At 44.8% G+C, this 72,089-nt stretch overlaps 1 protein-coding gene and 1 pseudogene across 1 annotated transcript; one reads left to right on the top strand and one right to left on the bottom strand.

The window, feature by feature from the left end:
* Positions 1–3,787: 3,787 nt before the first annotated feature.
* Positions 3,788–4,689, top strand: Rpl10a-ps12 (ribosomal protein L10A, pseudogene 12; annotated as a pseudogene).
* A 32,866-nt stretch (positions 4,690–37,555) lies between these two features.
* Cyb5b (cytochrome b5 type B) lies at positions 37,556–71,422 on the bottom strand. Its single transcript, NM_030586.2, has 5 exons — positions 71,255–71,422; positions 51,826–51,954; positions 51,345–51,374; positions 42,793–42,821; positions 37,556–39,925 (listed from the first exon to the last, which is right to left on the bottom strand). The coding sequence occupies exons 1-5, from the start codon at positions 71,414–71,416 to the stop codon at positions 39,835–39,837; spliced, it is 441 nt and encodes a 146-aa protein (NP_085075.1). The 5' UTR covers positions 71,417–71,422; the 3' UTR covers positions 37,556–39,834.
* Positions 71,423–72,089: the final 667 nt, after the last annotated feature.

The following is a 72,089-nucleotide window of genomic DNA, read 5'->3' as shown; positions in this document are numbered from 1 at the left end:
TGTGTGTGTGTGTGTGTGTGTGTGTGTGTGTGTGTGTGTGTGTGTGATGTGTCCACCTGCATAAATTTATGTGTACCTTGGCAGGAGCCATGGTAGAGACCAGAGGAGGACATCAGAGCCCCTGGAACTGGACTTAAAGGAAGTTGTGAGCCTCCCTGTGGTTGCTAGGAACTGAAGCCCAAGTCCTTTGCTAAAGCAGCCAGTGTTCTTAACCCCCGAGCCATCTCTCTAGCCCCTTGTAAAAATCACACTCTACACTCATGTACAACAGTCTCAAGTTCAGCATTTCTTCTTTTGGCTTGAAGTTTGGTAGTTGATTCTTTGCTATTTAATATTCCTTGTTTCCCTTGCAGTGCTGGGAATCAAACCCAGGGACTCAGGTATGCTAAGCAAGCCCTTTATCTCTAAGCTACATTTTTTAAAAAAGGTTTTATTTATTTATTCTATATATGTGAGTGCACATATATAGACACACCAGAAGAGGGCATCAGATCCCATTAGAGAGGTTGTGAGCCACCATGTGGATGCTGGGAACTGAACTCAGGACCTTGGCAAGAGCAATCAGTGCTCTTAACCACTGAACCATCTCTCCAGCCCTAAGCTACATTTTTTATGTTAATAATTTCCTCGTGCCCAGTGCTAAGGAATGACTCCATTATTGTTGAATGACTTTTTGAAAGAAAAAAGTTGGCATGGAGCCAGGTATGGTAGCACCTGTAGACCCAGAACTCGGAAGTGGAGGCAGGAGGATGAGAAAAACAAGGGCACCTTTGGCTACACCTGGAGTTTGAAACCACCTTGGGTTACATGAGAACCTGTCTAAAACACTCAAGCAAGCAGGAAGCTGGCACCCGGAGGCCAAAGCTCGGCTTACTAAAGGGAAATGAGAACTAGAGTGGACCTTCCCAGACTCTAAAATTCCTAGCACGGGTCAGAGAGGTGGCTCAGTTGGTAAGGCGTTTGCCTTGCATGCATGAGGACTCAAGTTTGAAACCCTAGGAAGCAGGTTAAAAGCCAAGTATGCCTCAGCTCCAAAAAAAAAAAGCCAAGTATGATGGGGATGCCTGTAGCTCAAGGCAGGACGGGGCGGGGCGCGGCAGGGTGGGGCGGGGCGGGCGGGGCAGGGCGGGGCGGAAACAGGAGTATCCGTGATGCTCACTGGCTGGCTAGTTCAGTCAAATAGGTGAGCTCCAGGTTCAAACAAAACAAAACAGAACAAAACGCAATAGAGGTGGGGTTGAAAGATGACAACAGGTAAGAGTAATGGCTTCTCTTCTAGAGGACCTGGGTTTGGTTCCTACCACCCACATAGTGGCTTACAACTTCTATAACTCCAGTTCCAAGGCATATGGCATCCACTTCTGGCCCCTGTGACGGCATTAAACACACACACAAGGAACACAGACATATGCAGGCAAAACACTCATTCACATTTTTTAGAAACACTACAGAGGCCCCGAATGGCGGTACCCACCTTTAATCCCAGCACTTGGGAGGCAGAGGCAGGACATTCTCTGTGAGCTCAAAGCCAACACCACCTATAAAGCCAGCTCTGGGACAGCCAGGCTGTTTTACAGAGAAATCCTCTCTCAAAAGACCAGAGAGAGAGAGAGAGAGAGAGAGAGAGAGAGATCAATAGATCCAATATCAATCAATCCCTGGCCTCTACATGCACCCAAACACACACACAAATACATACTTACCTGTGCACTGTTTTTAAAGAAATCATAACAATGATTTAGGCACCTTATGAAAACATAAATCCTGAGTAAGTCAGTGGTGGGGACCCAGATTCCTTGCTTCAAATGAACTTTCTGGTAATCTGATACTACTGTCCCCTTGACCTCACTTTAAGCATGAGACCCTAGATGATCCATGACCCTTGCCAGCCCCGAGGGAGACCTCAGTCCTCTGCCCCCTGCTCCTCCTGACAGTGCTCCCCTAACCTTAGGCAGCTCCTCCTCCCATTTCCCTTCTCTCTCCCAGACCCAGCTTCAGAGGTAATTCACACAATCCCTGCATTTGCCACGGAGCAGAAACACTGGCTCTACATCAGAGGCATGGGAAAGAAACACCCATGGTCAAGGTACGACCCAGAACTCAGGAGTGCAGCTCTGACTGAGACACCCCCACTCCTGACCAGCTAGTCACACTTGGGTGATGGACGGCCCAGCATTTGCCCCACAGTTGGGCTTCCCCAGGCTTCCCGACTGCCATCCATAGCGTAGCCTCTTACACAGGACCAGGCTCCAAGTCACCTTAAATCTCCTTTCTCTCTCATCCTTTCCCTCCCACTCCTGCCCCAGTGACAGGGATTGAACCTCGGCTTTGTGTGTGCCTGGCAAGCCCTCTACCACTGAAGTATATCCGCAAGCCCCCTTTTATTTTATTTATTGTTTTAACTTGTTTATTTTGAGACAGGGTTTTTATGTAAGATGACCTTGAGCTTCTCGTCTCCCTTCTCCACCTCCTGTGAGTTGAGATTCTAGCTGTGCCCCCGCCATGCCCAGTTCATGTGGTGCTGGGAATTGAGTCCTGGTGCAGGCTGGCGAGCACACTCTCAATTGAGCTATCGTAATCCACCTTGGTCAGTATCATTCATCCTGTTAAAACCAGTCAGGATGCATTTTCCGCTGTCCTTTGGCCCTGGGAAGTTGAGCCTGAACGTCTCAGAAGAGCCCTTACACTCTGGCTTCTGGTAAATGCAGCCTCTGTGTGTTGGGGGTGAGGGGAGTGTTGGGGGACACAGTTGCTGCTTCAAGAGGGCAACATGAAGACACCTGCTTCAGTCTCTGTGAAGGCAGAGCTGTGAGGGCAGCTCTTTAGGGCTCAGCACTCTGGGCTCCCTTTGGCCCTTCAGCCCTAGGGAGCTAACAACTTCCTGTTATTGCAAGACCCAGGGTGCTTTGACTCCCCAGCCACACCTCTGATAGACCATTTTCAATGTACCTTCTGTTTCCAGCTAGAACTAAGAATGTTGTTTTTTAAAAAATCATGTACAAAGTCTCTATTTGGCCTAAGCCAAAAAATGAGGCCTTAATCATAGAATTTGGGGCAAAAGAGAGTCTGGAGAGAGAGACAAGTTATTTCGGAAAGGGGAGATGTGTGGGCGTCTCTCAATGCCTTGAAATCCAACATCAAGGGACGGGGAGTTAGCTTCTCCTTAATTTGATCCAGACACACAATGGGAGCCTGCTGTGTTCCAGAAACACTGCTCTGGAGTATAGGAACCCAGGACCATCAGAGCAGATCCCGAGTCTGAGAACCTCACACTCAGTGACACTCAGCCCATGGCAGGATGAAGGCCCTGCATTGCAATTGAACGTGACAGGCAGCCAAGCAAGGCACAGCCAGAAAGATAAGGGCCTAATCAGAGTGCAGACAGAGCAGTGGAAGGACAGGCTCAGGCTCTCCCATCACTGGGGACCTGGGAGGACCTTGTAGGGTGGGGAAGAAGGTCCTATATGCCTCGAACTATAGCAGACCCCCTCTACTTCTGGAACCCCCAGAAGTTATATTATATATTGTAATATATTATATATTATGTATAGTACCTGCTCTAGACTGGCATGCATAGTACTTCTCCATCCTACTCCCACTGGCTAGGAGTTGAACACATTCCTTTCCCAAATACACACACATAAACACAGACAGACAGACAGACAGACACACACACACACACACACATAGAGAGAATAATAATAATAAATAAAACTTAAAATTTTAAATTAATAACTTTATTCAGGCTGGTGACACAGGCCTGTAATGCCAGCTACTAGCATGAAAGAAAGAAAGAAAGAAAGAAAGAAAGAAAGAAAGAAAGAAAGAAAGAAAGAAAGGAAGGAAGGAAGGAAGGAAGAAAGGAAGAAAGGAAAAAAAGGAAGAAAGGAAAAAAAGGAAGAAGAAGAAAGGAAGAAAGGAAGAAGAAGAAAGGAAGAAAGGAAGAAAGAAAGAAAGACGGGCTTCTTTTCCGGTTTCCGCGGCAGGAGCAGTCATGAGCAGCAAAGTCTCACGTGACATCCTCTATAAGGTGCGGGAAGTCCTGCATGGGAACCAGTGTAAGTGCCTCAAGTGTCTGGAGATGGTGGAGCTGCAGATCAGCCTGAAGAACTACGACCGTCAGAAGGACAAACGCTTCTCGGGCACCGTCAGGCTTAATTCAACCATCGCCCCAAGTTCTCGGTGTGCGTCCTGGGGGACCAGCAGCACTGTGACGAAGCCAAGGCCGTGGATATCCCCCACATGGACATCAAAGCGCTCAAGAAGCTTAATAAGAACAAGAAGTTGGTCAAAAAACTGGCCAAGAAGTACGATGCCTTTTTGGCTTCTAAGTCTGTGATCAAGCAGATTCCAGGTATCCCGGGCCCCCGGCCTAAACAAGGCTGGCAAGTTCCCCTCCCTGCTGACACACAATGAAAACATGGTGGCCAGAGTGGGTGAGGTGAAATCCACAATCAAGCTCCAGATGAAGAAGGGGCTGTGTCTGGCTGTTGCTGTCGACCACGTAAAGATGACCGATGACGAGCTGGTTTACAACATCCACCTGGCTGTCAATTTCTTGGTGTCCTTGCTCAAGAAAAACTGGCAGAACATCCCGGCTTTGTACATCAAGAGCCCAATGTGTGAGCCCCAGCGTGTGTATTAGGATGCTCCAATAAACCTCAGTGCTGCCAAAAAAAAAAAAAAAAAAAGAAAGGGAAAGAACAAGAAAAGAAAAGAACAAGAACAAGAAGGGCTAAGAAGACAACCCAGAGGTACAGCATTTGTGTGAGGCTCTATGTTCAATTTATAGTACTGAAAATAATTAAACCAAAAAAGTAGCTTGGCCCGGTGTCATCAGTAATCTCCAGCACTTAAAGGCTAAGGCAGGAGGATTATGAGTTCAAGGCCAGTTTGAGCTTCACAGAGAGACTCTGTCTTAAAAGAGTAATACTAATTATAGCCATAATTATTATTATTAAAATCTTCTCCTCAAGGGATTTCAGAGCTGGGGGTATGTAAACATGAATTTGGAGTTTGTTTCCTGGGCTTGGACCTTGGCATCCCCGCCTGTGGTTCCTTGGTGTTGGCTGTTGGTTCTTGGTGAGCTGTTCTTTTTCCTCCATAAGTGGGGGGTGATACTGGGGCCTCCCCTGTGTGTGCACTATGAAATGTGTGAGGTGGGGAGACTCAAAACAGAGTGCTGAGTGTTCCCTCTGGCTGGTTGTAAATGCTGCTAATCTAATCAACTTAAAGTCAAGATATGTAAGTGCTTGGACTGGAGAGATGGCTCAGCGGTTAAGAGCACTGACTGCTCTTCCAGAGGTCATGAGTTCAAATCTCAGCAACCACATGGTGGCTCACAACCATCTGTAATGCGATCTGATGCCCTCTTCTGGTGTGTCTGAAGACAGTGACAGTGTACTCATCATATATAAAATGAATAAATAAAATCTTAAAAAAAAAAGATATGTAAGTGCTTGGTGGTCGATCTGTAAGAGTTCTCATGTGGTTTCTACAAGCATCTGTGTATTTATCCTCAGAGAAGCTTAGACTGAGCCTCAGCTTAGCAATAACAGAGGAGGATGGATCAGGGCATGGATAGGCCTCTCTCTCTCTCTCTCTCTCTCTCTCTCTCTCTCTCTCTATCTATCTCTGTGTGTGTGTGTATGCGCGTGCGTGCCTGCTCTCTGTGTGTGCAGGAATACACTTGAACATTCACACACACACACACACACACACACACACACACACACACACACGTTACAGGACAATTCTCAGGGGTCACTTCTCTCCTGCCACTCTGTGTTCTGGGGCTCAAACTCAGGTTGTCAAGCATGTATGGCAAGAGCGTTTACCACAGAGGCCTCTTGACAGCCTTAAGTTATTAGGCTATTTGAGAATCATTTATTTGGGCTGGAGAGAGGGCTCAGTGGTTAAGAGCACTGACTGCTGTTCCAGAGGTCCTGAGTTCAATTCCCAGCAACCACGTGGTGGCTCACAACCATCTGTAATGAGATCTGATGCCCTCTTCTGGTGTATCTGAAGACAGCTACAGTGTACTTATATATAATAAATAAAAAATCTGTTTTAAAAATTCATTTGTGGGGTTGGGGATTTAGCTCAGTGGTAGAGCGCTTGCCTAACAAGCACAAGGCCCTGGGTTCGGTCCCCAGCTCCGAAAAAAAGAAAAAAGAAAAAAAAATTCATTTGTTTATGTCTATGTGTATGTGTGTGTTTCTGTGTGTGGGTATGTGCATGTGAGTGCAGGGGACAATCAGACCAGAAGAGGGCATCATATCCCCTAGAACTGGAGTTACAGTCAATACAGTCAATTATGGACCATCTGATGTGGTGTTGGACCCAAACTCATGAGAGCAGCAAGCACTCTTAACCACTGAACCATCTCTCTGGTTCCATAAATTATGATTTTTAATAGGTTTCTTATGCAGAACATTTTAGATTTACAGAAGAATTACATACATACTAGATGTCCCAAGCCAAATGATGACATTCCCATCTTATACTGATACATTTGCTAAGAGTTGTGTACCAAAGTTGATGTAGTATTATCATTCATCCGGATTTCCCAACTTCCTCACCTCCCTTGTGTTCTAGAATCAATCCATCATCATACGGGTGCCTCATAGACATCGAATCGCTTTGCTCTCCTTGGATTCCTCTTAGCTGTGAAAATGGGTCAGAATGTCCTTATTTTTATTACCTGGACAATTATTGTAGTTTTAAATTAGGAAACTGTTAGTTGTTTGCTTCCTCAGGAGAGGATCTGGTCAGTGAAGGCATCTCTCCCAATATTGGGCCTGGCAAGGGGCTGTGGGACCTGATCTGATATACTGGAGATAGAGGGAAGCTATTCTTTCCTGTATTAGTGTGGATGAGCAAGGGGGAAAGTGGATTTTTATCTAATTTAATGAAAGAGTAGGCCAGGCATGGGAGCAAATTAATGGCATAAACACTGTCTGAAAACAAGTTAAAGGACTCCTAACTTCTTCTAGGCTAGGCAAATGTGTACATCTCTCTGTAGTGAGGGAAATGGTGGAGTAGATAGTCGGGGGTTCATTGTGGCAGTAGTAGATGACCACAAAAGCCCATCTCTTGCCCCCATGGGTATATATCAAGGGAGTTCTGGTGATAGGGTCTGTAGCAAAGAGCCAAGGAGGCAGGCATCGTAGTAGAGGCAAAACAGAGGTCCATTTTTCATTAGGGTAATGAATGTCAATCTGTCCCAGGACCCCCATCAGGCTGATGGAGAGAGGGAAGGGGGTTACAAGGATATCCTGTTCTTTGCCCAATGTATAGTGGGACCAACTCAGACAGACACCCCAGTGATATAAGTGTTAACACAAAGGCTTACTAATATTTTAAAGTTAGCCTTTTGCTAGGCATTCTCCAGACTCCTCTAAGTTGACTAATTCTGGGCCACATGGCCAGGCCTACCTCTCTGCTCCCCTCTGGTCTGCCCATTCACCTCTGTGTCTGCTGGCTGAATCCACCACTTCTAATTTCTAATCCCAGAATCCTTCTCTCTGCCCAGAAGATCTGCCCCTACTTCCTGCCCAGCTATTGGCCGTCAGATCTTTATTACAGCCAATCAGATGAGACAGTCTCTGATACATTCCGAATTGCCTTTAGCCAAGTGAGGGGGAATGAATATTTACAAAATAGAAAACCTGGTGACAGGTCATAGAAACAGCAATACCAAGATCCTGCCAGTATTTAGCTTTCTCCCATAAAGAATTAATAACTGAATATACAGAGACACGGCTTTACACAATGGGCCCCAACATCAAGGTCTGTATGGCTGTATCCCTGACATTTTTTGATCACGGTGGCAAGTGCATCAACCTCAGTCAGGATCCTGGGTGTACTCTCCACAGGGTATGGAACCATTCTAATACTCCTCAGGGCTGATGCAGGGCTCCCTCAAGGGTAGGATAGGGAGGGTAGGGAGGAGATGAAAACAAGAAGTTGCTTGGGCATTGCTGGGTTATATCTAGCAAGTGGCATGGCTTTTAGGGTTGTATTGTTGGTTTCTAAAGCTACCTCAGTGGAGACAGTTCATGAAGAGGACGGGTTTTGACTCCTTTTAGGTCAAAGAGGGACTGTAGGGTGGCTAGAATGGGTGAGAGCCAAGGTCAGGGCCAATTAAGGTTCACTAAGAAGCTCTGACGGGAGCCAAGAGTCAAGGCTAAATGGAAGGAAAGGGTAAGTTTAAGGGGGCATGTTGAGGTAAGAGAGATTTCTGTTCCTGGGAATGTAATTGGTAAAACATGGTGTGTTTGAGGGGAGGCTATCTTAAACACTAAGGAGGATAGAGAAGGTATCAATTGATCTTTAAGTTAGGAGGGGACTGGGGAGTAGTCTCCCCATACCAGGATGTCAGCCTTGTAATAGTAAATGTGGGGGCCTTTGTCTAAGTAGGGCCTTAATGCATGTAACACCCTCCTGGCAAACTGTTTGCCATCTCCTGCAGAGGGACTGTCCATCCATAATGTGAGGCCATCCCAGAGTTGTTCCTGAGGATGGAGAGGAACAGAACCTTTTCTATTGCTATATCTTTTCTATATCTATTGCTAGGAGAGGGACGTTGGTGGGAATGGCTGAAGCGAGGGGTAGCCCCCTCTGCGGGGTTCCCAAACCTGCATGGAGTTTATTAATTACCCTTAAGTCTTCAAGTAGCTTCCATTCCTGGAACTCTTCCTCGTGGAAAACATGGGAGTATTCCATGGACTGTGGGGGGCGGGGGGCAGATATGGTGGAATTGGAGTTGTTCTTTTAATAGTTCTGTGAATCTTCAGTTTCTCCCTTGACAAAGGCCATTGTTCAACCCAAATGGGATCATCACAAGGTCGGTCAAGGCAGGGGCTAACAAATTTAACACTGACCCTTGGAATTAGGGATAACCTGGAGGAGGTTATCTAGTTTTCTATGAGTTCTGTGATCTCTACAGGCCCTTCCAGCTATTTTAATGTGGTCTCCTTCTGTCTGTCTAGCAAGTACAACTTCCAGGCTTCCAAAATATCTCTCCCTGGAATGTCGGTGGAAATCTTGGCTATGAGAGGACATATCATGCAAGGACATATCAGCACAGTAGACACTTCAGGTTCTTCCTATTTGTAGGCTCGTCTGGTGGTAAAGGTATGAGAGCAACATCCTACAAACAATAGTTGGGGCCTGGGGATTAGCTCCCAGTCTTTTGAGACACCTTGATGCCTCAAGATACTCTTGTCTGCTCCTGTATCAATAAGGCATTTGCATGGTTTGCCACCTATGTTGATGATTTTTGGGTGAGATCTTTCTGAAATGTTAGAAACACATCAAGCTTTTATTGGGGTGCTCCTCCTTCTTACTGTCAGGACTGACAGCTGCTTGGTTTTTATGTTTAAAGGCTCCAGCAGTTTGCCATCTTTGTCATAGCAGGAGCAACAATCTTTTCTCCAGTGGAAGCCCTTACAGCATCAGGGGCAGAGTGTCCTGGGGTAGCAGTATCCACGATGAGGGGATGACTTTAGGGCATTCATTTTTCCGGTGTTCCTTTTTTGGCACACTTAAAGCAAGTCTCATCTCTTTATATTGTTGCCCCAAAGGCTTGGCCAGGGATGGGATGCAACCCCGATTTCTTGGGTGTGGGGAGCATAATCCACCTATCATAATGTTCATGTTTGAGACTTTGGCGGGCAAGCCTGTATTCAGAAGTCATACCCTCCCAAATGATATATTTTTTAAGAAGGATGTCCCTAGACAGCTGGATGGGGATTTTTCTTTCCAAGCTTGTTTTTGTCCTAAGAGTGAAATCAGAAAGGGTCTCTTCTGGTCTTTGGTGAAGGAAGATCAGGGAGGTGGTATTGTCCTAGAGGCCGGAGGTGGGGATGTGATCCTATCCCAGGCGCACCTGGTCAAAGTATCCTGTGGGAAATGCAGCCTGTTGACCCCAGTAGAGAAGGCTCCCTGGTCAAAATGTTCATCATAGACCTGATGTCTTTTGTTGGTCATGATTTCACCTGACCTGTTAAAGGCATTCATCTCTATATAGAGCTTCCTACTGTAGAAAGAGTGGGCCAAAGAGGAGCAGCAAAGAGGAGTATCCCGCCAATCCTTGGGAGTGTTTAAGATGGCAATTCAACTTAGGAGTAGAGATTTAGTCCATGGGTTATGAATTCCATCTCCTTGGCTGCCTGCCTGACCTCCTTCAGGTCTCCAGCCTGATGGGGTGCTGATATAGGGGCCTAGATCCAGTGGGGTACACATTGACTGGAAACTTCTGGAACTCTGGATTTCTTGCAGAGTTGTTGGGTGGTAGAAGAAGGGGTGGAGGGAGCCGTAAATTTATGTGGCATCTTCCTAGGGATCAAGGGAGGGTAAGGGGAGGTATACAGTGGTTTGAACAGGGTTAGAACATGTTGCAGAGACTGAGGGGACAATAGTCTTGTATATGTCCTCAGTCACATTTTTAAGGGCTGCAAGGGCTGCTAAAGGGTGGTCCACGGTGGGATCATCATCAGACTTGTCTGATGTGGAGCAAAGCACACTCTGTGGGCCCCCAGGGGCCCATGCATTGACAGATGGCAGCAAGATAGACAGAGGATAGAGGGAAGGGGCTTCTCTTCCAGGTTCCTTGGTGGTAGATGGGATAAGCAACCCAGGGCCATGTGTTGAGGTCATAAGGATCACCCAGGGGGCCTTTAGGGGACCTCTCTCTAAAAGAGGGGGCTTCCCTTTGGGTAAGCTACATGCCATGTGTCTTGAGCAAGGCCACGGCCCTCTAATTTGAGACTTTTGTTGATGTGACATATTGAGGTATTTCCCATGGTAGAGAAGGTACAGAAAAGGCAAAAGCAGAACATCCTGGGGCCTTTTGGCAAAATGGAACATTTTCCCAAAGTCCTAGATGCAAGCCTGCAAGCAGGCTGGCAAATTTCAGTTACATGCTCCCCACCCCTGTCCCCTGCCCCAGGAGAGAAAAAGATAGGTCGTTACCAAGACCTAAACAAACTGTTGGGGTCTGGGCAGAGGGCTGAGGACCTTCTACCAATGACAGGGAGTAGCTTTATCCAGAAGGCATCAGTTGCTCCTTGACTGTGCCCAGTCCCTCCAGACAGTGTAACCAAAAGTAAAGAAAGAAGAGTCTGCTAGCCCTCCGGATGGGAAAACAAGCTCAAGAAGGCTAATGTCCCTCTGGAGGAGTACTCACCCTCCCTCTAAGCATCACGGGGATCCCTTAGAGACCCACACTGGTTGCCAGATGCAGGCTTGAGTCCCACGTTGTCCTGGAAAAGTCAGACTCCTGCATACTAGACTGATCCCAGAGGGGAAAAGGCCCAGGCATGGCTGGGGCTGAAGGGGCTCCTGAGCCGCAGTGAGTATGATGGGAAAGAAAGCAGGAGACTGTCAGAAATCAGCTCATTTATTAGGAGGGGGCAGAGAATAAATATAACCTAGGGGAAATGGCTGGGTGGGCCCAGGTGGTGATGTTATTGGCTTGGGCAAGAACTTTGATGATGCCGTTTACATACTTGAGAGCAGCAGGGGCCAGGGGAAGGAACCTTATAAGGTCGTATAGAAGGGAAGTCCAGCCTGGGATGTTTCAGGCCTGTGGGTCAGATAAACAGCAACCAGCCCTTGTAACCCTGGAGATGCATGGACTTATCAGTTGCTACATGCACCAGGGTATGTCAGCGCCAGGGGAAATCTATCTGCTGGGGTTTGTTGGTGCCAGACGGGGAGAGCAGCCAAACTCCTTGCCCCTTTCAGGATGAGAAGTTCTGGGGTTTGGGACATGCTTCAACCCCTCCTCAGCTCCAGGCCAGCCCCACAGCCTTGGCTGGCTTGGAACTTGATATGTAGACCAGGCTGCCCTGGAACTCATAGAGATCCATTTGCCTCTGCCTCCTGAGTGGTGGGATTAAAGACCTGTTCCACCATGCCTGGTTCTTTTCTTTCTTTTTCTTAGGTAGGTTTTTTTTTTAACGTGTGTGTGTGTGTGTGTGTGTGTGTGTGTGTGTGTGTGTGTGTGTGTAAACCAGAAGAGGACAGATCTCCTGGAGTTTTGAGCCATCTGACATTGCTGCTGGGAACTGAGCGCTGGTCCTCTGGAAGACTTTAAACACTGAGCCGTCCCTCCAGCCCCACCCCTGTCACTTTAATGATATCGTCCTGCTTTGTAATTGACCTAGCTCTTCATACAATTGTGAACATATCCCATGTTGGGAAAGAATTGTATATGATAACATTCTCAGAGCTAGACTCTGGGCAAATTCACAGTGTCCTTTAATGGCCCATACTGGCTTCCAACCCCTCCTTTTGCCTCACCCTTCACTAGGATAACCTCTTTTCTTCCTTTTTGTTTAAAATTTGTTTATTTTACAGGTGTGGGTGCTAAGTTCCATGTGTGTCTGAGAGGGCACCTGGACTGTCCGTAACAAGAGTTATAGACAGTTGTGAGTCACTATGTGGCTGCTGGGAATCGAACCCACGTCCTTTGGAAGGGCAGACGGTGCTCTTAACTGCTGAGCCCTTAGGATAATTAGGATAATTTCTATAAGTGGGTTAGTTAGTAAGCACACCTATCAGGTTGGAGGAGGCATGGTCACAATGGTATGTATTCCTACCTCACTTCCCTCTACAATACACAGGAGAATTGCTGGGGCCTTGTTCTTTCCAGCAGCACTCACTGAGCATGACTATGTAAAGTTAATTTAAAGGACATAAATGACCCAGAGCCTCAGTTGCAGTGGGCACATTTTAAGCTCAGTGAGCACACATAGCCAGTGCTTATAGGAACCGGTGGTCGAGAAAATACTCTGTTACCCCGGAAACTGGTCCAGAATAACGTTCACTTGATGTCAACCACCAGGAGAAATTTGAGGTGATTTCTGGGTTCTCTTCTGAGCGTTTATGGATTGTGGCTTAAAAACTGCTTTGAAAGCTTGTGTCTTATGCCTTCCGCCATCTGTAGACAAGCTTGACTGTGCGATTCTTTAGAGCCGTCACCGCGAACCTTGCGTTTGAATCCGATTTCCTTCCCAAAGATAGCGCTCGGCGAATGTGTATTCAACTCATCTCTAAATAGGGCTGGAGAGAATTGGAGAGAAGATTTAGCAGCTAAGAGTGCTTACAGTGCAAGCACGAAAACCAGAGCTCAGACCCAGCACTGGTATAAAAACCAGATGTGGTCCTGCATGTGCCAGTAGCTCTGGTACTGATACAGGTGGAGAGTGGATTGCTGGGCTTCTTGGCTGCCAGCCTAGGAGCTTAGGGAGAGACCCTGGCACAGAGAAACAGAGAGAGGATAATAAAGGAGGACACAGAGTATCTTCTTGCTTCTGTGCATGAGTGTGCTTAAAACCACACAGGCAACACACACACACACACACACACACACACACACACACACACCCCTCCATAAAAACCTGGCCTGGTGGTCTCCAGTTCAGGCCTTTATTGATGATGGACAGTGGGTGTGTTCAATCACTTTGAGGCCCAAAGGGGGATCCATCCTCAGAGTCTCTCCCCTTGGGTCAGTGTTTGTCAGGGTGTTTTGTCCTCACTGTGACACAATGCCTAGGAAAAGCAAAGGGTAAAGACATACGCTGGCTCACAGTTCAGAGGATGCAGGACGTCACGGTGGCAAAGGCTCCGTGGGAGCAGGAGCAAATCTCAGCAGTGAAAGTTTGAGGTGGGTGACTACCATAGCAGTTGGGAAGCAAGACACTGGGCCTAAATTGGATTGACCTATAACCCTTAAGACCCACATTTATAATCCTGGTCATCCACTTAGGCTTCATACCCAAAACAGTGCCACCAACTGGAGGTCCAGTATTCAGATACCTGGGGTGGGACATTTTACATTCAGCTCTAACACAGGGGTAGGGATGGGGTATTGATGTGTACAGTTCTTTTTGGAGCAATGGGTGTCTGGAATTAGATGGTTATTCTGTACGTAGACTACAAACTACTGAGTCGTCCGCTTTAGAATAGAGTTTGGGATTTGGCCAGATAGCTCAGCAGTTAAGAGCGTCTACTGCTCTTACAGGACCTGGGTTTATACCTCATGTCCTGATTCCCACGGAAGTAAATTCCAGAACCTAATTCTTGAAAGCCTGATCTGAATGCTTCCACTTCTTCATAATAGACTTTATAACTCCTACTGAAATGCATTGTGGGAGGTGGAGGATTTGCCAGTCAACCTGAGTTCATTCACTCACACAGTAAAGACCACACTCTAAGGAGAGGAAGACGGAAGTTAAGAGCCTTCTGGGCAGCAGTAGGCAAAGTCACTCTCCAGACAGCTCCGGGCACCCACGGGGAGAACACAGGTGGGTCATGCTCTTTGGAACCCTCAGTAAAACTGCCATTGCTTGATCTTAAGGGCTGGGCTCTTCCTGTGAAAAGTCACTGGGAATGCTGTTGTAGCCCTTTCCTGACACAGTCCTGGGCAGCCAGGTCAGGCCAGCCTTGCAAATGCCACTCCTTTATGGAGTGCTCTCAAGGTTTGTGACACCTGAGAGACCCCCTGAGTGGCGCACACACAGTTCTGGGCGCTAGAATGATGGGCCAGCAGGTCTTGCTAGAATCATGGGTACCCCTCCCTCAAGCCTTAGTAGGGAGTAATTGTCACCAAGAAGCAGGGCCAGGATTTCACTATTTCTTAGAACTTCTGGAGCTAGAGAAATGGCTCAGCACTTAGGAGGCACACTGTTCTTATAAAGGACTCGAGTTCAGTTCCCAGCACCCATGTTGGGGCAGCACATAACCTCCTGTAACTCCACACCCAGGGCACCCAACACCTCTGGCCTTTGTGGACACTGCACTCATATGCACACACAAACAACACACATACAGTCAAAAGTAATGGAAATAAATCTTTTTTGCAGTTTTGTTTTGTTTTTGTTTCTTGAGACAGGATCTCTCGGTGCAGCCCTGGCTCCCCTGGAACTTGCTCTGTAGATCAGGCTGGCCTCTGCCTCTGCCTCTGCCTCTGCCTCTGCCTCTGCCTCTGCCTCTGCCTCTGCCTCTGCCTCTGCCTCTGCCTCTGCCTCTGCCTCTGCCTCTGCCTCCTCTGCCTCTGCCTCCTCTGCCTCTGCCTCCTCTGCCTCTGCCTCCTCTGCCTCTGCCTCTGCCTCTGCCTCTGCCTCTGCCTCTGCCTCTGCCTCTGCCTCTGCCTCTGCCTCTGCCTCTGCCTCTGCCTCTGCCTCTGCCTCTGCCTCTGCCTCTGCCTCGGATTAAAGGCTTGTGCCACCTCCACCCAGCCATGGGATTAAATCTTAACAAAAATAATAATTTCTTTGTCACCAGGATCTTGGTTCCTGGGTGCTCCTCCATGAAACATTCATAGCCACCATCGGCTTCTCGTGTCAAAAGAGCCCAGACAGATGGCATCAGCTCTGCCCTCAGTCCACACTAATTGATCGCACCCTAGTTTGTTTATTGCTACATAACGAGTCTATTTATCTCAAGACCCACACTCCCTCTTTCGCCTTTAGATTAATGGGCATCATTAAATGTTGTCCTTTTTGGGGAAACCTTACAAAGACACACTGGACCCTGACTATGCTTCATAGTTTCAGGAAATCAGAAGACACCCACCCCGCCCCCACCCAAGGAGATCACAGTAGCTAAAACCCAGGGAACCTTGGTGTTCTTAGGTCCCCTTGATGTGCAGAACTGGTCTCACCAGCCTCAACTGATGTGGCAAGACTTAGACAGACATGGATCCCAGCTCTGTCATTCGTTAGTTATGTGACCTTGGGCAATGCATCCACCCTTTCTGGCTGTCAAAAACCCTTATCTAAACTGAAAAATCAAACAAAAGATACAAACCACAAGGAACGAATCCAAAGCTAGTGGCCAGAGTTTTGTGTGGTTATTGTAGAATAAGGGGGGATCAAAGGTATGCAGCTGGCACTTATTACGTACGCGCGCACACACCCCTCCCGCCGCCTTCTGTGGATATTGACGCTGTAGAGACAAGAGCAGCCATGCGCTTGCTCCTACTGAGGAGTCCTGTCTTTATTTCAACTTCCTTCAGAGAGCAGGAATAGACAGCTTGGATGAGAGAGCTGAGGGTGGTCACTGAAGGCACATCATGCAGGCTTCAGATGTAGCTCAGTTGGTAGACTGCTTGCTTGGTGTGCACAAAGCCCTTTAATCAACCCCCAGTGTGCCGTGACTAGTTATGGAAACCTTCGTTAACAGTTTCAGAACTTGGGAAGTAGAGGTAGGAGGATCAGAAGTGGAAGTTATCTTTGGCTACTTAGTGAGTTTGAGGCCAGCCTGGGCTACATGAGACCCTGTCTCAAAAGAAATAAATGTGTGAGGTGTGGCGGTGCGTGCCTTTAATTCAGCAATTGGAAGGCAAGGAGGGTGCATCTCTGTGAGTTCAAGGCCAGCCTGTTCTACATAGAGTTCTATCTTTTAAATACTGTGGTCTTGGCTCGCCCATGGGAAATATGTCACAAGACCCACAGAGGAAGCCTAAAGGATCAGATAGCACCAAATCCTACATGTGTTTTTCCTATATGTCCTTATCGATTAAAAGGAATAATTTACGAGACTGATAATAACCATTAGTAAGACAGAACGACCTGTGCAGAACTGTGACCTCCCTCAGAACATCTGCCGAGGGACCAGCAGGTAGGGAGCATATACATACAGCATAAACACACTGTGCAGAAGCGTGGGTCATGTGCTGGGTGGACAGAGTGGCATTGCATGACATTTTATCATGTTTCTCAGAATAGTACACAATGTAAATATTATAAATTGCCTATTTCTAGAATGTTCCATTTGATTTCTTTCACGGTTGACCTTTAACTGGCTACAGAAAGTGAGGTGGAGAACAGGCAGATAAGCGAGCTTGGTGGCGGGGTCTCTGCCCCAGTGTGGATTCTTAGAGACGTTTCTCATCACTTCCCTACCTCGGCCCTGGTCACTCCATACTACATCACTTTCATCTTTGTATTTTCCACTTCCTACGGTTACCAGCGCTTGCGTGTCTCATCACCACATGCCTCCGGGTGCCAAGAACACAGCCTGGTGCACAGCAGGTACACAAGTCTGTCTGCTAATTGACCTACCCCTTCATCTTGCCATGGAAGCGAAAACCAATGACGTCAAGGTCAAAGTCTCGGTTCATCTTAGAGCTTCTAATATGTGAGTGTCTAGACAGTCCTTTTTATTTTTGGCATTTTTGGCAAAGTGACTTTCTGCTGGAATTTAACAAAACCAGACAACGCCTGTCTCCCTAGAACCTCCTCTTCAGACGCAGGGCCACCTCTCCTGGAATCCACAGACATCCTGGTCGCCGGCTTCTGTGTGATAGAGAGACAGAGATAAGACAAAAGGCTTACAAACCCCTTTGGAGTATCCTGATGCCTGAAAGAGAGGCACAGTGCCGGCCAGGAGCCTTCACCCAGAGGCGGCCTTAGCTAGAAACGTGCCTACACACATGGACTGATTCAGACAGGAGCCAAGCAGGATACACTGCCCCAACCAGTGCTGAGAATCTTAAAAACCAGACCGGAAAAAATCTAGGGTAGAATATAGAGGGACAGGAAGACCTTTCCTTATTTTCCTTAATCCAACAGTTTCTCTTTTTTTGTCCCCAAATTGGGACAGAATTCAGGGCCTTATGCCTGTTGAGCTACACACTGCTGGCCTGTCACGAAGAGTCCTAACCCTCAAGAAGTTGAATACTCAGTTTGCGGCACAGAGGGGAGAGAGAAGAGAGGACCCCTCCTTTCAAACAAGGTTGTAATCATGTGTGCGCCAAAAGGTTAAGAACGGTGGTTAAGGAAGGCACGTAATTAGGCTAGCCAGTCACCATCCTAAACATGACCCAAAACTGCCACAATCACGAGAAAGGAAAAGTGTTTCATGCTCCAAAGAAAACAAAGCCACTTCCAACAGGAATTGGCTGTCATAGTCTCTGCACTCGGAAAAAAAAAAAAAAAAGAAAGAAAGATCAACAGAGCATCCGCCCAGCCTGCCCAAGGCCCATCCCTTAAGCCCAGGTCTCCAGGGAAGGCAGTGTGCCTTTGTTTTCCAGTCTGTGGGCAACTGGCTGGGCATAGAGCCAGAGGTGAGGGACCTGTGTGGAAGAGAATCCTGCAGGGTGCTGAGCCTTGCAGGCTAGAACTGCTCACGGGTGGGCTCGGGCTTTGCCCGGACCGGTCCGAGAGGGACCCAGAACCCACAAAACAGGGGGGACAATACTGCAGAGGCAGTGCCCTGGCCCGCTCTCTTCACGCAGCTCCTGCCAGGGATCTGGGCAACTTTCCTGCCCCCCACCCTACCCCCACCCCCACCCCCTCCGTGTTCCATCCAGCACCGCAGTCTTACTCATGGGCCTTGGTACTTTTAGAAGTCGTTTGGGGACCTTTCAAAATTGGCACGGCCATGTTTTCTCCCTGGGGCCCCCTCAGCTTTCAGAAGCTGCTTTGCTACGTTGGTATACAGGGACACTCCCTTCCTCTGACCCTTCTTGGCTTTGGAAGAGGAGGACCTGGGAGGTGGCAGATGTCCCAATAAATGCTGGAAAGAGCCCTGTGAGTGCTCAGGCAGAGGAGCCAGAGAGCTGCGCCAGCACTCGGGGTAACCTCCAGGGAGGGCGCAGTCCACACACATCCTGGCTTCCGAGAGCAGACTTTGGGTGTCTGCCCATTATCAGATTCTCCAGCTCAGCCCTAGGCCTTGAGCCTCACTGGGGTGTCCCTCAGCGTGGAGCTGCCCTTCTGTGCTTACATAAAGCTTCTCATTAATACACCCCCCAGGGATGCTTAGTCTCCAGTTCCCAGCTTCCTCATGATCATGAATGGCACCTTCATCACCAGGACTCATCATTGGAGTTCCAACTTACTGTGCACTGTTTAATTGGAAGGACCTTTCTAGACTCCATATCCAAAGTGCTTGCACCCCATGCACCAACTTCCTTTTATTAAAGTCGGCCTCTTTTAGGATCATGTTCTGTCTTCAGTGAACTCAGTGTGAAGTCACGAGGGGTTGGGACGCTACATGGTCTCTTTCTTCTTCACAGGGGCTTGGCAGCCTTCTCTCCTCCACTGTGTGCCTTGGGGAGTGGATGAATGGAGACACTGCCAATCGCCTCTGCAGCAACCAGACTCAAGCATGCGCGGTTTGCACTGACGGACCCCATTGCCCAAGCTCCTGTCTCACTGGTGTTGTAATGGGAGGCACACAGAAAACAGGCAGAGCAGAGGACAGGGTGCAGTAGAGAGCTTGCTCGATGTGGAAATCCCTCTTGGAAGCTCTCTCCCACAGTTCTTTCTGAAGATCACACCTTGCCCCTTTTCAGGTCTGGTGGCTGCCACCAACCCTGAACTGCTTCCTTATGCCTTGAGACAAATTTTCTCTACACTCTGTACTTGGTACCTTCACTAAACTGCCCTTTGAGTGATCCAGTTGTTATTTCCAGGATCAGTTCTGGGGCCATGTCTGACTCAGTGACCGCTGTTAGCCCAACAACACACTGGGCTGTCCTATCTTAGGTATTCATATGCCTGCTTTGAATGGGTGACTTCATTTTTATTTTAGTGAGGTGCTGGGTCCTGAGCATCTTGGGTAAGCATGTCGTTACTGAGCTGTATCCCAGTCTTGACGCATGAAAGGAAAGGATGCTGGAACTTGGAGAGGCGAGATGGTTCAGCAGTTGAGAAGGCTTATTGTAACTGCAGCACCAGGAGACCCAACACTCTCTACCAGCCTCGTCAGGCACCCACACATGTGGGCATACCTGCACACAGACAACATACACAACATTAAAATATCTTTGAAAAGAAGAATGCTAGCCTGCCATGGTGGCACCCAACTTTAACCCCAGCACTCAGGAGGCAGAGGCAGGCAGATCTCTGTGAGTTCAGGGCCAGCCTGGTCTACAGAATGAGTTCCAGGAAGCCAGGGCTACATAGACAGACACTGTCTAAAAATAAAGTGCTGTGTTTCTATTTATATTTTATTAAAGTGTGATTTATATACCATAAAATTCACCCTTTTAATAATACAATTTAGGGCTTTTGCTATACTTACAAACAACCATGTCCATGACCACTAACTGAAGCCTTCATCACCCTATAATCATTCCCATTCCTGGAAAGCCCAGTTTGCCCCAATCTGTGTCTGAACTTGACTATTCTGGACATGTCACCTAAGTTGGATCATATTGTATTGGATTTTTCTTTCGATGTCTGTTTCTTCTCTTTCTTAATGTCATGTTTTCAAAATTCATCCATATATCAGTTTCCTTAATTCTTATTGCTGGATAATTTTCCATTATGCACATGTACATGTGTGTACACACATGCTCACATGCATACACACTATATTTCCTCTCTGGGTATTTGAAAGTGCTACTGTGAATATTGTTGCATATACCTTATATGAACATGTATTTTCTTCTTTATTATTCTTATTCTATGTGCATGAGTTTTTTGCCTGCATGTGTCTATGTGCACCATGATCATGCCTGGTACCCACCAAGGTCAGAAGGGGTGTCTGATCCCTGGAGCTGGAGTTCTATATTGTTGTGAGCCATCATGTAGGCACTGGAAATTGAACCTGTGTCCTCTATAAGAGCAACAAGTGAGGGGCTGAACCATCTCTCCAGTCTCTTGCCACCCATCCCACACTGTTATTTTTGAGACAGGCTCTTGGTGTATAGTCTGGGCTGGCCTCTAACTCATGATCCTCCTGCCTCGGCCTCCTGAGCAATGAAGTTACAAGTATGTGCCACCAGGCCTTGCTAAACATGTTCTCAGTACTCACAGCATGTACGGAGGAGGGGAAATTCCTGGGTTGCACGATCTCTTCAGTTATTGTTTTCAGGAAGGATCCCGTGTTTTAGGTTTCTGTGTATCCCACAACATGCATAGTGCATTCTTTCCCATGTGGCCACGGGTATTGATATCTGCATGATGCAATGCCCATACCAACCAGGGCATGGAACAAAGGACATCTTGACAATTGTAGACCCGCCTTTAGGCACACGTCAGCCAATCGGACTATACAAACAAGAATGCTCACAGTACCGTTGCTGGTTTAAAAACTGGAAACAATCCAATGTCCATTGAACATAGATTGCATAAATACCTTGTGGACTGTCCAGCAAAGAAAACTAAACGAACTGTCACTATTAGGAAGAGCCCAGGGGGACCTCACATAGTGTTGAAAGAACCAAGTCTCAAAAGAATACATAAGGGGTGGTTTCACTCATGTGAACTTCCAAAACAAAGGAAACAGAATCATGTGGCTTAAGGTTATATGGGTAGGTGGAAAAACTATTAAAATGATTCTAACAAAAAAAAAAAAAAAAAAAAAAACCCAGGATATCGGTTGTCCCTGGCAGCAAGAGGGAAACTCGTGTCAGGGAAGGGCTCAGGAAATTTCTGCAGATTGCAGACAGGTCTCTCTGAATAATCGCAGCTGGATGGCACCTGCCTCCTTCTCCTCTATTCCGAAGTTTAGAGGAGGCGGAACAGAACCTAGGTCCAGGTGTCAGAGGCCTGGATTCTAGACCAGGTTCACCATCTAGGAGCTATGTGACAGAAGTTGAATGAATGACTTAACCTCTGTCTCAGATTCTGTATCTCTAAAACAAGATGACAATGACATTAGCCATGACCGTCCTGAGGCTTCCTCTCTCTAGGTGCTATGCTCAGGGAGTCTACTGGTGTTATCATTCTGCAGCTCCAAGGCTGACTGAAGCCACCTTCAGGAGGAAAAAGAATGTTAGCAGCTAGAGCCTACCTAAGGGTACGTACATACAAGTAGGAATGGACCCTGGGACTCCACCTCTCAGTGGGATGTTGCCAATTCCAAAGGCAGCGTCCCCCTCCCTTCCCCCGCTGGGAATGGCTGTCGCACATCACCATCAAGGTGGGGGGAGCTAACCACAGCTCTCAGATTTGTATCTTCTCCATTTAAGACACCAAACAACAGAGCCTAGTGTGTCTCAGTACAAACTAACCAGAGTCCCAGGGACAGGATTGGTACTGATCTAATGTGGATCAAGTGTCCATTCCTGAGCAGCTCAGTTGTGGCGAAGGAGCAGAATCATCTGCAAAACGGGACACGAGCTGTGAGACTGAGTGGGAACACAGAAGCTGGCTGTGAGTGCACAGAGACCTAATTCTGTAGGGAGCGTGCATGGCCCCGAGTGGGTGGGGAAGGGAGCCCAGAACAGAACAATGGACACCAACTCGTACTTAATCAGTTCTCTAATACCCATCAAGGCAATGACGTAAAATCTGCCCATTTTACAAAGTGACTAAAAACCACGCAGTACCCAGGGTCCTTTTTATTGTTGTTTTTTTGAGACAGGCTTTCTCTGTGTAGCCCTGGCTGTCCTGGAACTCACTCTGTAGAGCAGGCTAGCCTCAAACTCTGAGACCTGCCTTCCTCTGCCTCCTAAGTGCTGGGATTCAAGGCTTGCACCACCACCACCTGGCTGCCCACCGTTCTTTAAGAGCAGCACTGTGAATGTTTTGGGATCCACAATTATCTGTAAGGCAAGGGACCCTCATTTGCACCATGACATGGCTAGCAGCAGCCCTGGCCTCTCTCTTAACTAGATGTCATTGGCACTCCTCTGGCTGAAACAGTAAGAACGTCTCTAGTGGGGCCTGCGGAGATGCATCGGCCGTGAAGCACATTCAGGATTCAGTTCCCAGCACCCACGTCAGACAACCTGCAGCATCTTTAACTTCAGATCCAGGGACTCTGACGCCCTCTTCTGGCCTTCTAAGGCACCCGCTCATATGGTGCACATTCAGAGAAGCAGACATATGCATAAAGTCAAAATACATAAATCTTCTTTTAAAGATTAGTTTATTTATTATATATGAGTACATTGTAGTTGTCTTCAGACACACCAGAAGAGGGCATCAGATCCCACTACAGACAGTTGTGAGCTTCCATGGGGTTGCTAGGATTCGAACTCAGGACTTCTGGAAGAGCAGTCAGTGCTCTTACCCACTGAGCCATCTCTCCAGCCCTACATAGATCTTTTAAAGAAATATCTTCAGGGAGCTGGATGTTCACCATCCTTGATATGTGTAAAGCCCTAAATCTAATCCAATCTGGATTATGTCAAATGTGCCATGGGGTTGGGAACCACCGAAACAGGCCCTGGAATTGTAACAAAGCCTTTCCACTGCTATCACAGAGCCAGGATCCAAATCCTGGCTGGTCTGACCCCAAAGCCTGTTCTGAGTCATGGTCTCCCTCGTGGTAATGTCTAACTTGCCTCACACAGTTGCGATGCTATCAGTGTGAGCACACCTTGAAGAGTTAGGTGAGACACAGTTTGCCAAGTCTGCAAATTCCTCTCATGTGTCTCATGGGCAGCCGCTCAACAGGACAGGGTTCTCTGTTACCAACCAACCGCATTTCACACTGGGCTTCCTGATGTGGCTGCTTCCTAGGTCCTTTTCTTCATGGGGATTGAGACTTTTTTTTTTTAAAAAAAATCATTTACAGTTCATTTACTTCTCTGTGTAACATCTGTGTGTATGGGTGTCCGTGCGTGAGGATACATGTGTACTGTGTTGTGTGTATACAAATCAAAAGGCAACTTTGAGGAGTCGTTTCTCGACGTCTATCAAGTGTGTCCCAGGAATCGAGCTTGGATTGTCAGTGTTGCCTGTAGGTTCCTTTGAGGTGAGCCATCCTGCCAGCCTCTCTCATGATGGCTGCTATTTCAGGTTCTTGTCTTTCTGCGTCTAATTCTAACTCTCTATGCTCTGCCTTACTACAGCTGCTCGTGCTAGACTTTCTCCAGAAGAGTTAGAACTATCTGCAGATAACCTGTTCCTGTACCAGTTCTTTTCTATTATTGTGATGAGACACCATTACCAAGGCAAATTATAAAAGAAGAGTTCCATTGGGCATATGGTCCCACAGAATTAGAATTCACAGTGGCGGGGCAAAGGGACGGTGGCAGGTGGCTGGAGCAACCACTGAGAGTTCACGTCTTCATCTACAAGCTGGGCACAGCAGGAATGCACGAGTCTGGAAATCCCATAACCCACCCCCAGTGGCACGTCTCCTCCAAGACCACACCCCCTAATCCTCCCCAAACCAGTCCACTAACTGTATTCAAATATAGGAGCGAGTATTCAGATATGGTTGCTTCCTAGGTCCTTTCTTCTCTGTCCTAATGGGGCTGTTCTCATTCACACAACAGTCCCCAAAGGCTACTGACAAAATAAATTACACCTCTTCCTTCATGAAAAGGGGCTGCTTTCCTCTAAAGTCCTGTTTCCTTGGAGTGAACTCATCATAACTAAAGCTCCTCCCTGAAACTCCTGCTGGGAAAAAAAAGCCCTCCATGAAGTCTTTAATCTGCTGGGTTTTATTCAGGTTTTTAATTAGTTGTGGCTCAATTCTAGAAACCACAGGGTCCTTCCTGAGGTTTTCCCATCTAAGCCAGAAGGGGAAGCTTCCACAGCTGAGAAAAGTGAGTTGGCACTGCACAACTGACAGGGAACCTGCATCGAGAGCTTTTAGGAGTTTACAGACAAAAGCATATCCTGGGCTGGCAAGATGGCTGACAGCTAAAGGGTTTGCTGCCAAGCTTGACAACCTGAGTTCCATCCATGGGATCACACACACACACTTTCCTACTCCCTATTCATAGATAAATAAATGCAATCAAATTTTAAATTTTATTTTATTATTTTTTAGTTACTGTTCACTGATTTTAGTTATTTTTAATTTTATTTTTTAATTTTTAAATTTTAATTATTTTTTATTTTAATTCTGTGGGTTTGTGCATATGAGCACTGGTGCCCTTGGAAGCCAGAGGCATTGGACCCACCTGTAAATGTAATAAGCATTTTATAAATTAAAAAAAAGAGAAAGGAAGAAAACGAAAACATGTTCCTAGGTTCATGTGGCTATCTGGTAAAATGACCATGACCCACCATCCATAGCCTTCTAGTCAAGATCTGAAAATTGAGAAAAATACATAGCCCTTGAGTGTGTACACTGTAGCTCAATGAATTTGTCCAAGGTAAACACCCTCACAAAACACCACCCCAGTCAAGAGATGACTAACATTCCAGAAGCCCCTCTCAGGCCCCCTCCTAGTCACTCCCCACCCTCTCCCCAAAGGCAGCTACTATAATTTTAATCCTCTGACCTCCATATTTTTATATATCTGATGGCCCAGATAATTATCTCTAGAGGCCAGAGTTAATCAGAAGCTGGGAGCATTCTTTTCCCATGAGTCACTTCTCTTCGGCATAGTTTATCAGTGAGGATGCTTCCAGCTGGAAGCAACAGAGCCCTCAAACAAACAGCCCCGACAACAGGAACATGTATGCCCTCTCCAGCAGTGGAAGCCTGGCTGTACGGCGAGCTTGAGGGTAAGCTGCAGGAACCTACTTGGCCAGCCTCAGCTTCTGTGGATTTCACAAGATGTTCACATTAGTTCTTTCTTGGGGCTCTCTCTTTTAGACAGGAGACAGCTCCCAGATGTCCCCTCACATCCCAAGAGAGAGAACTGGGTCACATGTGCAGCCCACCAGACCAGTGGATGGACTCATTTACTCCAGCTGGCTTTGACTTAGCACTTGGGCCGGCGTGGACATTGAGATGTCTACTCCATGGTGCTATATAAAGAGGAACCACGTCACGAAACTGAAGACGTCTGCTTTGAATTTATCAGCCCGATTCCTATTGCTAAATGGTAACGAGGGCTATAAACAGTGGATTTGTGGCTGAACAGACTGTTGGAGATTCAAGGTTAGGGTAAGTGACTATGAGGAAAGAACAAATTGACCATGACAAAGTAAACACGGCAGCCCTTGCCCTCTCTCTCCTCAGAATGCTAATGATCCCGACTCTCTGAGCTGCCTGTTTAGGCACTGAGTCATGAAGAGATTTTCTGAAACCTATTGGAATGGCGTCTGTTACCAGTTATGCTAAACACGGGACAGAATGTCTCGGTCTACGCTCAGGACAAATTCTACCTCTTTCAAGTCACATGCTGGCCTGACGCACACAAGAGGTATGCCATTTAAATGCTACAAGGTACACCAAAAACAGTCACGCCCCCCTCCAAAGCATTATCGATATGTTCTAGAATATTCTATCATGCTAAAAAAAAAAATCCCAACATATTCCTTTAAGAAATTATTAGGAGTCATCTATGACCGTATTTATATTTATTTTTTATATTTATGGTGTGTGTGTGTGTGTGTGTGTGTGTGTGTGTGTGTGTGTGTGTGTGCATATGCAGTGCCCTCACAGGTTAGAATGAGACATCGGTTCCGTGGAAACTGGATGCTTGTGAGCTGCCATGTTGGTACTAGGAACTGAACTTAGGTCAGCTGCAAGAGGAAGCGTTAACTGCTGAGCCATCTTTCCAGCACCATCGATACTTCTTTTAAAGAGGTAACTGGGAGTTCATTATGTTTTTTCAACTTGGGAGTCATAATCTTATTAAAACAGTAAGTGAAACCAAGTGTGGTGGCACGTGCCTTTAACCCCAGCACTTGAGGCAGAGGCCAGTGGGTCTCTGTGAGTTCAAGGCCAGCCTGATCTACTGAGGGAGTTCCAGGATAACTAGGGCTACAGAGAGAAACCCTGTCTTGGAGGGGGGGAACCCCAAAATAAAAACATAAGCAAACAAACAAATAAAATGCTGAACAAACCTAACTGGAAGATCTGTCGCTGAAGATGTGAATGATTGCCAAACCCTCGTCAGTAACTAGTAATCAAACGAATGGCAAAGGCAACAGCGATATTTTTGTATTAACCGGCAAGGTTTGGGTATCTATGAATGCGAGTATAAACAGCACATAACTTTTATCGGTGAGGTACTGTGTTATATACACATGTAAGTTTATACAGATGTGTGCATACACACACACACACGGACTGTCTAAGAATCCAGGAGTTGTTCAGTCCACGAGGCTGGATGTCTCAGCTGGTCTTCACTACACCCCAGAATCCTGAAGAAGTAGGCTCTGATGCCAGTGAACGAATGGACATGCCCAAGAGAGTGGGGACGAGCAGGCCAAGAGCAAAAGCTTCCTTCTCCCATGTCCTTTACACAGGCGGCCAGCAGACCATGTGGCCCAGATGGGTGGGTCTTCCCACTTCAGATGATTTGATACGGAAAAACTCCTCAGAGATGTATCCAGCTGACTGGGTTTTAGTTAACTGCATGTGTAGTCAGGCTGACACCAAGAACAGCCACTGTAGCACATATGTGCTATGTTGTTACATTTGGTTTAAAAAGCTCTAAGGGGCTGGGAAGGCAGTAAACTCTTTACTGAGTCATCTCCCCAGGCCCAGTCACAAATGTTTTTTAATATTTTTTGTTTTTAATTGTACCCCATTTGTAAGGTACCATCAGCACATGTAGCCACTCTGTTCTGTAATATTACCATTATAAGAAAATACATTGATAGCATGCTTTATTTAAGTGTCTATTGTTTCTACTAAAGTGAAAAAGAAAACTGTGAACCTGGAGAGACGCCGTGGTTAAGAGCACTGCCTGCTCTTCCAAAGGACCAGAGTCCAGTTCCCAGCACCACAGACAGCACCACATAAAGGCAGTCTAGGGGGTCGAACACCCCTCTTCTGACCTCCTTGGGCACCAGGCATGTACTGTGGTGCACAGATGTACATGCAGGCAAAACATCTGTGCATAAAAGTAATAAATTTTAAAGGCAAAAAGCATATAAGCATAACGTGATGGCCTTCCTTGTACTCTTACGGTAGCTGCCATTTGAGAGCCCCTGGATGTTTGAATTTGCGTTCTTGTTAGGAGTCTGCTCCCCGCTCAGAGTGACCTGAGTCATGTCTTCAATCTTGTGTCAGCTGGGATGTGCCTTTTATTCAGGCCTCCAGTCCACCTCCACTTTGCAGTCTCAGGTAAACGTTTGTGAAAGAAGTGAATGATTTCATTTCAAGATGCCCCGCCCCCTTGCAGGAGCCAGAGAGATGATGGTTCAGTGGTTAAGAATATTGGCTGCTCTTGCACAAGTCCCAGCAGCCACATGGTGGCTCACATCCATCTGCCACTCGGGTCCTCTCTTCTCACCTCCACAGGCACTGGGCACACATGTATGTGGACACAGAAACACTCATACACATAAAAATAAAGTACTTCAGTGTAGTCAAGGTTGCTTCTTAAGAACATTCAGGATCCTCTTTACAGTTAAGGAAGTGTCACTCGAAAACTCCAAAAGGTCAGGTCAAGGTTGTAGACTTTAACAGGAGTGCTCTTGCCCACCCTGTCAGGAGATGGTGTATCCTCTGTTTCCGGTTTGGATTTTTAGTTGTTTTGTTTTGTTTTGTTTTGTTTTGTTTTGTTTTGTAGTAACTACCCCAGCAACACAACACAACACAATTCCATATTGCCACTAGTCTAGGCACTGGCCTGGGTCTAGCGAGGGAACTCAGAAGAGGAACCCCTGCCAACTTCTGCCCTCAGTGAAACTCCAGTGTAGACAGGAAAACAGAACACACGGCAGGGATGAAAGATGAAGAACTCAGTCAACCTGGACTGGAGTCATTTGAGGTTTCTTGAAGATTGAGAGACTGACGCCAGGGAATACTCAAGTGGAAATGGACTGGGAATCTCCCACTTCTCTCTTCCTGTCTCCGGCAGACATTGCTAATCAGTGCTCACACGGATCCACCCGCCATCAGACCCAATACAGTGCTCCAGGTAACATCTCAACTGGAGGGAGAACTAGCAACAAAATCCATCAGGAGGCAGGGGTAGGGTGTATTGGCTTGCCAGAGAGATCTCTCAAGGAGAAAGAATGAGGAGGGGGCTGGGGATTTGGCTCAGTGGTAGAGCGCTTACCTAGGAAGCGCAAGGCCCTGGGTTTGGTCCCCAGATCCGAAAAAAAAAAAAAAGAATGAGGAGAAAAAACAGAAGTAGCTGGTGAAACCTGAGAGGAATTTTCCTACATTCTGCTAATGAACAGCGAGATTTACCCCTAATGACGGACAGGGCGGGAAGACTCTGGCCTCCTGGAGCGGCTTCTTGTCTCCGCACAGCTTCTGCACAGACAGGCAGCTGGGGCTGAGCAAAGTCACCCCCATTGCCCATTCAGGTCAGACTCAAACCAGAGAACTCGCTTCGGCCAGTGTTTCACGTAGCCGCTTACAGACTGGGAAAGCACCAGTCATGTGTCTGTCAAAGAAAATCCAAGGTTAGAGAGATGGTTCGGGGTTCACAGCACTTGTTGCTCTTGGCAGAGGACCTGGGTTCAGTTTCCAGCACCCACATCAGATCCCCTGGAACTGGAGTTACTGACGACCGCTTCTGACCTCTGTGGGAGCCAGGCATGTACATAATGCGGACAAAATGCTCATACAGATAAAATAAACAAATCTTTAAAAATTAAAATTAAAAATAACACTTTAGGGCTGGAGAGAAGGCTCAGCGGTTAAGAGCACTGACTGCTCTTCCAGAGGTCCTGAGTTCAATTCCCAGCAACCACATAGTGGCTCACAACCATCTGTAATGGGATCTGATGCCCTCTTCTGGTGTGCCTGAAGCCAGAGAGTGTACTCATATACATAAATAAATAAAAATTTAAAAAATAACATTTTAGAAAAAAATCTAAATGAAAATATTATTATTATTGACAGGATGTCTTTCTCCGTGAAGGGTTTCTTTTCCTGGCTGTCCTGGATTTTACTATGTAGACCAGGCTAGCCTCAAACTCAGAGATCTGCCGGACTCTCAAGTGCTGGGATTAAAGGGTGTGCACCACCACCCGGCTTTAAACGATGTTTTTACGAAGGAAATGCAGAGCTTTTAAGAAGGCTCTCCAGCTCTGTTAACCTTTGTCTGCTGGGAAGCATGCTGGCTGAGGTCACAGAGAATGCAGATGATGCTCACAGATAAAGAACTCGCTGGATAAACAACACTTTTCCTGGGGTTCAGCAGTTAAGACCATGTCCTGCTCTTCCGAGGACTCAGAGGACTCTCAGGACTCGTGTAGAGTGGCTCGCAACCCCCTGTAATTCAAGCTCCGGGGATCTGACGCTGTTACAGTAAATGTCAATTGGGACTTTCTACCCAACCTTGATCACTTAGTTCCCAAATAAAAAACACAAAACCTCTATGTTTGTAGTAAGCCTTAAAGCGCTAGAGCTGAGCAGACAGCAGTCCTCTGTGCATTTTATCCACTTCCCTGTCCGTAACCCAGAGGTATCACTGGCCTTGTCCTGCTTAGGCTTCTCCGGCTCCACCAGGCAGGCCCTCATGGCCATGCCGTTCAAGATCCACTACCCCGTGGGGACTTCTGCTCTCTTCCTCCTGGTCTCTGACTCTGACCCCAAGCCAGGAACCCTGCCTACCTCTCTTCTGCCAAGTTACAGGCTGTGGACATTTTTATTCAACCAATACTTTTAAATTAAGGAGCAAGGTTTGCACAACAAAAAGTTGGCATTCGTGAGAATTCACTCTAACACGTGCACTCACTTGCACAATCCCCGAGACACACATACATAAGTATGTGCATATGCAATCAAAAATAATAAACAAAAATCTTAAAGAAAAATAGTTTTCTTGCCCAGCATGTATAGGGCCCTAGCACCACTAATAATCAATATGTATATAATAAAATTAAATAAAAATAGACTGGAAGGAACAAGTCAAAAATGCAAACAGTTATCTAAGTATCCATTACACTTCTATGCTGTGTACCTGCACTGTGTGTGCCCCAGCGTGCGGAGACGAGGGGACAAGAAGACCCTTCGTCTACCATGAGAGTTCCAGGGGTCAATCCCTGGGTGACAGGTGCCTTTATCTACCAAGCCATTAAAGCCATTCATCAATGGTTGGGGACACAGATCAGGTGGTAGACTACAAGAAGCCATGGGTTCAGTCCTTAGCACCACAGAAATTGGGCGTGGTGGTGCGCACCTGGAATTTGCCCAGTCAGATGGCAGAGGCAGGAGGATATTCATTTAAGCTCTCTTTGGCTACACAGGGAGTTTGAAGCCAGCCTGCGCTATAGGACATCCTGTCTCCAAAAAGAAATAAAACAGAGCAAAAAAATCACACATTGGAACAGAGAAATATATATATATATACGTATATATATTATATATATATATTTTTTTTTTCTCCTTTGAAGCAGGGTCTCCTTATGTAGCCTAGACTGGCCTTGAACTCATGACTCCCAGACTTCTGAGTGCTATGACTTTTACTATACATCATTCCCTCCTGGCTGCCCTAACTGGTAATTCTTAATTCTTGCGAATAAAGGATGTTTAAAGTTTTATTATATGAATCGATTAGGTTTTGAAAGCGTCTCCATCCACAGCTCTGACAAGCCCGAACTTGTTATATAGAAAAGAGTGCCTCAAATGTGCTGTGACCTTCCGGCCTCTGCCTCCCAGAACTGGGGCTACAGAACTGCCACTACCCGCTGCTGCACAAAGTGTCCCGATAAACTTAGTCTGAAGTTCATTTGAAAACAGTGATGCTTCAGAATGATTTTTGCACAGTGGAGTCACAAACATGCGTTGCCAGTACACACCCTCTAAGCTCGGGGTAGCAGCCTCTGCCTCCTAAGGTCTATTAATAACGATATGCAGACACAAATGAAGCACGCAACATAAACGAGACAATACCATGTGTGGTACAGGTTGTAGTGCCAAAGCAGGGGCCCGGGTGAAGATTCTGACCCATAATTCCCCTTGTAAATGTAAGTCATATAACCTTTTATACCTGTTTCTCTTTCTATAAGCAGGGGACGATAAAAGAAACTTTAGTAGGATTGTTAAAGAGAACCAAATGACGTAATGGGTAGGGTGTCTCATAAGCACTGTGCAAGTGTGAACTTGATTTTAAACAGAGAATTATCACAGCTAATTGTCAATTCAGATGTAGGCCAGACTCCAGTGCGCTGTATACTAAGACAGAAAAGTGGCAAACTGAACTTGACAGATTTTTTTTCATTATTTTCACTAATTGTGTGTGTGTGTGTGTGTGTGTGTGTGTGTGTGTGTGTGTATTTCGAGATTGTATCTCATATAGCTTAGGCTGCCGTCAAACTCACGGTGTTGCTCAGAATGGCCTTGAACTTCTCATTCTCGTCTCTCCACCTCCCCAATGATACGACTGCAGGCGTGCACCACCATGCCCGGTGTCTTAGTCAGGGCTACCATTGCTGTGATGAAACACCACGGCCGAAGTAACTTGGGGGAGAAAAGAGTTTATTTGGCTTACACCTGGACATTACAGCTCATCGTCAAAGGAAGTCAGGGCAGGAACCTGGAGGCAGGGCCTGATGCAGAGGCTGTGGGAGGTGCTGCTTACTGTCTGACTCCTTAAGGCTTGCTCTGCCTATTTTCTTATAAAACCCAGGGCCACCAGCCCAGAGGTGGCCCCCTCCACAACAGTCTGAGACCTCCCCCATCAATCACTAATTAAGAAAATGCCCTGCAGGACTGCCTACAGCCTGAACTTATAGAAGCATTTTCTCTTCTCTCCGTTGACTCTAGCTTGTGTCAAATTGACGTAAAGCTAGCCAGCACACCCGGCTAATGCAACACATGTACATATTTCTAAAGGCTAAATAGTGTCACAGTCTCCTGCTAGAGCAGAATGGCTCTTCAAGCTTTCACATGGAGAGCTACACACGAACCTGCCACAAACCCTCTCGCAAACAGCAGGGATTATAGGATGCAGCACAAGGCTGCTGCCTCCCCAGTTCTTTTTTGTTTGTTTGTTTGTTTGCTTCTTTTTAAAAAATTATTTTATTAACAGGCAGTGATGGTGCATGCCTTTAATCCCAGCACTTGGAAAACAGAGGCAGGTGGATCTCTCTAAATCAGAGGCCAGCCTGGTCTACACAGTGAGTTTCAGGACCGTTAGGGCTACACAGAAAAACCCTGTCTTGAGAAAAAAATTATTATGATTTTATATATGTGAGTATGGCCATGCACAGGTGTGGGGATTGGAAATTTCCAGAGTCCTTTCTCTCTTTCCACTTTAACATGGGCTTTGGGGATTGAATACATCCTGTCAGATTTGTGTAGCATGGACCTCTGCCCACTAAGCCATTTTTAAAAAGTATTATTATTTTATGTGTATGGGTGTTTTGCTTGCTTGCATGTCTGTGCACCATGTATGTGCCTGGTGCCCTCGGAGGGTGTCAGAACCCTGGGATTGGAGTTAGATTTGAGCTGCCATGTGTGTGCTGGAAACTTAAGCTGGGCCCTTGTGAAGAAGGGCCAGTGCTCTCAAACACCCAGCCGTCTCTCCTCTCCAGCCCTAATTTTTCCTTTTCTGAAATGATACATCACATAGACCAGGCTGATCTCCAACATGCTATACAACTAGGGATGATCTGCAGCTTTTTTTTTTTAAGAAGTATTTAATTATTTTATGTGGGTACACTGTAGCTGTCTTCAGACACACCAGAAGAGGGCATCAGATCCCATTACAGATGGTTGTGAGCCACCATGTGGTTGCTGGGATTTGAACTCAAGACCTCTGGAAGAGCAGTCAGTGCTCTTAACCGCTGGGCCATCTCTCCAGTCCCAATCTTCACCTTTTTGTCCTCCAGCCTCCACCTCCTAAATGCTGGGAGGAAAGAGGTGTGACATCACACCCATGCTACCTCATAGGAAGATGTGATTTTGTGTCAAGTTCACAAGGGTCTGACTTGTGGCTATTGTTGGTGTCAATCTGACTACATCTGGAATTAACTAAAGCAACTGGGTTCATCTGTGGGGGATTTTTTTCTGAATTAAATAATTTGAAGTGGGAAGACTCACCTAAATCAAAAATTTTTGCAGTAGGAAGACCCATGTTTAATCTGGGCCACATCATCTGCTGGCAGCCTATATAAAGGACATGGAAGGAGGAAACTGGCAAGTTCATTCCTTCACTGGCATAGAGCATACTGCCTCAGGATTCTGGTGTACTGAAAACAGCTGAGACATCCAACCTCAAGGACTGAACTACTGGCTTCTTAGACTTTCTGTTAGTAGAAAGCCATTGTGGGATGAGCTGAACCACAGCCTGTAAGCCATTCTAATAAATCCCCATTATATACGTAAAATATATATTCATTCTATCAGTTCTGTCCCTATAGAGAACCTTGACTAATATATTATTCATCTTTTCTTTTCTTTTCTCTTCTCTTCTTTTCTTTTCTTTTTTCTTTTCCTTTCCTTTTTAAAGGCTGGGTCTCACTATGTAGCCCTGGTTGGCCTATTACTTAATATGTAGACCAGGGTAGTCTCAAACTCAACTCCCAGAGATCTGCCTGCTTCTGCCTCCCAGTGCAGGGACCCAGTGACACCACACTCAGCTCTCCTCCCTGCAACCGTTGAGGTACAGCAAAGTTCCTCAGCTGTTAGAGATCCTTCTAATACTTAACTCCATCTTGAAAAACATGTGGTTTTGTTGTTCTTGTCACCATTTCCTGACATTCTCATTCTAAATAATGAGAATTTAATAACAATAGTTTGCACATTCACACATGGGCTTCTATAGGTTTTCCTTGAGCGTTTACATTAGGACTATTCTAAGTATAGTTCTAGAGCATATATCCTCCTTTTCTTTTTCTTTTACTTTCCTTTTTTCTTCCTAATTTCTGGGCTGGCCTCAAATTCAAGATCTACTTGCCTCAACCCCCCAAGCCCTGAGATTAGATCTTTCACCTGGATAGCCACAACTTTCCCTGATAGCCGTGTACCTGAATACTTTTTAATCATACGCTTGTAAGTATGTGACATTTGGAAGGCTGGGGTAGGAAAGTGGAGTTCTAAGTCAGCTTAGGTACACAGCAGGATTCTCTTAAATAATAAACATTTTGCAGTGCTACAAATGAAACTGAGTATACAAGAGTAGCTTACCATATATGAACGCTCTGGATGGGATGCCCAGAAATAAAATAAAATGTTATGCAAGAAAACTGAGCCATCTCAAGCCTACTATCACTACAGAGCCATGTGGTGGCATCAGGTTATAACCCAGCATCGGGGAAGCTGAGGAAGATGGTGCTTCAGAAAGAATGGAGTTGTCATTGTCTGTTTTTCTATTCTTATAGGTATGGGCATTTTGCCTGCATGTGTGTATGCATCACTTATGAACAGTGACCATAGAGGCCAGAAGAGGACGTCAGATTGTTAGTCGTCATATAGGTACTGAGACTTGAACCCAGGTCCATTAGAAGAGCAGTCAGTGCTCTTAGTTTCTAAGTCATCTCTCCAGCCTCAAGAACCAACTTTTCAAAATGCATCTAAACACCTTAGCCAAGCAGCTCTGACTACACAGACTGCGTCTAGCTGAATGCTGTCAGATGGATGCTACCAGATACTTAAACTCTCGTTAAGTGGAGTCACGGACCTCCAGATTATTATGAATCAAGATTTGTCACGCAACTATCAAACAGCAGGAAGAGTGCCTTGATAATGAATTCCTATTAGCATCAGAGATTAAACATTAGATTCAAATGCTGGCATTAAGAATGGGGCTATCCCTTCCTGTGACTAATCCTCGATTCCTGTGGTAGTGGAATCGCCGGGGCCTAATGAGTGATCTACTCTGACCTAATGCTGGTCATGCTAAAAGGCTATCAGTGTGTGATAGAGGTAATTATAAAATGGCCTATTTCCCTTGTTTCACACAATCACTAGACCCTCACCCTCTGTGTATAAATTTCCCCAACAGTTTAGCTAGTTCCAAGAAAAACAATCAGTTGAGGCCCAGCACCACAGACAATAAAACATTATCTCATGTAGGCTTTTCTTTACTGATAGAAAGAGAACTTCAAACTGTTTTCTGGTTCCTACTTCATATCCCTTAGCATGGCCAAACCTGATGGCTCTCTCCCAACTACCAAGTGAGAAATCCACTTCCAACAAAGAACCCTGAGGAGCCACTGCACAGCCTAACTTAGGTTACGAATGTCAGCACTGATGCCGAAGAACATGGTGCACCCTGTCTTCATCCAGAGCACCTAAGAAGCACAGCACCAACATTTCCTTAAAAACAAGTCTTTTTTTTTTTTTTTAAAGCAACCGTAGTCAGGACGAGAAAAGGAAAACAGTGTCTTTATTGTGTAGTTCTAACAAACATTCACTGTGTGCACATTCCAGTAGAAAGAGACAAAGATCTTTGTTCAAAATAAGCTGAAACCACGTAGGTAAACAAACCCCACCGTTGAATTCACAAAAGGAATGTAGTATTAGCCACTCAGTTGAGGGCGCAGGAGAAGGCGAGTTAAGGAACTGAAAGGATGTTCTACCCGAGCAGTTGACCTGGACAGTGCGGGCATGGGCAAGGGGCGGCCCCTGCAACTCGAGAGTAAGACACTGGGCGTAAGGCAGGTGACCGACACGTCCCTGCTTCGTCAGCCTCCCTCCTGGACCACTCCCACTGATCCCGAAGCTGGCCAAACATGACAGAGCTCCCCGTTACTTCTGGATATTTGGCAACTGAATCTCACAGCTTCAACACTTCAGTTTCTTGTTGAGACACGACATGTCTGAGTCCACTTCCCCTGGGGGAGGAGGCAAAGAACATTTATGCTTCAGTCATCTCAGGTCAACGGCAGCCAGGCGGGGATCACCTGACACAAGCACTGCCGCCTGTGATGACACACCTGGCTTGTACCTCACTTCTCACTGCTCACCATCAGCACTAAATGAGCCCCGATGGCAACTGCTGGAAGAGCCAGCCAGCTCAAATGACGGCATGGACAGACTTGTCTCTGCCTAAGTAACCACACAAGGAGACAGGAACAGTCCATACGCTGTCCTGGTGCTCTCTTTACAAAAGGATGCATCACCAGCTCCCAGGGCCGGGTAGAGACTTAGAGAATGGGTGTTAACACCGTGTCTGGGTAGCATAAATTTCTCTTTCATTTCTCATCAGTCACTACCTGTATATGTGGCAGCAGCTGGTCACCTCAAGAATAAACAACCAAATCTGCACCTCACCTCCAGGTCAGGAGCTGCTGTCAGTGGACAGGAACTGTCTCCTCTTGGTCTTAATAATGGTTTTCATGACCCTCAAATGTCAAAGCTTCTTTGACAAGTTCAGACTTTTAAAAATGCATTAGCGCACATGTTGTATTGCTCTGTTGTTTAGGAAAAGCCTTGACAAACTCCCGCCTAAAACCCACCTTTCGCCTGGCTGTTTATGTAGGCAACAGAATTACAGCAAATAGACCTGAAAGGTTTGGGGTTCTGTTCTGAGACAGAGTCTCCTTATGTAGCTTTGGCTGGCCTGGAGCTTGCTCTAAACCAGGCCGGCTGACAACTCAGGAAAAATGTCTGCTCTGCCTCCCAAGTGCTGGGGTTAAAGATAAAAAAAAGCAGCATCATTTTCTATAACATAAAATGATATCACATTATCAGTAGTTCAAAAGAGGCCCTGGGTATTGATGGATTTCATGGATAACAAAGGCAGAAGTATGAAATCTTTTCCTCCTGGCTCCCAGGGGAGGAAAAGCTTGGCTATATTAAGCAGGAAAAGAACAAATGTAAAACAGAAAAAACGTTTTTTGTATTGATGTTTATGGTAGAAATATCAAAACACCAATTTTACTTGAAAATACAGTTCTTTTATTTGGTGGAGTGGTTGTGACATGGTCTCTCCATGTAGCCCTGACTGTCCTAGAACTTGCTATGTAGAGCAGGCTGGCAATAACTCAAGAGATTTTCCAGCCCCTGCTTCTCTTATACTGGGATTAAAGGTGTGCATCAACATGCCCAGCCAAAAATGTAGTTCTTTACCTAATTTCCTATGCCAGGTGTTTTCACTAGGCACACCATCAGGTTTGGTATTGGCTGGAACGCCCCCATCCCACACTCTCGTCCTTTCCTCTTACCCAGCATACTCCATATACTCCATGTGACTTGGCTATCCTCAAAAGTGGATCCCAGCCTCCCTGCACACAAGCCTTCCCTGCCTTTAAGTGGAGGTGCGCTGGGCATGCCACTGCTGTTACAGAGTGACAACGCTGTCAATAAGTGACACAGTATTACAGACGTTCTAAAAATGAAAGGTTAAGCCTTCATCTTCGATGTATAAAAGTCACCTAGAAATCACTCTAAAATATCATATCCAAGTATGCAAGGAAAAGGCTAATGTTATTTTGATGACTTCTGAATTCATTCAACTGCTAAAATCACAGGATAAAAGTCCTGGGCTGAACTTTTTTTAAAACAGTTTGCTTGGGCAGACTGGTGTACTGTGTAGTGTCCTGTCTTGTCAAGCCCCTGGCAGGGTAGAAGGGAAGCAGGAGGACACTTCCCAATATCTCTGGTCCCGCTGGGATTCCATGGCTTCCTACTGGATGTGACACCAGCTCAGAAGCTGACTAGCAATGACCAAACATGTGAAGGAAAATCATAGAAACTAAGAAACAGCTGGGTACTGTCGGGCACTGCCACAGGGAGAGAGAATACAGTCAGAGATGCCAGGAAAATGCCTGGACCAGTAAGAAAAGGAATTTTAAATGACTGCCTACTTTCCAATGAAATTCATATCCAAGGGGGAAAAAAGCTTCCAGATTTATCATTATCCTCAAAAGTAGGACAAAATCACCAACCTGGAGCCATGGAGGTAGAGCCCAAATGAAAACAGAAGTCTCTTGGCATGGTCTCCCGATCAGAAATGGTGTGTGGACAATGACATTTACATGTGAGTTATTTACTGAGAGAAACGGAAGATCAAACTTGAGTCTCTTACTTTCAAACAGGGAAACAGAAACTTGCTAATCAGTAAACAGAAAAGCAGCAAGCCTCTTGTGAAGCCCCGCGGACCGGACCGGACAGAAGTCCCATGGATACCCACACCTTCAACTTCCACCAGTAAAGACAGCCAGGACGGAAGACGGTCAGGGACCAAGGGCAGACCAGAGAGTGCATGCCAGTCACTTTTTAGACTGCTAGCCTATAAGTAGTGTTTGGTTCTTTTTGTAAATGAGATTATTCTCAAGTTGGCCCTTCTTCAGCTCTTATACCCCTAAAAAATCAAAGGGATGCACAGTTTGGTGACATACTCATGGGAAAAAAGACAGGAGGGGCCATCAGCTACACTATCTGGGAGGAAGACAACCACTGTTGTATTCTATTTTTAAAATTTACATCTGGGGTGTGTGTGTGTGTGTGTGTGTGTGTGTGTGTGTGTACACAAAGACCACAGCACACATGTGGAAGTCAGAGGACAACTTTTGGGAACTGGTTCTCTTCCTTCTACCCTGTGGGTACAGGGACTCAAACACAGGTCATTGGTTTTTCTGCAATTGCTTTTATCCAGTGAGCCATTTTGCTGGCTCCTTACTTCTAACAATCATAAGTAAGATCATTTGGCAGCTGTGTTTGAAACAAGAGCTACACAACTTCATGAATTAAATCCCTTATCATCATGAATGACAAAATTAAATCAGAATTAAAAAAATTTACTTAAAAGAAAAATGGGGAAAGACTCAAAACTAGACCGCTGTTCCCTTAACTATGTCTACTGTGAATTCAAAGTATCAGAAATCATGTACTGTCCCCAAAGGCCATGTCACTACAACAAAGGAACTCTAAGTCATTGGCATCAACTGTTGAAATGAAGGGAATGAGTGGGAACCAGTGAGAAGAAACCCTGACAAGGACACAACGTGAGCAGGTGCTTTGGGCGTCAGGCTCAGGCTGATGGACAGATTCTGGTCCTGCATTGAAGGAGGATAGATATCTGGTCAACCATCTTGGCTCCAAGGGGAAAGAAAACAACTGGCAGGATCCAAGGAAGGAGCACCCTGCAGCCTCCACACAAGTCTCCACCTCTCACTCCCAGGAGATGTGCTCCGACACTTCAACGTGGCCTCCTCAGGAGGATTTGCTGTCAGCCCAGAAGTGACGATACAGGAAACCTATAAGAATAGCACCCACGATGGGGACAATCCAATATGCCCAGGAACTAGAAAAGGAGGAAGAAAAAGCAATATGTTAAGAATATTTTATCCCAATAATTGAATGTTTTTCAGCACTCATGTTTAATACACTTGAGAAAGGAGTCTTGATTTATCTTGATTTCTCTCTTAATTAAAATTGCTTTTACCATACAGTGTTTGAAAGGGAAAACAAACAAACAAAGTCAACTCTACATTTATTTGTGTATGTGCACACATGTGCCCAGGCATGGCATGATGTACATGTGGAGGTCAGAGGACAACATGTGGGAGTCGGGTTCTCTCCTTTTACCACATGAGAGCTTGAACCATCAGACTTGGCGGGTGTCTTTTCTTGTTAAGCTAACTTGCAGGGCCCAAAAGACCCCCTTTAAAAAAAAAGGGTGTAGCTTAGTGGTAGAGTACTTATATACAAAAAGGGGACACACACAACACACACACACACACACACACACACACACACACACACACGGCCCATAATCATAGAATTTGGATACTGAGGCAGGAAGATCAAGAATTTTAGGACTAGGAAATAGTTATTTAAAGTTCTTGTTCAGGAAATTAAGTGTGATCCCAGGACTCAAATAAAAATATAGGGCACAGTGACTATGCCCGAAATGTCAGTGCTGGGGGAATAAAGAGGGGCGGATCCCATGTATTTGCCAGGGTAGCTAGGCTGGTTGGTGTACTTACTACAGGACAGTGATATACACCCCATTCACACACATGCAGGCAAAGACACATGCATTAAAAAAAAGTTTATAGCCACTCTGGTGTTTCAAAAGATAAATAGAATATACATACATACCATTCTAGTATATAGACATTGTTATTTCTGGGTTATGGAATTATAGCTATTAAAGTTTGCCTTTGTGATTTTTTAATCAAATTATTACACTACAATATTAATTGTTATGTGTACAGGGGCAGGACCTTATGAGGAAAATAATCATTCCATATAGATTTTTGTATTATCTATCCTACTACAAGCTCAGGAGCAATAGTATCGATTATGAGCAATCTCTCTTTCCCATCCAGGAAGCACAACGTAATCAATCTCTGAGTCCCAAGTAAGAAGCTGGTAATGGGAATCAGGTGGCCAGACTCTCGATGTCCAGTTTTGTTTTGTTTTAAAATGTATTATTTACTTTATGTCTGAGTGTTTTGCCTGCATGCATTATGTATACCATGTACATAATGTACACCATGCATGGTACCCTCAGAGGTCAAGTGAGGGAACTGGCGCTGTGGCTGACTGTGAGCCACTAGGTGGGTGTTAGGAACTGAACACAGGTCCTCTGTAAGAGCAGCAGTGCTCTGACCACTGAGCCACCTCTCTAGCCCCTTAGTAATATTTTATTATTACACTAGAACTCATACTGAATAATTGAAATTTTCCCAATATTTGCATGTCTTGACTAACATTGCTATAAACATTCTTTTTGGCATGGTTGTTTTGAGACATGGTCTCACTATGTAGACAAGCTGATCTTGAGCTGATATACACGTCCACCTGCCTCTGCCTCCCACATTCTGGGACTAAAGCCGTGTGCCACCACACTTGAAGATAAACTTAAAACTTTTTACAACTAATTTAATGTGTATGGATGTTTTGCCTAAATGTATGTATGTGCACCACATGGGTGCCTGGTGCTCTCAAAGGTCAGAAGGTGTTGATTCCCTAGAACTGGAATTACAGCTGACTGTGGGCCATCATGTGGGTGCCAGAACTAAACCTGAGTCCTCCGTGAGAACAGCCCGAGTTCCTTACCACAGAGCCATCTCTCCAGCCCGGCTATAAACACTCATATATGTTTCCTTGTGCTTTTCTGTTGGGCAGTAGTCTTACTATGTTGCCAAGGTTAGTCTCAAAACTCCTGGGTCAAACAATCCTTACAGCAACTGAAAGTACGAGGCAGGCACACTGTGCCCTGGTTTTTGACGTGTTTCTATAACAGGTCCCATAGAAAGAACTGTTAGGTCAAACTATTCATATTGTTCATTTTACAAGACAGAGCCAAAATGTTCTCAAAGTGAATGTTCCCATTAACACCCCTGAGGAAGGGTTACGGTCTTGATAACTCACTTCTTAATAAGTAAGTCTCAGGTGTAGAAAGTGTAGTTTTGCCCACCCAGGTGTAAAACAGAGCCATGATTTAATGATAAAGGCATTAAATCTTTTTCCATTTGCTTGTATTTGTATAAAGCATTTAAATGAAAATCTTTGTGCATATCCTATTGAGATATTTTTAATCTTTATGTATTTTGGATAATAATTCTTTTTAAAACACACTGATTCTTTGAATATTCATAATTCATATATTTGATGATGCCCTTCACCACCATCCTCCTCCAGCTCTACCTCTCTTTCAGCTTCACATCTTCTGTGTAAAAGAATTACTTCCTTCCTCCCCCAAACCAATCAGTGCTGCCCATATCTGCACAGAAATTCTTTGCTTTGGTTTTCCTTCCCAAAATTTTAGTTATATGGCACACACCTTTAATCCCAGCACTCTGGAGGCAAAGGCAGGAGGATCTCTGAATTTGAGGGCAGCCAGGGCTACACAGAGAAACCTTGTCTCAAAATAAACAAACAAACATTTATGTATATGTATATTTTGCCTATATGTCTGTTTGTCTACCACATGCATACCTAGTGCCCACAGAGACTACAAGACGACATAAGACACTCCCCCCCACACCCACACACCCACTCACCCACTCACACACCCATGCTGAAGTTACCAGGTCCTCTAGAAAAACAGCCAGTGCTCTTCACTGCTGAGCCATCTCTCCAGCCCTGAGACGTGTTTCAGAAGAACCTCTTGCCCGACATTATGTAGGGTATAAGGAAGACCATTAGGGAGATACTAACCTTTGGCATGAATTGTTTTTTGAAGGGTCCTGAAGAAGTCACATGTTCAAAAATAATAAAAAGAAAAGATTAGTACAGTGCATGTAAGTCTTCTTGGCTATCTTAGAGAAACTATAGATGGTAACAGAATGTCCTTCATGCATTGATGCCTACCACCTCTCGGCAATGGGTAGACTTGGAATCTTTCACTGCTTCTAGCAATTGGTACTTCTTAGTAAGTCACTAACGGGAACGTTGGAATGACGTGCATGCCAATGATAAGACTGCTGGAGTGGACTAACGCTCTAAGTCACAGTGGCAGGCCTATTAACTTGGCCTGCCATCAGCAGAGCTATGCTCCCATTGTCTGAAAACATTATAAAGGCCCTCAGCAGTCTTCTCTTGCACAACTATCTGTTGGCTGTCAAAGGCTCCCGGACATGTAGACGGCTGCTTCCTGGCTTACAGTAGTGGCCCAGCTTATTCTTTGAAATTGAAACTAGCGACTTTGGGGATTATTTAACACTTTTTTTTTCTTTTTAAGATTTATTTAATGTTGGGGTTGGGGATTTAGCTCAGTGGTAGAGCGCTTGCCTAGCAATCGCAAGGCCCTGGGTTCGGTCCCCAGCTCCGAAAAAAAAGAAAAAAAAAAAGATTTATTTAATGTTATGAGTATGTGTTTGCCTTGATGTTTGCATGTACACCAGGAAAGGGTGTTGGACACCCAGGAACTGGACATAAATACTTATAAATTATGGGTGCTAGGAATCAAGCCTAGTCCTCTGCATGAGCAGGCAATGAGCCATCTCTCCAACCTGGAGAGATGAAACTATGAAAGGGGAAGAGAAAGTAAGGGAAAGAGAAAGATAGATTCACTCTGTCGAGGGTAGCCTGAACTCAAGATCCTTATGCTTGAGCCTTCTAAGTGCTGGGATTACAAGTATATATCACCATAGCTGCCTCAAAATCATCTTTAAAATCAGAGTCGCGGGATGGGCAGCTGACTTAGCAGGTAAAAGCACTGGCTGCTCTTCCAGAGGATCTGGGTTCAATTCCTAGCACCCAATAGTAGCTCCAACTTTGTAACTGCAGTCCCACGGGAATCTGACGCCCTGCCCTCTTCTGACCTCCACAAGCACCAGCGTGCACATGGGGCACTGATATGAAAGCAAACAAAACATCTAAACCCATACACAACATTGGGAATAAAAAGCAATGAATTACTGATCTATGTGACAAGATGGATGAACCTTCAAAACATTACCTAGGCTAGTGAGAAGGGGCAGACGACACAAGACCACCAGTTCTAAGTTCCTTCGTGTGGACAGAGAGTGAGACAGAAAGCTGGGTGACAGGCACAGGGAATATGGCTGCTAAGAGGTCTGGGGTTCTTTGTGGAGAGATCGAGTTGTTCTAAAATTGACTATCTTACAGCGCCATGAACTAGAAACACGATCATGCAGATGAATACATTTCTCAAGCCTAAAAACAGACAGCCGCTACATTTCAACTCCTTTATACTCTTTACAACCGAAGTTCTGAACGCGGACGAACTACAGTGAGCCTGGGGCTGCATCCTCAGGAACAAGAGCAGAGAGCGAAGCCTGCAGTATGCAGATGGCAATCAATTCTAACAAATAAGAAATCATGGAGAATGCCCTGGCTGGTTGTTTGATTTTTAACTAAGTACCTAAAAAGTACCCCTGTTTTAAGAGCAATTCATTCCTGGAAGGAGTAAAGAAGAAAAACTTGCATAGAACATCGGAAGGAGAAGCGAAAGCACGCACTCCTTCAGGACACTGACAGCACAGCACGTGCTAAGCTGCAGCCCTGTTTTAGTCAGACGAAATGAGTGACAGTTAAGGCACAGCCAGTGACAGTTGTCATTCAGTCAGTTTAGAAAGAAACCACCTAAGTTAGGTTTAATTTTGTTGTTCAATTCTTTCTTAATTTTATAAAACTAAAAAGAAAAAACAATAATTTTTTGCCACCTCACACACTTCCCACAGTCTTCATTTCCATGTCTGAACACTGACGAATCTAGCGTGTACTTCAGTGACATTCCTACAGGCTACAATGGACTTAGTTTACCCCTTGGTGCTCAGGCACATCAGGCACATGAGAAAGTCCATGCCCATGTTAGTGCTCTTCACTAAGGCTTTAGTAGTGAGAGGTCAGATCAGATCATATACTCTTCCAGCCAAAACACATAACCAGTGTGCACGTTTCTTTATTTTCCAAGGAATACACTTGCAAACACAATGTCTGAGTCTGCTATGATTTTAGTCCAATATTATCAATAACCAAAATCAACTGCTTAGCTGAGCATGGTGACACACCTGTAATTCCAGCACTAGGGAGGTAGAAGTAGGAGGATCAGGAGCATTGGATCTCCTGGAACTGGAGCTACAGATGGTTATGAGCTGCCATGTGGGTTCTGGGAACTGAACCCAGGTCCTCTGAACCTGCGCTCTTAACCAATCCCAAGTCAACTGTTTCTAAAGCTGCCCATAACTGAAAATATGTGTAGTATCTTCCAGCTCAAGGCTAACTCAGCTTCCTTGTTTGTAGAATGAAGATTCAGATGAACCTGAATTCTAAAATCATTATCCCAGCACAACTTTCTGAGTCGGGGCATCTTAGCAAGACCTTTAAGATGGGCATTCTAAAGGGCAGGAGAGGAAACAACATTCTCATATGCCTAGGAAGACTGCAGGAGCTCACTGCCCCACACCATCTCTTTCTCTTTCACTAGCTCCATAAGAGACCATTTTCCCAGACATTTTCTCTAGCAGCACTGTACACTGAATACTGACTTAATCTGAAAATGGAATAAGAAAGAAACGTTAGTCTGGCAGTCACAGGCAAGGATGCTGGGGTCAGCGAGGGAGTACTGCACGACGAACTTTTGTTTACAAAGCATAAAAGAGAACACACACTTAAGTGATGTGGTAAACTTCATCACCAGAACATGAGGCAGGAAAGAGAAAGCCAAATGCATGACTATAAGGTATGACAGTAGAGACAGGGTTCTGTATCTTTGGCTAATCAGAGATTATAAGGAGGCTTTCAAAAGCATAAATAACAGATAAATAAGGATTCCAAATATTTAAAATTTAAGCCTTAAGACAGCTTCAACAAAACGGTTCCCTCAGCTTTTTACTCAGTGGCATTTCTGTGGCCACCAACTAAGGAAAACAAGCCGCGGAATTTTTATTTAAAATACTTCTGGAAAGGACTCCCCTCCCGCCCCCCCATCATATCATGGCTCTTATATCATAAGGTACTGCTGTATGAATTTTATTAGGTGCTTATTACTTAAAAAGTTAGAGGATAGAAGACTTAAGATGTATATATTTTATTAATCCAGTTTATAAGGTCATGTAGTATATAATCTTTGGAACAACCTTCTCATGAAGTTTCAGCATACTAAAATATATCAGTCACTACAAATAATTTTTTCAATAAAAACTTTATTTTTTACTGTTGATTTTGAGTACATTATATCCATATAAGTATGTATATATGAGTAGAGCCCTGGGAGGCTAAAAGAGGGTGGGGGTCCCTTGGAGCTGGAGTTACAGGCTTTTGTGAGCTACCTAATATGGATGCTGGAAATCAAACTTCAGTTCTCTGAAAGAACAGCACACACTCTTAACTGCTGAGCCATCTCTCCAATCCCAAATAATTTTTCTAGCTGAAAACACAGTTCAATAATTCCTGCCTCATAAAGTCTATGTCCCTGTAGTTAGTATAGCTGTATATAATAATACTTTCACAAGAAAAACTCCCTAATACAATTTTCTAAATTCTCTTAAATATACTATCTGATTCATATTGAGAAACTGTCTCAAAATAACAACAAAAAGAACCCACTGTGGTAATACACATAAAACATCACTGGAAGGAAAAGGCCTGGGAGTGCCCTTCAGTGGTGAGAATAGTTGCCTAGCATGAAGGGCTAGGTTTGATCACAGTACCCAGGTATGGCTGCCCACACAAGTGACCCCAGAGCTTGGGAGGCAGTGAAAGGAGGGCCAAAAGTCATCATCTGCTAAGTGGTGAGCTTCAGGCCAGCCTGGTCTACATGAGATTTTGTTTCAAGAAAAATCCCTCCCCAGGTGAACATCCCTGTTTGGACCTAAAGGGGAAATGTGTGACTGAGAAACTCTAGCTGGGAAGTACAGAAGAGCAGTGTCTGGCTTCGCATGCTCGGTTTGTTCCTAGAATTCCCTAGAGACATTAATGCCCGACACTGCTCAGAAAACAGCAGCTTGTTGTTTAAGAGTGACTGGGCCAGGACATTTTATGCTTAATTCCCAAAGACCATAGCTGTCTGGCAAACCACATCACCAGACAGAAGTCCGTGGTCAGTGGCAGTTACTATTGATCCTATGAGGCCTCCTTGCAAACTCCAGTAAGTTAAGTAGTTAAGACAAGAACAGCAAAGAACTGTTTTTTATTTTTCTGAAACAGGTTCTCATGTGGACCAGGGTGTAGCTTAGGAGGTCTGGAAGTACTGACTCTCCTATCCTCTCCTATCAAGTACAAGTCTCTTTTTATTATTTTTTATTTTTAAAGATACCATATGGCATCAGCACACCCCAAAGAGTGAAATTATTTTAATTCTAATTAGTGATTACTGACTAAAGCAGGCGTCATGGCACACCTTGTATCTCAGCACTTGGGAGGCAAAGGCTGGCAGATCTGAGTTCCAAGCCAGCCAAGGCTACAGAGAGACCCTGAATCAAAGAGAAAAATAACTTGCCAGATTTATAAATTAAAAATCTTTAAACGTTTTATATTGCAGAATGTCCGCCATCCACTAGGGTATTACCAATCTACAATGAAACAGTGGTGATCATTATCTCCAACTGGGAAATGAAGACTGGGCCCAGTGGCCCGTGCCTATCACCCAGGGCTCCAGAAGTGAAGGCAGGAGGATCAGGAGTTCAAGGTCATCCTCGGCAGACACAGCAGACCCCTGGCAGGAAACTGCCTTTCCCTGGGAAGAAGGCAGAGGCTGTCTGAAGGGGGAGAAGTGGAACAGACAAAAGGAAGGGAGGAGGAAGATGAAAGCGATCTGTCAAGCTGAAGGCTGTGCTTAATGAAGCTTTACAATCATCTTTACAGATGCAGAAGCCCTGAGGCAGAGGAAAGGAAACTAATTAATAAATGAGCTTCGCTCCCACTTCGGGAAGGAGAGCAATCTCTGCATCCTAGGATACAAGTGTGTTTCAGCGTCTGTGAGAGGCCAGATCACCTCTCAGCCTTTTGGCTAACATCAAGCACAGAGATAAACCTGAGGGATCAAGAATTTCTTCCTGGAAAAGAAATCAGTTTGGAATTAATTCTATGAAAACCTGGTAGGTAGTCTTGAAATTTTTCCAAAAGACTGTCTTCGCCTAGTGTGCCTGGAAGGTAAGAGACAGGGTTTCTGACTGGAAACAAACAGCCAGAATCATCCTAATGGAGACAGGTCCCTTGGGAACACGTAACTGGAGAAAAACAGGCTTGAGAGCGCAGCTCTTGGTCTCTCCCTACCCTGGGATGGGGCTATCCTCCATTCCAGATCTAAATTACCATTCCGCTTGGTGTGCTCAGGGGGCTTTTTCTATACTTCTTGCAGGGGGAAAAGAAATACAGGGCCAATCCGTTTTATTTCAGCTGATCAATCTCTAAGTAATCATTTGGCTTACAGAAGGCAGGCAATGCTTGCACAGGAGCAAATTCAGTATCCCTGGGTTTTCATCTGCAGTGACAGGCAGCAGAAAGTGTGGTGTTTGGCTTCCTTCCTATCACCTAGGCTACTTAAAATGCAAACCCAGGGGGCTGGAGAGACGGCTCAGTGGTCAAGAGCACTGGCTGCTCTTCCAGAGGTCCTGAGTTCATTTCTCAGCACCTGCATGGCAGCCCTCAGCTGTCTGGAACTCCTGTTCACACCAATGTACTTAAAATACAATTAAATGAATTATTTTTTTAAAAATGCAAAGCCAGTTCCACTCCAGAGATTCTAAACAGGACTAGTAAAAGCCCTGGAAAAGAACAATGGTGCAAGGAACAGGATTTCTGAAACACTGCTGTCCACTCCTCACAAATGTGTTCCTCCTGTGTTAGCAATAAGAAAACCAACAAGAAACAACTGGCAGATTTCTGGACATTGTAACCGCAAAAGTATCGTTCTGTCTTAACATAAAGAGTGCTTTAATGATTGCCTTGGAGAGCTGAGTGAAGACTACCAGGTTCAAGGTGAGTCGCCTGTGAAACTGGAGAGTATCCTTGAAATGAAATGTTGAACTCAGAGTGGCATTTTCTAGACATGTTCAATTAAGATCACATTAGCTCAAGTTTTACCTTAATGTCACAAGATGATTCAAAACTGGGTAAGCTGTGAGGAGGGAAAGGGAAAACCAGCCACCAGTGCTCACAAACATTGAAAGAGCCATTTCATCTCCTTCACAACATAACAGTTCAAGCAGTAGAGGAGGTAGAAGAGTTAAAGATATATACGCCCTGGACTGATTCAGGGCAACAGAAGGCACACACTGCCAACAAGCAGCCTCTTGAATTGAAAGAATTCTTGTGCCCAGGCCAGCCTGAATCACGGTGTCAAACCTGCTCATTATTCCCTGGCTCAGTGAAGAAAGAGAATCTAGAAGGAAGAAGGGGGGACCATTGTGTCCATTGTAAGGAACCATATTGGATACAATTAAGATCACTGCCATAAAGTCATGGGATTGTTGGACGGAGGCCTCTCCCATGTGTTTACGGCACAGGAAGAAAAGACCAAGTAGTAAACACCCGGTGTCTCCACTGCATGACCTCTGCTGAGCCCGGCTGACGCATGTGGAACTGACACACCTGGACCACACCTGGATGGTGGTCAATTTACTTCTGCCTTTTGCTTCCTCAGCCTTTATCCTTGAGATTTAGGCTGGTCTTCACGTTATTATGCTAATGAGGGATTCATGCTCCGCCAATCCCTGAAGGACAATTAGCATAGCCTCAGCCTGCTGTGTATATAAGGCGAGCGCTTTTGCTGCTCAAGGTCCCCGTATCAGCAATGAGGTGGTCCTGCAATAAAGGCTGTTGAGAAGAATCCGACCGTGTTGCGTCTTCCTTGCCGGCCGAGGTGGGCGCGACAGTCCATGATGAGCTAGGAAACACCTAGACTGCTATCCCTTTACTCAGAGGGCATGTAACAACCTCCTCAAAGACAGAAGTCAAGAAAACCGTCAGAGAACATGGGGGGGTGGTGCTGCCCTGCTTGTAGGAAGTAGAGAAGGCTTCTGTGCTTTCTTCTTGGTCCGTAAGTAAGGCAAAGCACATTGAGGTTTTCAAATATTCAAATACTAACCCTTTTGTTTTGGCTGCACTTGTGAGTAAACTGGGAAGGGTGTGGGACAATCTGAGCATACAGGATTTAAAATTAATTTGAGGAAATGAGGACCGAAAGAAAGGCCTTTATATTATATTATAGATAAATAAGTTATCTTGTAGAAAAAAATAATTAGAGTAGCCGTCATCTGTTTTATATAAGAATAAGATGTCTTCCCAAACTGAACCCATAAACTAATTTCTTTCAAAACCACAGTAAACATACTTTGTAGTCTCAATAAAAAAAGCTTACAGAGCATTAATAAAATATTTCCTACTAGGCTGAAAAGATGTCTCAGCCATTAAAGGCTGGGCTTACAACAGAAATGTTACAATGATTCCTTATGTTTAAGATGTAGCTTTTCCTTTTTCCTGACTGGTAGAAAGTCCAAATTCCTTAAAAATAAAATTTTGGGAGCCAAGCAGGGTAACACAAACTTCAATCCCAGATTTGGGAGCCAGAAGCAAGGTGGATCTCTGTGGGTTTGAGGTCAGCCTGATCTATAAAGCACAGGACAGTCAGAACTGTTACACAGAGAAACTATCATGAAAAACAAACTGGCTTTTGAGCCCAGACTTTTTGTCTGGATAAAAGTGAGATGAGCTCACAGAGACCCATCTGCCTTTCCCTCCCAAGTGCTGGGATTAAAAGCCTGGGTCGCAGACTCTGGCCCTTCTTTTAGCCTTAATGTTAATTTAGTGTTCTGCCTATAGAAATGTCACTTGTGCAGCATATGCACCAAGCAGAAGCCAGAGGAGGATGTTGGATCCCTGGGACTAGAATTATAAACGGTTCTGAGCTACTATGAAGGTGCTAGGATCAAACCCTGGTCTTCTGGAAGAGCAAACTGTGTTCTTAACCACTGAGCCATCTCTCCAAAGAGTTTTTTGTTGTTGTCAATTTGGATTTTGCTTGTTTGTTCTTGTTTTTTTTGTTTGTTTGTTTGTTTTTGTTTTGTTTTGTTTTGTTTTGTTTTTGAGAGTTCTGTGTAGCTCTGGCTGTCCTGGAACTCACCCTGTAGACCAGGCTGGCCTCAAACTCAGAGATCTGCCTGCCTCTGCCTCCTGAGTGCTGAGATTAAAGGTGTGTTCCACAACCACCTGGCTTCTCCAGCCAATTTTAACTTCTCTTATGCAATTTTACTCAAGTTAAAAGAAATACTTGAAATACACAAGACAAAGTAGTAACTTCTTACCTTGTCACCATCTTTAGGTTTAAGGTCATTCTGTTTAAAAAGAGAAAGAGAGAACAATGTTCGAGATGCATCTAAATGAGGTCTAGCGATGTGTTAGCTTCTTCAGAGACTTCACAGTCTAAAGGAGGTGCACAAGTCCACTCTTTAGCACACCAGGATCCCCTATTAGAATGCAAAGCCCAAAGAACTTGCAGGTACATAATAAATAACTTTAGCAAGACACTTGCAAGAATAACCAAACCGCTATTTTGGGAACAGGTGTTATTAATTACAAGAATCAATCAATAAAAGACGAAAACCAGTTCCCTTGGCTTTTCAGATACTGTGTACAACACAGGATGGCTTGATGATTCTGGAGAAAACCTGGCCTGAGAGCTAGGCTGAATGAATTTTTACTCTAAATAATTCATTCTCTCATCCTGTTAGTGGCTATCAAGTAGTTTTCTCTGCATTAGCATCTGAGTGCTACAACAGTTCTTACCGGATGGACATCACCAATGTAGTACTGCTTTAGCATCTCCCTGGCATCAGGGGAGTGGCCGACATCTTCAAAGCTTTCAGTTGCATCGGCACCAGCTTGTTCCAGTAGAACCTCTTCTCCACCAGGATGCTATCAAGAAATAACATTTGCTTACTAGAGGGCTCTCTGAAAAGCAAACTGAAGTTTTTACTTTCCATCCCCTTTAGTGGAACAAATTGTGTACCACCTGTGAGGGCATATCAGGAAGAAGAAAGCAGCATTTTCTACAATATTCTGGCCCAAACCGTGTAATACATGTATTAGCTGATTTCCTTTGTCAACATTAAAAGTGCAACCAATCACACAAGTGAGAACTCCAAAATTTCTGGAACTCTTTTTTTTTTTTTTTTTTTTTGGTTCTTTTTTTCGGAGCTGGGGACCGAACCCAGGGCCTTGCGCTTCCTAGGTAAGCACTCTACCACTGAGCTAAATCCCCAGCCCCAATTTCTGGAACTCTTTATTCTACTCTTGAATTTTTTTTCTTCCTCCTCCTCCCTTCCCCTACTTCTTTTTGGAGATGGGATCTCATGTGGTGCAGTCAATCTGGAATAAATAGCCCAAGATGAGCTTAAATGCCAGATCTTCCTGTCCGGTTGGATTGCAGGTGTGCACGACAGCATCCTAATTAATGAGGTGCTGGGGACTGACCTCAGGCGTGCTAGGCAGGGACTCTTCCAGCTGAGCTATGTTCTTGCCCACTTCCTTATTTTTTTTTTCCTTCTTTTAAAAATACTTACCTATTCTCTTGTGTGTGTGCACATGTATTAATTCCTCCTGCCTCAGCTTCCTGGATGGTTAATCTCAAAACTTTTTCTAAGTTTGAAATTCTTTTCTTTCTTCCTTTTTTTTTCCCTCTGTGTATCATTGACTGGCTCTCTAGACCAGGCTGAACTCAAATTCACAGAGATCCACCTGCCACTGTCTCCTTGAGTGCTAGAATTAAAGATATGCACCACCTTCACCAAACTTAAAATTGTTTTCAAATTATAAGAAGTATGAAGGGGAGGGGAGGGGAAATAGGTTCTGTAGTTACATTGCTAAGTACTGAGATGGCTTGGTGCCCCTATCTGAAAACTAAGAAGAACGAGAGCACCTATCCTAACAGCTAGTGCTATTACATGGGATAAGACACAAACACTTGGCACTGGGGATGGCCGACAACCTGATTTTGATCCCTGAAACCTATGAAGAGAACCAAATACCAAAAGCTGTCCTGTCTTCCCTCCACACTCTGAAGCAGCTCGCACACACACATGTGTACACGAGAAACTAATAAACAAAGTAAATTTTTAAAAACTTGGCACCTGCCAAGTTGTGGGAGGTAGAAGCAAGCAGATCTCTGAGTTCCAGGCCAGCCTGGCAAACACAGTGAGTTCTAAAGTCATCCAGGGCTCCAGAAAGGCCCTGTCTACAAACAGACAGACAAGCAGACAAAAAGTAGATACCCGAAAAGCCAAAAGGAACTCTGGTGGCTGCACAAAGTGAACACTGTGTCTTTTGAAGCTGTACTCACCAGGTATCACCTATTTAACAACTTTATTCTCTAAAGTAACACACAGCAGTGCCTGACTTCAATACTCAGCAGACATTTGCTTATTAGCAAATCTAGAATTTTCATAAACACACTGCAACCTGTGTGGCTGAAACACTAGTGTCTTTTTAATTAGTTACTTTCTATAACAACCACTTAGACAGCACTAATATTTTAAAGATTAATTCAAGAGAAATGCAAAGTCTTCCCAAGTCACCTACCAATCACAGGCACTCACTTGTCAGCCCGAGTGGCACAACAGCCTACCAATCACAGCCACTTACTGGTCGGCTCCCTGAGGATCACAACAGCTGCTATTTTGGTCCCCTAAAAGGTCTCCACCCAGGAGAGCCCAGTGTTTAACCATGCTATTTTAGTGCAGGAGTGAGACTGCCACCATTCAGCTGTTTTGTCTTGAGAGAAAAATGAAGTCACTGCATAGGGAACCACATCCCAATTTGCTTTATGTCTAAACTATGGAAAATATTTTCCCTTTATCCTATCCCAACAAATAGGCTTTCATAGTCAGAGGACATGCCAAGCCTGGTGGCACAGGCCCCATAATCCCAGCATCTCAAGAGGTTGAGGCAGGGCATCCTAAACTGAAGCCAGCTGGGGCAACTTTGTCAGCTCCAGTATCAAAATGAAAAGCAAGCTGGACATGGCGGCACACACCTTTAGTTCCCAGCACTCAGGAGACAGAGCCAGAAGAAGCAGGCGGGTTTCTGTGAGGACGTAAGAGCTGCCCTTAACAAATGAGTAAACTGGGAGTGAGAGACATGGTCCTCCCAAGGGAAGAGCACACCAGTTGGCTATCTACTGCCAAATGGTCGGCCCTAAAAACATATACATGCACACATACATACATACAGGAAACATCCCACAGATTTGACAGGTTATAATAATATAATAACGACTGCTTTTTTAAAAAGGCCACAAACATAAAGGAGAGGAGGAAGGGGTATTTGAAAGGGTTTGGAGAGAGAACTATTTATTTAAAATACAACCTCAAAAATTAACAACAAAATTTTGAAAAATAAATATGATCTTTAAAAAAAAAAAAGGTGTCTCTAACTTGGTAACTACTGTTTGGAAGTCTCCCTCAATAAAAGGGAAGCTGTACAATATGGACATGAAACAGGGCCATTCTTTCCTGAGCCTTTTTTTTTTTCTTTTTTTCGGAGCTGGGGACCGAACCCAGGGCCTTGCGCTTCCTAGGCAAGCGCTCTACCACTGAGCTAAATCCCCAACCCCTTTCCTGAGCCTTAAAACCAGAAAGGAAAGGAAATAATAAATGTGTGGTTGGTAATTCACAAGGAAAAAGCCAGCTTAAAAACGTTTAGGGACTCGGCAGTTTAGGGGCTCTTGCACAGGACCCAGGTTCGGTTCCCAGCACCCACACGGTGACTCACAACCATCTGACTCCAACTACAGGGAATCCGATGCCTTCTTCTGACCTCTGTAAGCACCAAAGCACACATACATAAAGGTATACACTGAGGATTCCATCTATATAAAATGAATGAATAAATAACAAAAATAATATCATGTAAAAAAATCGTTTTTGGTGAGGGGTGGGGTGAGACAGGATCTCATTATGTAGTCTGGCTGTCTAGAAACTCACTATTTAGTCCTTGAACTCACAGAGATCCACCTGCCTCTGACTGCCAAGTGCTGCAATTAAAAGTAACCAGCTTGGGGTTGGGGATTTAGCTCAGTGGTAGAGCGCTTGCCTAGGAAGCGCAAGGCCCTGGGTTCGGTCCCCAGCTCCGAAAAAAAGAATAAAAAAAAAAAAAAGTAACCAGCTTAAAAAACATCTTTACAAAAGTAAAAATGAAATGTTTTAGGGCAGAGAGCTGGCTTAGTGAATACATGCATGAAAACCAGAAGTCATATAAAAGCCAGGTCCCCGTAATTCCAGAGCTGGGGAAGTACAAATAAGGGATCCCTGGAGCACGTTGGCTAGCTAGACCAGCCATATCGGTGAGCTTTGAATTCAGCTGAGATCCTGCCTCAAATTAGAGAAGACTCTCAATGTCAACTTATGCCTCCACACACATTTACACTCACACAAAGAGCACACACAGACATACACACCCACATTGCACACATAGATACATGGAAATGTTTTAACTTTTTTCTTCTGCTAACTCTAGAAACAGGAAGTAGGGAAAGGGGAAACCTGAGCTACTGATAAAATAATTTTAAAACCTTTGGAAATGCATTATCAATTATAGCTAAATATGATGTGCAATCAGTCCTAACTTTAAGCATGTTATTTTTATGGATAAACATCTTATCTATATTTTGGTTGGTATTTTTATCATTTTCTTTACAAAGTTCATAATTTTCCTTACTGAAGATTTATTAACTACAGATGAGCAAATGAAACTTCCCTCTTCATTTCAATCGACACAAAGAACAACTGAGTCAAAATTTTATTCACAAAAATTCTTTCAGCATGAATACCTAGTGTCAGGACAGACTCAATGAATCTCTGAATACTGCGGAAGGAAAATAAATAACTCTAATTTATTACTATATTCTCGAGTGCTTTCAGGATCAAAGAGGGGTTATATTATAAAGGTTCTTGCCTTGGAGTTAAGAATCTATCAACCTGGGGCTGAAAAGATGGCCAAGTACTTAAAAACACTGGCTGCTCTTCCAGAGGACCTGGATTCTGTCCCCCAGTACTCACATGGGGGCTCACGACTGTCTGTAATTTCAGTTCCAGACCTGATTTCTTCTTCTGGCCTCCTTAGGCGCCAAGCACATACATGGTGCATAGACATACATGCATGCAAACACCCCATACACATAAAGTAGAGTTTAATAAATTACATAGAACATATGAAGTCCACAGAAAGATCAATGCTGCCACACAGGGGGCATGTTGTTCAGCTGAACTACAGGCCTAGTTGTCCTGCTTAAGCTGGTTACACCCTGTTGGAAAGAAACAGCAGAGGACAATGTCTGCAGACAGAGACATGAGCTGCCCTGGGATAGTCTACCTGGATTAAATGTCCCAGAGAGGTGACAGAGTGACATTTCTGTCAAGAAGTAGATGTGGGCCAGTGTGATGGTTTATCTTGCATTGAGGTGCAAACCTGACAAACTTGAGTTCACTAGAACTCATGGTGAAAAGAATAAACCAACGAGAAAGGTATATGCATAAATATCTTAAGATACATGCAGATGTATATTTTACAAACTAGAAAAGTAGTGCATATTATGAAACAGAATGATAGTTATTTTGAGGTCGGGCAAAAGATAAGAGGAAAATGGGTGACAGCTTATTTGTTTTTTGTTTTGTTTTGAGATGGGGTCTGCCTATGTAGCTCTGGCTGTTCTAGAATTCACAATGTAGACTAGGCTGGCCTCAAACTCACAAGAGGTCCACCCACCTCTGCCTTTCCACTACTGAGATCAGGGTGAGGCACCATGCTCCACATGTGAAAGCTTGTTTGATTGACAGTTAAGGTTCTAACTCTTGGTTTTGGCAGTAATCACCATATTAGCTACTTTTTTTTATCAGTGTGACCAGAAAAATAACAGAAATATCAGGGATGAGGAGGAGAGACTTCTTTTGGGTTGGTTTCAGAGGATTTCTGGTCCGTGCACAGAAGGCATGGTAGCAGGAACACGAGACACAGAGAGTAGGACTAGAACCCACAGTTGGTGTCAGTTTCAAAAGGTCGGCTCCAAGTGACTTATTTTTGTCCGCTTAGGCCCCACCTCCTAAAACTTCCACAGCCTCCCAAAATAGTGTCAGCATTTGGCAGACAAGTGGGAGTAAGACTGTAGGGGGCATTTTGAAGTCAATCATAGTAACTAATATTTATAAGAGTGCATAAAAGGAGTGCTTTATAACAGTATATTATGCAAAAGCTAGACATCAGCACAGAGGTCACTTCAGGGAGTAGGAGGAGTACTAATAGGAAGAAACACCAGAACTTGGAACACAATTTCACAGAAGTACAAACTTAGGGAAAACTCACTAAGCATGCTTTTAGGCTTTGTGCATTCTTGTGTTACAGTTTTTAAAATATGTCTTCAGAACTATGCGGCTGACATCAGAGAAGAGGAAACACCTGGACATGTTTACTGATTAGACACAGGCTGAGAGTTTTGAATGTTTTTCACTGCATAGCACTTTCTTCAGGCAGTATTTTAGGTGGAAGCCCAACATATAAATCGAGTGCAAGTGCAGTGTTCAGCAACCTTCGAGAATCAATCTAAAAACCACCCACACATACAAAGGGACAAATAAGACTAAATGACAAATCAAGCAGCACCAGTAGCAGGCACGGCAGCCTTAGATAATACCAAGAGCTACAACTCCCTAATTGTAGCGTCACAGGACTTGGAGAGCTTGGAGACTGGCAGAACTTAAATGAGCTGCTGTGCTATTTTCAGAGGTCAAATAAGGAAAAGGAATTGAGAATAGTTCACAAGGCGCTCCACTCCCCCGACTCAAAGGCTGTAAGTCCTATGGTTGATAGGAGTACATTCTAGACCTAGCCCAGAAGTTATAAGAGATGGGACCAAGCTCAATTTTAGCCCGAACAGCTCCTGTCTGCCAGTTTTTGTGTTGGTTAATGTTCACTATCAATTTACCAATTAACAAGATTTAGAATCACCTAGCAAACACAGCTATAGATGTCTATGAGGACACTTCTAGAATGTTCCTAGGACAGCCCTTGAATGTGGGTGACGGCAAACATGTGGCCAGACATTGACTGGCCATCTCTCACTTCAGTCATCATGCTTTCCCTACCACGATGGGCTGGCCATATTCCCTCAAACTGTGAGTCAAAATAAATCCCTCCTTAATGTCAACTATTTTGTCACAGCAAGAAAAAAGTAACTAATACAGTAGTGATAAATACTGTCTTGGCTAGAATAATAAGAAATAAAAGCCAGGCACAGTAGCACATGACTGCAAATCAGCACTTGGAAGGCAGAAATAAAATCATCAGAAATAAGACTGAACTCAGGGCTGGAAAGATGGCTCAGCGTTAAGAATATGTACTGGTCTTGAAAAGGGTCAGAGGTCAGCTCCCAGAACCCATATTGTGTAGCTCACTACCTGCGGTAGCTCCATCTCCAGGGGTCTCTGGAATCTGCAGACACCTGCACGCACACATGCACATATCCACACACAAACGCATACATATACACATAATAAAAACACACATTTTAAATATACTACAAGTTCAGATGAAGTGACTTACATAGAGTACTTCTGACCTACTCCCTAATTAAGGGCAGAAAGGAAATAAATCTAAAACACTGCCATAAAAAAGCATAGTAGGCAGTCACTGAGCTGAGATCGAAGGAGGGGCCCATCACACAGGGAGACATTTGCATCATGGTGGAGCTTGGTTTCCGTGGCCTCTTCTAATACTTTCTACTACCACAGAGGCCGAAACCAGGACTGGAGCCAATGAAGCGGTTGACTCAGGTTGAACAATAGCATAGAAAACTTGAGGTGGGCACCACATCTATGCAGTACCCTGGTGCTGCACTTCCGTTTCTTTCTAATGTATATGGGTGCTATGCCTACATATGTCTATGTGTCATAGCACGAGTGCTTCATGCTTGCAGGGACCAGAGGAAGGGATCAGATTCTCTGGGGTAGAGTTATAGATGGTTGTAAAACACCGTCTAGGAATCAAACTCGGGTCTTCTGAAGGAACAGCAAATTTGGCTGAGCCATCTCTCCAGCCTACTGCTGTCTTTTCTCATAGAAACTTCTGTTTTTCTTCACAAAAAAAAGTTTATTACATTTACTTTGTGTGTGTGTGTGTGTGTGTGTGTGTGTGTGTGTGTGTGTGTGTGTGTACACCTCAAGTCACGTGTACGGAACTCCAAGGACAAGTTTCAAAAGTCAGTTCTCTCCTACCATATGGATCCTGGAAACTGAAGTCAACCTTTGCAGCAAGCACACACTCACCCAATGAACCACCTGGCCACCCCAGTGTTCATTTTTCTTCAGCAGAGAAGAGCAAGCAGTGGGAAGAGGGAAAAGGAGGAATAGGAACTACTACTCCTAGGGAAAGGCTACAGTTAGAGAGCTCAGTGGCAGAATGCTTATGTAGTAAGGGAAGACCCTAGGTTTGATCCCAACACTTCATGTATACCACCCACACACATTCCAACTGAAAAAAATGAGAGAATCAGCATGTCACTAACTGTAAAATGCATTACATTTACAAAAATTATAGTTGAAAGTATGCTTGATCTAATTTAATTTAGATGAAAAATTTAACACTCTAAAGATAACATTTTACTCTCCTTGTTTCTAAAAAAAGTTCCACCATAAGCAAAGTAGAAGACTGTTTATAAAAACACAAATCACTATAGTAGCTAATAAATACAGAATAAGCAGTTTTTGTGCTCCCAAATCAGGAAGGAATTTGTTTGTTTTGTTTGTTTTAAGATAGGGTCCTTTAAGATAGGGTCTATTTTGCAGCCTTGACTATCCTGGAACTCACTACGTAGACCAGGCTGGCTCTGAACTCACAGAGACCCACCTACCTCTGCTTCCAAGTGCTGGGATGAAAGGCATGGGGCACTATGCACAGCTTAGGAAGCCATTTATAGCACCTTTTACCCCTGAGCCATCTTGCTTACCCAAGTGATTTGTACTATGAGGCGATTTATTAATCCCCATCTCAAATCTTCATGTAGAAAGCATCCACACTTAAATGTCTGCCTTCATTCTTGGGACTTTCTAATGTTGAGAAATTGGTATGCATACTTCAAATGCTACTTTCCAATTGGCCATCCAATCATGAGGGCAAACAACCAAAATTGTTTATATATAATAATATATATAATTATATATAAATTGTAGTATAATTTGTAATATACTACATAGTACCCAACAAATTATAAAAGACACCCAGTGCTTATTATTTTTTAAAAGCTTTGGTAACCAAACCCAATGGTACACACATGCAACCCAGATACTTGTAATGCCAATGTAGGACCTGGAGTTCAGAGTCCTCCTCAGAGCAAGTATGAGAGCTGCTTGGGTTACATACACTACATATGAAATTTCTCACTGAGACTGAAGTAGGAAGATTATTGCTTGAGCTTAGTAAACCAAGCCTAGCTTGGGTGTTAGTAACACACTGAGACTTGACTATCTTTTATAAAGCAAACATCTCAGTACTCAGGGAGACATAGGCAGCCTAAGTTCCAGTCCAGCCTGATCTACATAGAGTTCAAGAACAGCTGGAGCTACACAGTGAGACCCTGTCTCAGAAATAAAACAAAAATGCCACTACTCACTCTTTTTATTTGTGGAATCAACAAAGAAAATCAGATCTCAACTTAAGGAGGGGAGGAAGGTCTCCTTCTCAGCCATTCTAAATAAAACTGATGACGCTCTGTGGGAGCCACAAATTGTCTAATAACATATTCAGCTCAAGAGCAAACCAAAGCAAGGCTTAAGACACATACAGGATTTTTTTTATTACTCGATATTTGCCCCATAGGTGAGCTGTAGCCTTTAAAACTCTTTAAAGCTTGTAATATGATGCCCAAAACAAAAGTTGTATTTACCCTGCTCCTAGGAAAGCCAATGAAGACTGTTCAGAGTCAAAAGCTCAACTTTCTATAGGTAACATCAGGCAAATAATGCTAATACTAATAGGTTAGAAATCCCGCTGGGATTTAGCTCAGTGGTAGAGCGCTTACCTAGGAAGCACAAGGCCCTGGGTTCGGTCCCCAGCTCCGAAAAAAAGAACCAAAAAAAAAAAAAAAAAGGTTAGAAATCCCAAGTTTAACAACCTTACACTTAAGGCTCAGGGAACATCCTGGAAAGGGGCCAGAAAGACTGTAAGAGCCAGAGAACCAGGATGCCGCCTGCTGTGAGACAGGGGCTTTGCACATATGAAATCTCAACAACAGGGTTGCCTGGGCTAGATCATATAATAACCACACCAGTTGGGATACCAACGTGATTGGGGGAAATTTCACAAGCCCCAGCTCCTGGATGAAGAGATACAGCTGATTAATGGCTGCTAAGAGCAGTCATTCTTCTCCAGGGAGAAGCCTCCTGAAAAGTTATCCAGTCCCAAGTGGTCAGTCCTAAACACATGTATATATAATAACATTAGAGGGGAATATGGCAGGAGTTGGAGGAAGAGAGTGAGGAATAGAAATGATATGGATTACTCATGTATAAGTTTATTAAAATCTTTTTTAAAAAAGAAAAAAGGAATCTTTTGGTTTTTGTTCTTTTGAGAGAGGTTTGTATCTTAAAAAAAAAATTATTTATTCTATCTGCAGGTATATTTGCATGCCAGAAGAGGGCATCAGACCCCATTAAAGATGGTTGTGAGCCTCCATGGGTTGCTGGGAATTGAACTCAGATCTCTGGAGAAGCTGCCAGTGCTCTTAACTGCTGAGCCGTCTCTCCAGTCCCATACCTGTTTTGTTTTGTTTTTGAGACAGGGTTTCTCTGTGTAGCTCCGGCTGTCCTTAAACTCAGAGATGTGCCTGCCTCTGCTTCCTGAGTGATGTGCATCTCCACCACCCAGCAAGAGTGGATGGATGGATGGATGGATGGATGGATGGATGGATGGATGGATAAATGAATAGATAGATTTGTTTTGTTTTTGAGGCAAAGTCTCTCTATATAACTCTGCTATCCTGGAACTCACTACATAGACCAGGCTAGCCTAGAACTCACAAAGATCTACCTGCCTTTACTTCCTGAGTACTGGGATTAAAGGTGCATGCCCTATTTTCTGGGGTTTTTTTTTCTATGATCAGTAAGGATGGGAAAATTCTTAGTCAGTAAAGTGCTTTTCACACAAGCATAAAGACCTGAGTCCATTCCCCATGAGTCACATGGTAGAGGGAGAGAACAAGAACAGATTCCTAAAAGTTGTCTACTGACTTCCACATGTGTTACGACATACACATGTGTGCACACACATGCACAGACCCCCCACACTTTGAATAAATAAATGTTTAATCATAATAAAATTTAGGAAAAAATAAGAAAAATAAAATGTGTCAATGTATCAGATCATATTAACTAGAAGAAGGGAAAAACAACTCAGTCATCTCAGTGACAGAGAAAAGCATCTGATGAAGTTCAAAATCCTGTAATCTTAGAAAATTAGAAACAAGGAAATTTCAGCAATACTGAGCACTTATGAAAAACATACAATAGAAAGTAAAAGACTGTTCCTTAGATCAATAACAAAATCAGACACTAGTTCTAAGGACTGCTGTTCAATACTGTACTCAAAGTTCTAGCCAAGACACTTACACAAATATATATAAAAGAAGAAGAAGAAGAAGAAGGAGAAGGAGGAGGAGGAGGAGAAGGAGAAGGAGAGGAAGAAGAAGAGGAAGAGGAAGAAGAAGAAGAAAGAATGAAGCGGGGGAGGCAGGGAGATAGGGAAAAACAGAAGAAAATCTACCAAGAATTTGCAAGAAACATATTAACAGCTCACAAACTAAGTCAACAAAGTAGGGAACAAGCTTAAAAAAAATGTGTTACCATAAACCATCAATGAATGACCCAAAAAGAAGAGGAGGAAAAGGAGGAGGAAAAATAAAGAAAGCAATTCTACTCAAAATAGCATCTAGAAGAATTACCACCTGAGTTCAACCACAGCCAAGGAAGCCCAGGCTGGCCCCACACTTACATCAATCTCCCTGCCTCAGCCTCCTGATGGAGGATCACAGGCATGAACCGCCATGCTGACTTACATGATTCCATTTCTGTGGGTGCCTGCTGTAGTTCAATCAGAGGAACAGAAATCAGAACCGTGGTCTCCGAGGCTGGGAGCCCTGGGAGCTGGGATGTGTTGTTTAGTGAGCGACATTTCAGTCTGGAGTGAGAAGCTCTGAGGATGGGAGGTGAGAGCATGCGGATGTACTTCATGCCAAACCGCGTGTCTAAAAGCAGTGCACACAGCGAAGGGTGGGCTTAAAACAGCGTGATAAAGATGCTTTTCATCTAAAAAGTCCAGTGAAGGGCTGATGAGGTGGCTCAGTAGGTCATGGTCCCTGCTGGCAAACTTAGTGCCTGAGTTTGATCACCAGAACCTACAAGGTGGAAGAAAGGAAGTGACTCTATGTGTTTGGTCTTGGGTTCTTATTACAGCTCAGACAGTTCCCAACTCAAGATCTTCCCAACTCAGCATAATAGGTACAGGGATTTCAGCTAAGAGACAGCACAGCTGGCTTGCATCTAAACCTCAGGTAAGCTACCACATAAACTAGTAAAAGAGAAGAAACAACTGACTGCGTGGTCTATTTATTTCTAACTCCCTCAACAAAAGTAGCCAAGTAAAACACTACAGCTAGTAGAAGGCTTTGTCCTCTTGTGAAGGATCTCAGTCAATTCAACGACCATCTAAAGAATACATGACAGGGAGCAAAATTAGTCTTAAATTCAATTACTGTACTTAATACTACTGATGGGACAGAAAAGTCTCTGCTTTATAAGAATGAAAGGACAAACTACTAATGGGAACCATTCCCGATTACTAAGTCTATGGAAAGAACAGAGGACTGGGGAGCTGACAAGAGAATGTGAGGAATGACAACTGCAGTTTAAAATTCTAGCTGGAAAAAAATTATTCAAGTTTCCTGTGGATGGAAATTCCATACAGTGGCAGTAAAAATGTGACAGTGGAACGCTACTGAAGCCCACCTGACGTGGAAAATGGAACTGAAAGCCATCAGCTTGAGGAAGCTGCAGAAACAGACTGAAGGATAAAGAGCAATCTCTGGCCAAATACATTCTATCACCAAAGCCAACTGCGAAGATTAGAGTATGGCAGGGCAGAGAAAGATAAGAGAACGAGTGGGTCACAGGAGGAAATGATGCCATTTGCTTTGGGATAAGGGTGAGTCTGGGAAGACAAGGGTGTTGCCTAGGAAACTAGTCTGATGCCAAAGGGTGTAACCTGGCAAGGTCACCAAACTACCCTACGTCCCAAATTCAGGTCTAGGAATTCCAATATAACCTGATAACCTTAACTACTCCAGGCCCGGCTGCTACAGATTCTCACAAGTTTATGTATCTTCATAAACAATCACAATATTAATTAATTAATATGGTGGGTGAGGCACACACATGCCAAAGCACATATGTGGAGATCAGAGTACAACGCTGTGAAGTAAAGCAGGTTCATCTTTCCCCTTATGTAGGTCCCAGGAATCAAATTCAAGTAGTCAGACTTGAACAAATGCTCTACCAGCCAAGCCATCTAGAACCTACAATTGTTATTTTTATTTAATGTCTTTCTTTCTCATTAGACTATAAACTCTTAGGAATAGGGACCACAGTGTGACTGAGAACAGAGCATGACACCTAAGACACAGAAAGATTGGGAGCTCTCACTGTTCTCATAGGTGCATATATGCACACATGAGTAGGCACTGATTGGGTAACTTTGCCTGCTCAAGGCCAGGGATTAACCTTTGCCTTATCTTATTCCAAGTCTTCTCTAGGTCGGCTCGCATGAATACTGAGGGAACACAGAGTGCCTTCTGTACATGCCTACTTACCACCTATGTAACAATTGGACTGTAGGTTTAGGGGGAGGGGATGTTTGGTTTGTTGCTTTTATCATCCTTGGGAAAATCCACAGCAAATGATTAGTCAAACTCAAGATTTCAGGGGATCCCTGGGGACTGATCACACTACATAGAGCCTGCATTCTCTGCCTTCCTTCAGACAATGCCACTGTCTTCTAAGGTGACAATAATACTGCCAGCTCCTCCCTGCTATTCCTAGGCATCTGATTCACCTTTAACCATTTCAAAGCACCTGTCAGCATTCCAAAGATGTGGCTGGAATGTGTTAATCCTGGGTTTGATCTCCACCACTAATAAATAAATGTTACTGGAAACAACATAGCCCTTGAGATATGTGGTGGTTTAAATGAGAATGCTCTCTTTACACCGCCCTCCCAAATATTTGCATGCTTGATCCCCAGTTAGTGGAATTGTTTGGGAAGGATTGAGGGGTATGGCCTTGTTGGAGTGGATGTAGCCTTTGTTGGAGATGTGACTGCAAGTGGGTTTTGAGATCTTAAAAGCCACACCAGGCCCTAGTCTGTCTCTGTCTGTCTCTGTCTCTGTCTCTGTCTCTTCTCTCTCTCTTTTCCTACCTCCCTCCCTCCTTCTCCCTCTCTCCCTCACTCCCCCTCTTTCCTCCCTCTCCCTTTCCCTCTCTCTGTTGGCAACTTGTGGATCAGCTCCTGATCCAATTCTTTCCTATCATTATATTCATGGACTGACCCTCTGAAACTATAAGCAAATCCCCAATTAAAGGTTTTCTTGTATAGTTGCCTTGGTCATGGTATATTTTCACAGCAATAGAATAGTAACTAAAACAGATACATAGGTTAAAAAGAGAAATACAGGGCTGGAGAGATGGCTCAGTGGTTGAGAGCACTGCCTGCTTTTCCAGAGGACCCTAGTTTGATTCCCAGCACCCACATGGCAGCTTACATAGTAATTCCAATTCCAGGGGATCTGACACCCTCAAGCAGACAAACATACAGGCAGAACACCTATGCATTTGAAATTTAAAAACAGAAAGAAAAAAAAAAAGAGAAATGCAGGGGCCAGGCTGGTGGTGTACACCTTTAATCCCAGCATTAGAAGGGCAGAAAAAGAGGGATTTCTGTGTGTTCAAGGCCAGCCTGATCTACATAGTGGGTTCCAGATCAGACAAGTTTTCATAGTGGAAGCCTGTTTCAAAAAACAAAATTAGGGGTTGGGGATTTAGCTCAGTGGTAGAACGCGTGCCTAGCAAGTGCAAGGCCCTGGGTTTGGTCCCCAGCTCCGAAAAAAAAAAATTAAACAAAAAACAAACAACAAAAAAACCAATGCAGGGGCTGAAGAAATTGGCTCAGTGATTAAAAGTGCTTACAAAGAATTCAAGTTTGGCACGCAGCACCTACATCAGGTAGCTCACAGCTGCCTGTAACTCTAGTTTAAGAGGCACTAACACACATGGGGTTGGGGATTTAGCTCAGTGGTAGATCGCTTGCCTAGCAAGAGCAAGGCCCTGGGTTCGATCCCCAGCTCCGAAAAAAAAAAAAAAGAGGCACTAACACCTAGCCTCCACAGGCCCCTAGCATGAGTTATCTACAAAGCCACACATTTCCAGGCCTCTGCATAGTTCTCTGGCCAAAGGAAGTCATCTTCTCATGAAGGCTTTTCCAGAGCAGTTTGTTTCCGTAGTACTGGAAGTTAAATTTAAGGTCTTATGCACACTGTTAAGTGCTTCATCGATGGACTGTATGTTTTTTTGGTTTGTTTTCTTTGGTCTTCCCTAGAATAGAAAGAGGGCAGAATACAGTCTGCAGTGAGTCCCTGCTCAGCTTAAACCACTTTTCTGAGAAAACCACTCACACACAAGCCACACACACATATACAAGCCACTCACACATACACAAGCCACTTACGCGCGCACACACACACACATACACACACACACACAAACCCACACACACAAATCCACGCACGCACACGCACACACACACACACACACACACGCACACATGCACACACACAAACCCACCAAGTGATGATACATACTGTTTTCATTTCTAAGTTTTAATACATAAACCAAGGGCCTTTTTTAATGCAAAAGTAATCAGGTAGGAGAAAAACATTACCAGTTCTAAGTCATCACAAACTCTAGTCATATCCTCATCCAACCACAGTCATTAACAACAAAAATGGCAAACCTATAGATTCAAGATAGTCAATCAAGAAGCCCTTGCTAATCCCCAAATGATTTCAGACTGGAAAATGACGCAGGTCTTTCCGTCTTATCTAGCAGCAACCTGCCTGCTGTGTCCTGGGAGTCCAGAACGCTGGCTCATCCTCAGCAGCCTGTCTTTCACGTCTAGAATCCAGTGCATCACATACCATCAGAGCACACATCGGCAGCAGTTCTTTTTAAAGCACTTTTTTTTTTTTTTTTTTTTTTTTTGGAGCTGGGAACTGAACCCAGGGCCTTGCGCTTCCTAGGTAAGCGCTCTACCACTGAGCCAAATCCCCAGCCCGGCAGCAGTTCTTACTGCGCGCGTCGATTCCATTCTGGTCCACGCCACTCTTCCTTGCCTTCGCTACAACTTCCTTAACTGCGCTCTTCAATTCCACCTTAGTCCTCTAGTGCTGCTTTCTCAATAGTGCTGCCAGAACCACCCAATTAATCATTAAATCATAGTACCCCATGCTTTGTCTCCAAAGATTTTCCCTCTGAGCACAAAAACTCAACCTAAAGCAAGTTCATCCTAGGACAAGATCATCCCTCTGATCACTCTGTCTCATGATCCAACCACTGAAGCCTCCCTGACTGTCTCCAAACATAACATACTCCTGCCTCAAGTCCTCTGGTGCCTTTCCCAGGAATGCTCTGTGTGGACATCCACACGGATAGCTCCCTCACTTTCCTCCTGGCCTTTAGGCATCTTCATGACTCTACCTCTGGCCTTCATACCAAAAAATGCCAACCCTCCTCTTCATGATCTCCCCCCACACACAGATTCCACCTATCTACTATCTCATCACAGAGCACAAGTCACTCATTTACTGTTTACTGTCTGCTTCCTACTCTAGATGGCACAGGTGTTTACTCGACTGTATCTTTATACCTCAAACAGTATCTGGCACCGAGCAAGGACCCGATAGTCGATTAAGCAGGTGACTGAATAAGCTTGGACAGGGTTAGAGAGCAGGGAGCAAGTTAACATGGGACAGCTAAGTGCAAGCTCAGCGAGGTGACGGTTCAAGCGTGTCCCCTCAGCACTGAGGAAGGTGACACAGGAGGACTGCCACAAATTCAAGGCCAGTCTGGGCACCGAAAATACGGGTAAGGCGCTGTCTAAATAATAATAATGACAACGATAAAAGAAATAGCTAACTACAGATAAAGATCTGTATCTTTACGATCTCAAGGAAAGCCTTGCGGACAAGATACAAGGTGAAATAGCTGGCAGTATTTCCTTATCTGAGCCCTTCCAAACTCACTCTCTATGCTCAACCAATCAAGAAATTCTGGGACGTGGACTGTCTATATAGCATATACCATGCTTTAACAGAAAATGTATTGAAAGGCAAATACCAGAAGACAGAGTTAAGACTAGTATTGTGAAGTAATACTGTATGGACAAAAGAAACCAAGGGATCTGCCCAGACAGGCTCCTTCACTCATCAGACAATTATATACTATCAGAATTTCACAGCAACTGATTCTGGTGTCCATATTAACACAACAGTTACTTCTATCCATGTTGCTCTCAACCAGTTGTTTTAAAAATGAAGCTGGGTCAAGGGGTTGGGAATTTAGCTCGGTGGTAGAGCACTTGCCTAGGAAGCGCAAGGCCCTGGGTTTGGTCCCCAGCTCCGAAAAAAAAAGAACCAAAAAAAAAAAAAAAAAAATGAGGCTGGGTCAACTTTAATCTCAGCACTCAAGAGGCAGAGGCAGGCAGATCTCTGTGAGTTCAAGGCCAATCTAGGCTACATTGTGAGTTCCAGGACAGCCCAGGGCTACGTAGAAAGATACAGTTTCAAAAAAAAAAAAGTTAGCCCAGGAGTAGTATTTATTACACAGCTGTAATTCTAGTACTTGGGAGGGAGAGGAAAGAGAATCAGGAGTTCTAGGTTATATCATATATTTGAGCCTATCTCAAAATAACACTCAATAAAGCAGACAGCTGGGCTGGAGTATGGGGGTTTGGTTCAATGTACAGTGCTTGCCCTGTACTAATCTAAGGCCCTGGGTTCAAGCCAAAGAACCTTTTTTTTTTTTTAAAGGAGGAAAAACAAACCTGCGAGTCAGATGTGGTGGCATAAAGTTGAAATCCCAGCTCTAACGAGGCTAAACTAGGAGACCTACAGAAAATTTAATGTCTAGCCTGGGCTATGGAGTAAAATCATGTCTCAAGCATCGATGCTCAGGGATAGAGTACTTCAGCTGCCTGGCATGTGCAAGGATCCTGATCATTCCCTGACCTTGGGTAGGGAGGGAGTCATCCACTACACAAATCAAAATCACCAACTCTTGACTTTTTCTCATTGCCTACTAGAAAAAAATTATTAGCATAGTATCCTCTTTGTAAAACTTCACACTGAGACTCTGGAGGGAAGATATGACTCTGAAAAACTAGCTCAGAAGTAGTGTTTGCCTGGCATGTGCAAAGCCTTCATATACAACATCCTATACCACACGCACACAAAGAAATTAATTTTTCTCAGAACAAAGCTGTGTTATAAGATGTCAGCCATGGGGTTGGGGATTTGGCTCAGTGGTAGAGCTCTTGCCTAGCAAGCGCAAGGCCCTGGGTTCGATCCCCAGCTCCGAAAAAAATAGAAAAAAAAAAAAAAGATGTCAGCCATAAGGGTAGTATTCTATAACAAAATAAAATGATCATACAAATCCAACCTTCAAACTAATCTTCAGTGACTGTTCCACACTGGTTCCCTGGGTTAAGAATGACAGCGAGGCTGGAGAGATGGCTCAGCAGTTAAAAGCACTGACTGGTCTTGGAGAGGTCCTGAGTTCAATTCCCAGCAACCACATGGTGGCTCACAACCGTCTACAGTGGGATCTAATGCCCACTTCTGGTCTGTCTGAAAACAGCTACAGTGTACTTATATATAATAAATAAATCTTTCAAAAAAGAATGACAGACAGCCAAGGAACAAGAGGGAGCGAAAATGTTCAATTTCTTTACTGAGGTGACCACATGGCCAAATACACAAATGGCCTCCTGTCAAACCCCAGGACAGACAGTGACAGTGTTTGCCTAATAAGCACAAGGGACTGGATCCCTAGAAAGGCACGCTTGGGAAGATTAGAAGTTCAAGTTCTACAAAGACTATGTAATCGAGATGAAGATCAGACCCTGTCACAAGAAGGGGCGAAAATTATCTGTTGCCCAACAGTCTCCAAGAGATCCTGGGTAATGAGATTTGATTTGAAGAGCTAACAAAAGGGTTGAAAGCCAGGTGCTGGTGGCCCACGCCTGGTCTACATAAAAGTTCCAGGACAGAAGATACATTCAGAAGGCAGAGGCAGAAGGATCTCTGAGTTCCAGGCCAGCCTGGTCTACATAAAAAAGTCCCAGGACAGAAGATAGGGCTACATAACTAGGCTGTCTTTATTTCTTTCTCTCTCTTTCTCTCTCTCTCTCTCTCTCTCTCTCTCTCTCTCTCTCTCTCTCTCTCTCTCCCTCCCTCCCTCCCTCCCTCCCTCCCTCCCTCCTGCTCCTGCCTAACCAGGAACAGGGTGGGAGGGTGGGAGGAATCTCACCTCATTGGTTAAGAGCACATACTGTTCTCTCAGAAGATTCAAGCTCAGTACCCAACACCCACATCAGGAGGCTCACAACCTCCTCTTACTCCAGTTCCTAGCATTCTGACCTCTGGCTTCTCTAAATGCATATGCCCCGGCACACATACATAATTTAATTGTTTTTAATTAAAAAAAAAAAAAAGTCCTGCCTTCTCAAGAAAATAAAAGCCCCAAAAGCATTGCTTTCTAAGGCATACTTCCTGGAAAGTAAGGAGCAGTTCTGAACTGGGTTCGAGTGGATAGGTCGTTAAGTGCGTGTGCCCTTGAGAGTTCTCAGCCTCTGCGAGCCTCAGTTTCTCTTTATGGAAAACGGGTTGATGGTGTAGCGTGTGGTCTAGCATACTTCAAGTGCTCCGTGCATTAAGAAATGCACGTTGTCACCCGAGGCAGAGACTGCAGTCCCTCAGAGGATCACGGCCCCTTCCGGGCGCCGGACGGCTACGCGTGGCCTCCTCCCCTCACCCGGGCAGCGCGCGGGGGCCTCCCGTCACCCAGGCCCGCACCTCGCTGAGGAAGCGGGTGATATCGTAGACTCGCCCGTGGATCACCATCCACGTCTCCTCCGCGGTATTTCGCTTCGCCACCTCCTCCAGCCGGTAGTAGGTGACGGCGGGGTCGGAGCCCTGGCCATTCCTGCCGCTGCCGCTGGCCTCTGGGGTCGCCATTGGATCCGAGTCCCTCTCGGCCGCTATCTGGGATTCTGCGGCTAACTTCCTTCACGCCGGGCCCGCGCTTGGTCCTTGTCGGCTTCCGTAACCGGGTAAAACCTGGTCTGACGTCCAACTGACCAATCAGAGTCGTCCAGCCCCTTCAATCTTGCCAATCAGGTACAGTGATTTTGGACCGGCACCTAAACGTGGCTGGGTGACAGGTGTCACCTCAGGAGAGCATTCTCTTTGCTCGGCCCATGAGAAGGCAGGGGCCTAAAAGAACAGAGCCGGTCTCCAGAGTGTCTTTTCACCTCCTGCCACCCAGGTTCCCCAAGTCACCGGAAGCGCTTTTTCCCCCTTTATCTTCCCAACCAGAATTGCAACCCCCGTGTTACAAGCTTTACTGTCTCCTCCCCCTCCCCCTCCCCGATTTGGGTGACTGGTTCCCTTTAGGCTCCAAAAGACTCACCAATTAAAATAGGCGTGGTGACCTCTACCTTCCTTGCCCAGAGGCTTGGCAGCCTGGATGAGAGTGTGTTAAGAGAGGACTACGCTCAGCAATTGCTGAGTGCTGGACTCCAGGGCTCCTAGGCACAAGGCCGTAGACAACAGTTGGGGTGAGGGTAGATGTCCCAAGTTTCCTCCACTACAGACAATATATTCTCTAGTCGAATTCTTCAGTGATCAG

This window comes from Rattus norvegicus, chromosome 19 (assembly GCF_036323735.1).
Source record: "Rattus norvegicus strain BN/NHsdMcwi chromosome 19, GRCr8, whole genome shotgun sequence".
Lineage (NCBI taxonomy): Eukaryota > Metazoa > Chordata > Mammalia > Rodentia > Muridae > Rattus > Rattus norvegicus.
Note: the sequence above shows the minus strand (reverse complement) of the source record. Positions and strands in the feature narration are given on the sequence as shown.

Excerpts from the sequence above, each read along its gene's own strand:
- Cyb5b (NM_030586.2), bottom strand. The coding sequence starts at position 71,416 with ATGGCGACCCCAGAGGCCAGCGGCAGCGGCAGGAATGGCCAGGGCTCC. Across the intron at positions 51,955-71,254 it reads TCACCCGCTTCCTCAGCGAG|CATCCTGGTGGAGAAGAGGT; the intron begins GTGCGGGCCTGG and ends ATTTCTTGATAG. Across the intron at positions 51,375-51,825 it reads ACATTGGTGATGTCCATCCG|AATGACCTTAAACCTAAAGA; the intron begins GTAAGAACTGTT and ends CTTTTTAAACAG.